At 40.3% G+C, this 70,805-nt stretch overlaps 3 protein-coding genes across 5 annotated transcripts in view; 2 read left to right on the top strand and 1 right to left on the bottom strand.

Moving 5' to 3' along the window:
* Window positions 1-6,783, top strand: part of LOC306757896 (rap guanine nucleotide exchange factor 4-like) — a gene marked incomplete at both ends in the record, with an annotated part of 25,492 nt that extends 18,709 nt beyond the window's left edge. Inside the window, 18 exons of one of the 2 annotated variants that reach the window (XM_079243075.1) lie at window positions 3-149; window positions 538-632; window positions 1,136-1,221; window positions 1,936-2,014; window positions 2,407-2,557; window positions 2,645-2,733; window positions 2,819-2,846; window positions 2,962-3,037; window positions 3,355-3,501; window positions 3,873-3,970; window positions 4,131-4,256; window positions 4,422-4,600; window positions 4,702-4,792; window positions 5,726-5,776; window positions 6,097-6,184; window positions 6,304-6,368; window positions 6,494-6,548; window positions 6,656-6,783. In XM_079243075.1, the coding sequence (XP_079099201.1) occupies window positions 3-149; window positions 538-632; window positions 1,136-1,221; window positions 1,936-2,014; window positions 2,407-2,557; window positions 2,645-2,733; window positions 2,819-2,846; window positions 2,962-3,037; window positions 3,355-3,501; window positions 3,873-3,970; window positions 4,131-4,256; window positions 4,422-4,600; window positions 4,702-4,792; window positions 5,726-5,776; window positions 6,097-6,184; window positions 6,304-6,368; window positions 6,494-6,548; window positions 6,656-6,783 (1,779 nt within the window). Of the gene's footprint in view, window positions 1-2; window positions 150-537; window positions 633-1,135; window positions 1,222-1,935; window positions 2,027-2,364; window positions 2,558-2,644; window positions 2,734-2,818; window positions 2,847-2,961; window positions 3,038-3,354; window positions 3,502-3,872; window positions 3,971-4,130; window positions 4,257-4,421; window positions 4,601-4,701; window positions 4,793-5,725; window positions 5,777-6,096; window positions 6,185-6,303; window positions 6,369-6,493; window positions 6,549-6,655 lie in introns of both variants that reach the window. The other variant, XM_079243074.1, reaches the window with a different exon arrangement.
* A 3,789-nt stretch (window positions 6,784-10,572) lies between these two features.
* Window positions 10,573-24,000, top strand: LOC306758253 (uncharacterized protein). Of its 2 annotated transcripts, XM_079243507.1 has the most exons (11): window positions 10,573-10,924; window positions 11,953-12,040; window positions 12,833-12,934; window positions 15,752-15,817; window positions 15,953-15,981; window positions 16,062-16,199; window positions 16,336-16,422; window positions 18,594-18,668; window positions 18,769-18,875; window positions 21,611-21,791; window positions 22,022-24,000. In XM_079243507.1, the coding sequence occupies exons 1-11, from the start codon at window positions 10,766-10,768 to the stop codon at window positions 23,009-23,011; spliced, it is 2,022 nt and encodes a 673-aa protein (XP_079099633.1). In that variant the 5' UTR covers window positions 10,573-10,765; the 3' UTR covers window positions 23,012-24,000. The 2 variants fall into 2 exon arrangements, with proteins under 2 accessions (XP_079099633.1, XP_079099634.1); XM_079243508.1 differs by lacking the exons at window positions 10,573-10,924; window positions 11,953-12,040 and having other exon boundaries at window positions 12,858-12,961.
* Window positions 24,001-24,209: 209 nt separating this feature from the next.
* dnah9l (dynein, axonemal, heavy polypeptide 9 like) lies at window positions 24,210-56,770 on the bottom strand (the record flags this gene model as incomplete). Its single annotated transcript, XM_079243830.1, is given in 90 exon segments — window positions 24,210-24,457; window positions 24,563-24,703; window positions 24,808-24,920; window positions 25,232-25,347; window positions 25,574-25,756; window positions 25,968-26,150; window positions 26,496-26,555; window positions 26,856-26,975; window positions 27,048-27,239; window positions 27,329-27,418; window positions 27,564-27,701; window positions 27,785-27,912; window positions 28,094-28,242; window positions 28,557-28,750; window positions 28,851-28,973; window positions 29,045-29,215; window positions 29,464-29,604; window positions 29,728-29,892; window positions 30,055-30,259; window positions 30,355-30,477; window positions 30,666-30,768; window positions 30,865-30,997; window positions 31,078-31,251; window positions 31,379-31,513; window positions 32,193-32,294; window positions 32,633-32,815; window positions 33,387-33,530; window positions 33,726-33,839; window positions 33,953-34,099; window positions 34,171-34,344; window positions 34,427-34,486; window positions 34,796-34,957; window positions 35,041-35,183; window positions 35,834-35,957; window positions 36,075-36,237; window positions 36,365-36,474; window positions 36,814-36,897; window positions 37,014-37,175; window positions 37,313-37,414; window positions 37,538-37,675; window positions 38,467-38,569; window positions 38,688-38,853; window positions 39,527-39,731; window positions 39,848-40,021; window positions 40,149-40,280; window positions 40,369-40,519; window positions 40,623-40,771; window positions 40,991-41,118; window positions 41,352-41,484; window positions 41,670-41,747; window positions 42,167-42,361; window positions 42,480-42,572; window positions 42,907-43,045; window positions 43,116-43,234; window positions 43,238-43,471; window positions 43,562-43,718; window positions 44,142-44,302; window positions 44,389-44,520; window positions 44,604-44,711; window positions 44,802-44,927; window positions 45,153-45,323; window positions 45,498-45,716; window positions 45,808-46,032; window positions 46,185-46,307; window positions 46,790-46,912; window positions 47,057-47,215; window positions 47,318-47,401; window positions 47,502-47,660; window positions 47,796-47,882; window positions 48,078-48,194; window positions 48,279-48,501; window positions 48,609-48,778; window positions 48,881-49,001; window positions 49,103-49,158; window positions 49,244-49,321; window positions 49,441-49,776; window positions 50,010-50,210; window positions 50,481-50,672; window positions 50,771-50,875; window positions 51,031-51,226; window positions 51,387-51,511; window positions 52,081-52,218; window positions 52,458-52,574; window positions 53,103-53,270; window positions 53,502-53,735; window positions 53,818-54,029; window positions 54,180-54,279; window positions 54,816-55,011; window positions 56,238-56,428; window positions 56,741-56,770. Coding segments are annotated over 90 exon segments (13,179 nt in total).
* Between the last annotated feature and the right edge of the window lie 14,035 nt (window positions 56,771-70,805).

The raw sequence follows: 70,805 nt of genomic DNA, 5'->3' as shown, positions 1-70,805 counted from the left end.
AGGGTGTGGTGTGCACACTTCATGAGGGTGATGACTTTGGGAAGTTAGCCCTGGTTACAGATTCACCTCGTGCTGCCTCCATCGTCCTGAGAGAGGACAACTGCCACTTCCTTCGTGTGGACAAGGAAGACTTCAACCGGATACTCAGGGTGGGCCACCATGTGTCCTTCATTCTGATGGGAGTGTAAATGCACCCCCCCAAATCTCCCTTTGTTTCACCTGTCATAAATAACATTATTTTATCTGTATTTATCTGTTTAGATTCATCCTTCCATAATCATTATAGTCATTTGAATCAAACCACATAAATACGATGGACTGATTCCATACAGGGTCTTTTAAAGCTGTGTGTGTGTGTGTGTGTGTGTGTGTGTGTGTGTGTGTGTGTGTGTGTGTGTGTGTAGTACTGTGTACTGTGTACAGTAGTGTGAGGTTGGTGGTGGTGCCTGACTGTGATGTTTGTCTCCTCCTCAGGCAGATAGGCTGCATGGCATTATGAACATCATAATTACGCTGATTTTGTTCTTGTATGTTTAGGATGTGGAAGCCAACACGGTGCGTTTGAAAGAGCATGAACAAGCTGTACTGGTTTTAGAAAAGAGTCCCAGAGCATCCACACTGGGAAGCATCAAGTAAGAGCAAAAGTGATAAGTGCATTTATCTGCAGATCTTTCTTATTGTATAGCATCACATGACCATAACTTGGGCTTTTCTTCTCTGGCTCTGTGTTTGTTTTTCATTCATTTATCTGAATACACAAAATGCAAAAATATTGACCAGTGTAGTGCAGGTGGTAGCTGCTGTCCGATGCAAGGTTGTGTGTATTATGTCTAAATGTGACAATGTTATTGCCAATCTCTATGGCTTTACCTTTCTGAAAGATAGATATTGATAAACTCAAACTAGAGTTTTTCCATTCATTTTTTAATGCCATTTTAATTCTCTCCTGTTTGTTGAATATTTTTTAATACCTTTGGCTTTGTTTTTTATTATAACTGGTACTTTTGTCACTTATGGAGCAACCATTAAACGTTGTCTTCTGTCTTAGGATATAAAATATCGGTAAATACATGAAAAATTTACTGATCATTAATACTTCAATACTCTGTTTTTTCTTTTGTCCCACCATCGACAGATACACTGTGATATCAGGAACACCAGAAAAGATTCTTGAGCACTTCCTGGAGACGATGAGACTCGACATACATCACAATGAACCAGGTATCCACAGTAAAACTGAAGCATGCTAAATTAGATTTCGCTATCTTTAATTTGATTGACTTCATGTTATCAACTTTGTCTCATATAACCTAGGTGTCAGTTTTCAGTTCACACACACACACGCACACACACTTATGGAAGCTTAGAAAAGAAAAGAAAAACTTTTTCCTTTAGCAAAGACTATTTTTCTTTAAAAAAAAAAAAAAGCAAAGCTGTGATGAAAAACTCCAGACAGGATTGGGACATGGAGCAGATCTGGCAACGACGTGTGCAAAGCTGAAGGCATTAATATAATACAAAGCTAATCAGTAAGAGGTAGCAGGTGTGCTGTTAATAAATAGGAATAAGAGTGGTGGGTAACAAGCTGGAGACCTTTGGTCCAGAACTACCAGAATCCACAACTAAAACAGTAACCTGAAACAAAGACCGCCTCACTTATGTTAAAGAGATGAAACCTTATCAGACACAATAGATGGTTCTGTTTCTGAATAGCAGACAGTTAAAACTATTAATAAAAATTACATACACCTCCAATATTATTCAGTATCAGAGATATTATTTCTGCCGTGGACCATGTTTGCTGTAGTATAACAAGCGGTAAAATGCAAAGATAAGTTGAATGTTTTAATGATGTGTGGCTGTGTCACTCATTTAGCATTGCAGTATGTTCTGTTATTCCTCTGACTCTTGACTGTTTTCTTTCTCATCTGTTAGATCCAGCAGTGGATGATTATGTTCTCATGCACTGTGTCTTCATGCCCAATAGCCAACTGTGTCCTCTACTGATGGCCCAATATCCTTTTATGTTTTTTTTTACTAAACTTTGAAGGTACATCTGCTTTTTTAAAACCATTTATTTAACCTTCTTGCATAAAACATATATATAAAAAACACCTTTAAATTTACTTTACTAGCCACCACTATAAGCTGTATTCTGCAACATCTCAGATTTAAAGTGCCAACACAGCCATTAAACATTAAAGAGCTGCTCCATGGCTTTTGTTTTGTCCTGTTATCCTCATTGTCAAATGCAGCAGAGGTGCAGTAAACTTGTACAGTATAGCCTAATTTCTTTATTTATCTTCTGAATTGTGTGAAAGCTGCTGGTATTTTAGTGTAAGCAGCAAATTGAAAAAACCTCAGGCATATAAAACTCTTCATGTTTACCTTTAACCTTGTTTGCACCTACCATGCGGCATCTCTGCCCGGCTCTGAACAGGAGAGGTTGGAGCATGCTCTGAACAGTAAGAGGAGAGCCCTCATTCTGGCCCTGCGCTGGGCAAACACACACACATACATGCTGCAGGAGGAGCCCGCTGCTGTCTCTTTTCTGGAGGTAAGCATGATGAAGCGTTCATATGCAGTCAGTTACACAGTTTATACAGCTGCTCTGCATCAGCTGAGCGAGTCTCGCTGTCTGTAGGAGTTGTACGGAAGCGTTTCGAATGATTCCCGGATGCTTAGAGGGCTGAAAGACTTGGTTCCCGACCTGGAGAAAGTGGTGAAATTACAGTAAGTGTGCTTCTACATGTTGAACTTTAAGTTTGATCTTTTATGTGCCGGCTATTTTAATCTTATCACTTTTGACTTTTTGTAGTTCAGAAGAAGCCAAATCAACAAAAAAGGTATCACTGCAGCTGTCACAGCATACCTGTGTACCATTTAAATGAACTGTACAGTGTGTATTATGACTTTCTAAGCTGTAACATACGGCTCTGGTGCTGTTTTTTAATTCAACAGAAAACCTTGATACGACAGTTCAGCAATGGAGAAGAAAGGCTGCAGAAGAAACAACCCATTAGAAATCAAGATGACAGTAAGTTTTGTGAATGAAAAACAGATTTGACAGTATAAAATCTGATCCGAGGAGAAACAGCATTTATACATGTTTTCAATGATTTTAGTAGGTGGCTCTTCAAAGGGATCAGATTTTACATTTTGATGATCCCTGACCAGTCATCTATGTGCCTTTAGATACTCCAAGACTCCTGTGAAAAGCCTTGAGCATCATTTTTAGTCTTTAACATTTTCACATTCAAGATCAGAAACTGTTACATTAAATAAACTAAATGCTAAATTTAATAAACTAAATAAATGAATTAACTGAAATCCCTTGTTTTTGCATGGGTGCAGTCCTCTTGAAGGTGTACTGCAGTGATCATACCTACACTACGATCAGGATTGCAGTAGCAGCAACAGGGAGAGAAGTAATTAGTGCTGTGACCGACAAACTTGGCACTACTGATGAGCTCCTGCTGGTCCACCTCAGCTCTGCTGGCGGTAAGACGACCGAGGCTTTATTTATGATGCCTCTCTTTACTGCTTACGGTCTTTGTATACCAACTCTACTTTGCTAATATGGACCTCAAGTATATAAAATGTATTTAGCCTCATTGAATGCTCTAGAACAGGGATGTCAGAATCCAGTCCTTGAGCGCCGGTATCCAGCAGGTTTTGGTTGTTTCCCTCTACCAACAAAGCTGATTCAAATCAAATGGATCCAGCAGCTTTGGTTAGGTGTGTTGGAGCATGAAGACAACAAAAACCCGCGGGATACTGGCCCTCGAGGGCTGAAGTTTGACATCTGTGCTCTAGAAGATGTCCTTTTGGACAAGAGCCAACCGTAATGAAAGGTAACATTTCTGTTCCAGAAAAACAAATCCTGAAGCCCAATGATGTGTCAGTCTTTTCCACTTTGAGCATCAATGGGAGATTATTTGCCTGTCCTCGAGAGCAGCTGAATAGTCTGGTAAGAGGATATCAGGTGGATTGTGTTGTGTCAAATGAGTTACAAAATAATTCATCCTGCATTAATTGTACTAAATTCGTGCCAAATGAAAAGTTTGTGCATGAAAGTCAAACAGTTTTAATGCTTATGATGCGAAAAACATGTTTGTTATGCACATCAGAGTCCTCTTCCAGACCAGGAGGGCCCTTCTGCAGGATCCATGTCAACTTTTGAGCTGATGAGCTCCAAGGACCTGGCGTATCAGATGACAGTGTTTGACTGGGAGCTTTTTACCTGTGTACATGAGGTATTTCATATCAAGAGGCTTCTGATACACATTGAAATGGGAGGGAGTAGTTATTCCTATAATTAGACAATGGGATCAGGGAATGTAAACGCACTTGTCCTGCAATTGTAACACTCGACTAATGAACTCACTGGTCCGGTTGTCTCGTCTGCTTCTTTCCCACAGCATGAGCTCCTCTACCACACGTTTGGCCGCCAGAGTTTTAGAAGAACCACAGCTAATCTGGACTTGTTCCTGAGGAGGTTCAACCAGGTCCAGCTGTGGGTTGTCACTGAAGTTTGCCTTTGCAGTCAGCTCAGTAAGCGAGTGCAGCTCCTCAAGAAATTCATCAAGATAGCTGCACAGTGAGTGGAGCCTGCAGGGGTTCTCGCACATACAGAGGAAAAAGCAAATAAGTTTTAAGCTTGATTAACTTTGTTTTGTTATTGTGTGTTTTTATCCGTAGCTGTCGGGAATTTAAGAACCTCAATTCATTCTTTGCCATCATTATGGGGATGAGCAACCCTGCTGTTAGCAGACTGAGCCAGACATGGGAGGTAAATCATGGAAAATAACAACTAATCTATCAGTAAATTTACAGTAAACTAAAGTTGTTTTACCATCACACGCTACGGCACGATACAGTTTGACTCTGCTAAGTTTCTTTATGCCCCATTTTTCACAGCATGATTTACGTTATCCCCTCAATGTGAGCAGGATCAGCTGTTACTATTATAGACATGACTTAAATAGCAAACCGTGTGGCACGTTCAAATGACTTCACAGAATAAGACATAAAAAATGTATACAAAAACACTTTTTGTTAATCCCTGACAGAAGTTGCTATTCACATCTTTTACTTTGAAGTCAATGTTGTTAGTTCCACAGGTGATAATTGTCTCTGATAAAAAAAAACAGTGGTTCGCAGCATTTAGACAGCATTATGAATTTCTGGCTAACTCATCTGAGCTGAAGTAACACAAACAAAGCATTGTGTGGTATCAGTTATATAATTTTTTCCTACAATAGCAAATAAAAACATTAGATAAAGGTGTATAGTAAGTAAGCTTTATTTATTTAGTACATTTAAACACAGTATTCACTCACCAAAGTGCTTTACAGAGTTAAAAGTACCATGAAAATAAAAATAAAAAGAACAAGACAAACACAAACAATTAAAAATACTAAACATAGTCATATGAACCCGACTGACAGACATGTATTTGATGTGTAGGGAAGACCAGGGACTAGCCAGGATATAAAGGCTGAAATGGAGGCAGTGCATCTGATGCTGGTAGCTGGTTCCACAGACGCTCTGTCCCCTCTCCTTGTTAACTGTGCCGTGGAACATCTAAAGCCTTGTGTCTGAGGAGCGGAGGAGCTTTTTACATCACATTATTCTGTAACATGTGATGTAAAAAATGCCATAAATGTATAATATTGCATGAATCTCCTCTGCCATTAAGATCTTCTCTGTTTTTTACTGGCAGAAACTTCCCACCAAGTTTAAGAAGTTTTATGCTGAGTTTGAGAACATGATGGTAAGTTTTGTTTTAACATCTATCAAAACGAATGAAAAGCAGATACATCGGATTTGATCTAGTTTTACTTGCTTTTAAGGCATGCCTCTAAGACTTCTCAGTGAGGTCCGAGACAGAAAGATAACATGTTGAACAGAAATCGTCTTGTTAAATATAATTTTTAATGCTAAGACGTGTGAAACTGTAGCTGTGCAGAAATTAAATACCTGAAGTGCATGTCTCTATTCTGCTAGGTTTAAAGGAGTTTTTTAACTTTGTCAGCTGGTGAATTGGCCTCTATATGTATTATAAATTTTCACCGTTAATATGTTTCACAACAGGACCCATCAAGAAACCATCGGTCTTACCGACTTACAGTCACAAAACTGGAACCACCAATCATCCCCTTCATGCCACTCCTTCTAAAAGGTATGATTTGATGAAAAAATGTAAAAAAAAAAAAAAAAAAAAAAAAAAACCCCAAAAAAACTAGCACATAAAATTAATAAAAAGAAGCAATGTTTTTATTTTGATGAATTTCATTCCAGATATGACATTTACACATGAAGGCAACAAAACATTCATTGACAGTATGGTCAATTTTGAGAAAATGGTGAGTTTCTGTTACACTGAGTGTTGTTTCTGCACCCTGCTTAATGTGGGGTTTTATAGCTTTTTGCTGTTTTTCCTCTACCTTTTGTGACTATATTTAAAGCAAACATATCTTTGTCCCTTTAGCGTATTATAGCAAACACAATTCGACAAGTCAGGCACTGTCGAAGTCAACCATTCAGTGAGTCACCGCCACTCTTTATCAGATTTATAAACTGGCATTACGGTTATAAACAATCACTGCTGTCACACTTTTCTTATCCTGTCTCACCTCTTTTGTTCGGTTAGACCCTGACATTTGCCAGCCGAACAAGAACCAAGCGGAGGTACGGGGTTACGTTAGGAAGCTCTGTGTGATTGACAACCAGAGGGCGCTGACGCAGCTCTCCTACAGGCTGGAGCCTCGGCGGACATGAACTCAAAATTTTCCACCACCATCCCTTTCTCTATGATGTTCGCATAAAACACCAACCACACATAAACACATTACCTGGTTAAAAGAAAAAAAAAAAAACTCCATACACATGAACTTTTAGTAGCAAATCACAGCAGTCAATGACTTCAGCACTATAATGAAGTATGATGGATTAAAGGTCTTATACTGTGCCGTTACAAGCCTCTTCCTCCTGGACAGACAGAAACTGTTCAGCTGCTATCTTGTTGCTGTGTCTCAGTTCCCAGATTGAGGGTTTATATTGTACTAGTTGTTACTCTTTGGGACCTGTTAGATAGAAGTGTAATGTATAGAACTTAAATCAATATCCTGCATGACTGAACTTCATAGGCTTTGCGTTCTATACAGTGGATTTCTATCAGAGTGTCCTGTACTGTTTTGCTACCCCAGATAAGCCCTAGTTTACAATGAACGACTGTATCTGTATGCTTGCTAAGTAAACTTTCTTTGACGGTTCTACTGAAACGCATAGGAAACTCGACAAGCTGTAGCAACAAGACTTATTTTCCTTATTGCATATACAGAAATGTAAAGGAACATATTTACTTCATAATCGACATTAGCCGAACAAAAGTCTTTACGGTTTTGAGGATTTGCGACCCTTTAGGTAAATGTCAGTGTCCAGACACTGTAAAACCACGGAGCAGTGTTACATTGATAAAAGCCCTAATGGTATTACAAGAAGTGTTTAATCACTGTAATATTACTTCTTTCCTTTGGAGTGCATACTTGAATCTAAATCATTCTAGATGACGAAGGTGCCTGACCGCATCAGTTCTGAGATCAGCTGTAAAACCAAATTGCACCTCATTCACTGGGCAGGATTTGCAGATCCAGAGTTTAAACATAAACTGATTTTTAAGGGGAAATCGTGTCATATCTACCAGTTGTGTTTAGTCTGTGTGATTTTTTTTGTTTGTATATGTGAGTGTAGATTTTGAGTGTGTTATTAATTTTTTTTTTTTTTTTTTAATCTCAGGAGCTTTTGCGGTGATGATGTGTGTTGAGAACTGCCGTGAGACTGTCTTTCCCTAAAGCAGTCTATAATTGTACTGTTTGTGTTGTCTGCATTGTAAATAATAAAAAAAAAGGCTAATTTAACAGTGACGATGCCTTCATGATTACAGTTTTTCCTGGTAAGCAGTGGAACCTGAAGATGCTGAGGCTGGTCTGTCAATCGAAATCCAGAGCAAAATCTCAAAGATTGCAGCAGCCTGCTCTGGAAAACTGCTTCATTTAAATGTTTATGACAACAGGTAAACTAATGTTTTGTAATACTGTAAATGTATGACATACCAACACGTTTTCTTTGACGGCGTGTCTGAAAGAGTAAGATATCCACATACTACAAAAGAGAAATCAGCTTAGCAACTCTACTGTGGTTTACAGGCAAAAAATATGGCATGCAGAAACTGTAGAGAGTGGAGCCACGAAGGAGGAAATGTTGCCATCATTTTTCTAGTTTGGGAACCCAATTTTGCATGTAATTTAAATATTGTGGGTTTTTGATTCTTTGTTATATTTTAGCAAAGCATCCCCAGAGAATACTGACACACATTTAAGTCAATCTAAGTGACAAAGAGTGTGGGCAGTTACGAGTTACCTTAGTTACTTTTTTTTATTTAAAAAAACAACAAAAAAAACAACAAAAACACTCTAAAAGAGTAGTTTTACTGTACCATGCATTTACTTTCATTTTAGTAAATTTGTGAATTTAAAAAAAAATATATTGAGCAACACTTGTACATCACTTTTTTCCCATCCATATTTTATTCTTTTCATCAAATGCCAGTAGCTCAGGACAGGCAACTCTGGTCCTCGAGAGTTTTAGATGTTTCCCAGTTTCAAGACACCTCATTCATATTGGAAAGCATCATTTAGCTGAACTGAATAAGCTGCTGATCTATTTAATTTGAACCAGATGTGTTAGAGGGAAACATGTAAAACCTGCAGGAATGTGGCCCCACACCTGCGCCAGTGGATCTCCTGCATGACTGCCTCACTAGTAAGATGGAGCCATGTAATCACATGACACACACACACGAACGCTTCATGCATATCAAGCAGAATGAAAAACACAAAAATGGCAAGGGCAACTGTGTCCAATGTTTCAACTGAGGAGGATGAAACCTCACGACTTTCTGTACATGTTTTTGGGTTTTTTTCAACCTGTGAATTTGTGACTGGGAATGTGTTCAATAGAAGTTTGTTTATGATATACTGGTGTCAAATCAAAAACAAAAAAATGTTAATTCATTATCCTTACTGCTTAATCCAATGAAGGGTCGCGGGGAAGCTGGAGCCTATCCCAGCAGTCTTTGGGCAAAAGGCGGGGTACACCCTGGACAGCTCACCAGTCCATTGCAGGGCCACACAGAGACAAACAACTACTCACACTCACTCCTAGGGGCAATTTAGAATAACCAGTTAACCTAACATGCATGTCTTTGGACGGTGGGAGGAAGCTGAAGTACCTGGAGAAAACCCACGCATACACGAGGAGAACATGCAGTCTTGCCCCAGCCAGGGATTAAACCAGAGACCTTCTTGCTGTGAGGCCACAGAGCTAACCACTATGCCACCGTGCAGCCCACAAAAAAAGTATTTAATATATATGTAAACATATCTAAAGAAGATTTTGCTTACACATGGGGCAAAAGAACAGCAATAAATACTGAGGCTGCAAATTTCATCCCAAACGGTGATGGTCCATCTACCCTGATACATTCCACGTGGATCAGTACATAAGCATTACACGGGTAAATGTAGATCCCATTAAACTTTGGTATTAATCTCGGTCACACAAGTAAAAAGAGCACTCTCCTTGCTGAGGACTTCCGCCTGTGTTTTTCTTTTCTTTAGTTTTTTTTTTTTTTTCTACATTATTCCGAGTCAACTGCTGACAACATTTCTGACTCCAGCAGAAAACACACAACTTGGTAACTTTATGAATATTTCTTCAGAACTGATGTTCCAGATCTTTCCAGCTTTTCTCTAAGGATCCTGTTCATCCGACGCATCGCTATAGGGTGCCATTGTGGCCTCTAGAAGCTGCCAGCAGATATCGCGTCGTATTTATTCAGTGAATCCATTTGAACTAAGCTTGTATTTAATTACTGTCAGTAACTGACTGAGTGCTGTCACATCCCATAGCTGATGTCACCTGTCCCTGCACGGTGATGTCAGCATGACCATCCTGCTTGATGATGTCAGTGGGTCATTCCTGTCTGCTTGAGTAACACACTCTGTCCCTGCTGGCTTCTCTGGTGACTGTATGTTTTTAGCAGCCGAGTGTGTAACAAATAGATTTAAGTATCTCTAGTCATAAATCTTACTGCTAACTGATTTAGTGTGCCAGACACACTTTAGGCCAGAGCTGTGTGTGTGTGTGTGTGTGTGTGGTGTATAGAAAGCTTTATATAGCCACAGTTAAGCAGGAAGAAGGAATGCCCTGGATGCCAGTGACCATATTTACACCGTGAGCCTGCTACAAACAGACTGCACACAGTGACTACAATCTTAAACATACTGAATTACCTCTCCTTCATCCCTAAGCTTGTGTGTGTGCGTGTGTGTGTGCGCGCTCAGCGTTGCAGTTGCAGGGGATGACCACTATCAGGCAATGTAACACCTCATCTGGAAGTCACAGTCGACTTTTCCTGACTCATAGGGAGAAAACTTCTCTCTCTCTCTCTCTCTCTCCTTCCAGTACTTTCTGGTTTCTTCTCCCTGACAACCTTGTTCAGCTGACTGACAACATCCCCTCCGACCCTGTGGTGGAACCTACTGTGTTGCTCATTTTAGTTCTTATCTGTCGCTCTTGGAGCCAGACTTGTATACTTTTTGTACATCAGGCCTGAGGGTTGAGCGCTTAAGCTTTTTTTTTGGGAGGGGGGTTCGAGTGTGTGAATGTGTGTGTTTGAGTGTGTGTGAGTCAGTATGCCATGTCGTCCCCTGGCTCGTCGTTTGTACAGATAAAGCATGAGGATTTGCTTTTCTATGAGAACTGTGGAGGAGGCAGCTTTGGGAGCGTCTACAGAGCCCTCTGGATATCCCAAGATAAGGAGGTGGCGGTGAAGAAGCTGTTGAAGATCGACAAAGAGGTAAAGTGGAGACACACAAGCACAAATATTATCTGGATATGCAGGGTTTATATTAGTTATGAGCTTTTCTTTAAGCCACAGAGCAGGTCTAGACTTTGTTTCAATTTAATATCCCTTAAGATCTAAAGTACCCTCCCTTCCCTCTTCTCCTCATCTGTTGCCTACCATTGTACATGTGTTTATCTAAAGCATACTTATCCCCCCCCTCCCACTGCCCGGGTGAGGTGTTTGGTCATTTGAGGCTGGGCGATGAGTCCACACCAGTGTGATCCAGATGGTGACTTAATTGTGATTTTCTTCCTTGCTAACATTACAGGGGTTGGGGGGTACGGCCTGTTTTATGTAACTATGACTTATGGAAGAGAAACAGACGATGTTAAATTGTAGCTGCAGATTTCAGACAGTGTACGCTAGATAAGGTACACATACACATTACAGGCAAAGCAAAGACGCTTGCATTCACATGGACAAACTCAAAGCTAAACTAGGACGACATTTTGAGCTGTGGGCTGTCTTGACATTGAATTTCTCACAGTGTGTGATGCAAACACATGCAGGTGTGTGCGTGTACAGTTCACGTGGAAATGCAAATGGATTTAACACACACAGATATGTGTGCAAAGACGCACAAACAAACTTTTTTTTTTTTTTTTTTTTGCAGAAAGTAATACCCTTGCATATGATCTGAGAAGAAAACTATTTTGAAAAAAAAAAGAAAGAGAATTAATTGCAGCAGTTATGTGATTTCTAATGATTGATGGGTGGTTATTGTGCCGCTTGGCAAAATCTGCAGCTTAAGTCAGCTCAGATTAATGACATGTTTGTCACAGGAGTGCGGACAGTCTTGGTTTGGAGGCTCAGACTAGTTCAGCCTTCAGCTCAGGCCTCCTGGAGATAAATAACTTCCAAATTAGATCAAATGTTAAGGTTTAAACATGAAGGAATGATTTTTTTTTTCCAGTGAGACAACTGAATCCTGCTGAAGTTTTCTAATCCTCCCTTTCTCTTTTACATGTCTCCTTGTCCAGGCTGAGATTCTCAGTGTACTGAGTCATAAAAACATCATTCAGTTTTATGGAGCCGTGCTGGAATCTCCCAACTATGGCATTGTCACAGGTCAGACCCCTCATGTGTGCATGTGATCGTGAGATTTGCGCTTCTTTGTAGAAAGCTCGCAACAACATGAAGCTGTTAGTGCATTAAACTTACTTAAATTCAAATTTAGCACAACTTATAAAACAAAAAGCTTGAAGCCTAAAATATAAAAGTAGCATCAACATTTAGACAGGTTAAAGTTGAAAGGCAAGACATAAAGGAGTTTGGATGATGATCTTTTTCTCTGTATTTCATCCAAGATAGAAAAAACATTAATATTAGCATGTTAGCACATGCTCCAGTGGTGTTTGTGATAGCATTTTGAGCTATCAGAGCACACTGAACACTGTTTCCTGCTCTTCTTACTGGCAGGACATTTGTAACGGACACTGGCATGTTTAGATGTGGTTGAAATCCTGGATGGGGTTGTGTGACTGAGATAAAGCACCAACACATCATTGCAGACTTGTCCAGCAACAGTTACTCACTCCCACTGAGTACAAGTCCACAACCTATGAAGCATAACAGAGTTCATTAAGCACAGATAGGGTTTAGGAGATTGATTTAGTCTCAGTAACTCTTATTTTAATATTCACCTGGAAAAAGCATCTGTTGGATGATGCATTCTGACATTTTAGCTCAGAATATAACTGTATTTTTTGCTACTGCAGTGTGTTGACATCATTTTGCATAATCTTTGAATAGAATGTGTAACTATGCACAAACAAATACTACAGGTATTTATGCTGATTTATGATGACCACTATTTCTGTGTGTGTGTGTGTGTGTGTGTGTGTGTGTGTTACTTTGCAGAGTATGCAAGTGGTGGGTCTCTGTATGAGTACCTTTCCAGTGAGCAGAGTGAGGAGATGGACATGGAGCAGATCATGACATGGGCCATACAGATAGCCAAAGGTACACCTGAAGCAAGAATTCTTTGAAGTAATTAGATTCTGATGCCACATGAACATAGAAAAGGAAGTGCTTCTTGATCTGTGTCTGTTCAAAAACTATGATTATAACATATTTATATATGCAAAGGGGGGGGTATCAGTGACATATAAAGACTGTTACATACTCTGCAAAATGCCAGAAATTTGCTCCTGTTCCTAGAGAGTGTAAGAACTAAATCATGTCATTTGGCTCTTGTGTTGGGACTATTTTGTGACGAGACGTTCAGGAACAATTGTGTGCTTGGTTGAAAATTTAAGGTGAGCATGATTGACATGGAAGCATGTGTCCCTTCTGTGTTCCTGCTGATGAAGGTTCAACAAGGCTGAACAGTTTTAATGAACTACTGATGGAAAGGCGGTGGGAAAGCACAAAGATCTATTTAACACGCATAGCATCTAAAGACACGGACACTGCCACATGCACAGCCCTGACCTGCCTGGGACGAAGCATGAAATAACTTAGCCAAGTGTAGTTCCACATGAAGACAAGAACACTCCCCTGCACTAATCACTGCCCCATGGCCAAGCAAGCTTCTTTAGGAAAATGAAGCAACCAAGCTGAAAAACTTTGTGTTTTTCTTGGGGTGGCAAGAAGAAGATAAAGTTCTCTGTTCTTGGGATCATAAAGGATCATCCTAAGCAACTGTATATAAAAAAAATATATCACTGAATCTTTATGTTTACAAAAATTTGCTTTATTATTTACGCGGCTACTTAAAAAGAAAATCTCATTTACATTAGGAGTGTGTGATTCTGCGGGATTTGGTATCAATCCAGTGCAAAATCAAAAAAGGGCTGCTATCATCAAAAGCGATATCTATCAACATTTTCATAGGGCTGTCAAATTTAACACCACAATGCAAAGAGATTATCTGTGGAAATAAAGCATTCATCTTTTAATGCATGAACTTAAAGTTAGAACTCGCACCATAAAAATCTGACTGTGGCATTTTTTCACCGATAGAAGCTGATTTTGTGTGTGCAGATAAATGCTTTGTCACAACAATGAACCAAATCCACCCAAAGCCACTTTATCCTCCTTATTTAGGAGGTTTTTAATAGTTTTGTAGCTTTACATGAAAGTATCAATGTGATCACACTAGTAACAACCAGCATTGGTGTTGATATTCTTGGTCTATGCCTGCCTGGCCCCCTACCAAATTTTTGTAACAGGTTTCATAAGGAGAGCATCTGGGCTCCACTGTGAGCATATGGTATCTTTCCTGACAGCTAATACATTCACATACAATAAATGCTTAAATGTCAACACAGCAAGTTATAGACAAATACTTTCCTGTTAGATTAAATCTCAACTGTTCACATTTCCTTTAACATCAGTTTAGTCGTAGACAGTTGGCACGGATAACTTTTTGACACAGGAGAGTTACGTGTTGTACACTTCTTCAAAACAAAAGTCTCTGGGGAATGTAGGCCTAATGCGCTACGTTTTATTGGTCTGTCACAAATTGTCTCCCTTAGCCCTGGACTCCCACCTAGTCTGTTCCTGAAGCGTTATGTCTTCAACAAACACTCATAGGAGCTGATTTTCCATTGAGATTTTATCAGGAAGTGGCAGCGCAACGGCATCGAAACTGAAAGTTGAAAAGTTTGTTCACAACTTTTTGAGGCAAAAAGTCTGCAGAAAACCTGTTGGCAGGACAAAACTTTTTTCTTTAATGAACTATTGTTTGCTGAACTTGCATATCAGTAAAGCAAACAGAAAGAGTTTTAATATCCTGTTCCTAAAAAGTGTTATCACTCTTCATTCTTTTGGAAGACATGAACAAAGAGGAAAGCAGGATGATAAAACCCTGATCTTAAGTGCTGCTGCTCTAAACCTTAGAAAACGTCACACACCAGGATATATCTGAAAAGTTGTATTTTCATAATATAAAATAAAAAGAAATTATGATGACAAAGGATGGTTGTACAGGACACAAAGACAAAATATTTATAGATCTTAATTAAGGTTTTCAGGTTATTAAATATTACAATTAGCATCCAGTATTATTAGTGATCAGTGGTATTTAGAAGCCAGTTTTAGCCAGTTGCTAAATCTTTTACTGTGTCTACTGTATAACTGGGGCAGCATTTAAAAACATGTTTCTAGACTTTGTTTTGTCTCAAGATCATTTCTGTGTATAGATTTTTGTCTAATTCATGAACGCAGGTCAGATAAAAGATGACTTTAGCCAGCTGTTACTTGAACACATGATCAATAAATCTGGATGAACTGATCTACCTGCACAAATGAGGGTTTATTTACAAACAGCCAGCGAGTAAAGCAAAGGTTTGTAGAAAGAGACTGGGAATGAATAGTTAGAGATATGATACATATATATATGTCAGAATTGCAATTCTACTAGATAACTAGCAGGACAGTCACAAAACATGTTTATAAAAAACAAAACAAGGTAATTTCTTGTCTAAATTAGGATTTCTAAATGCTTACTTAGAAATGTCAGGCGTGTCCAGCTTCTGATCTCGAGGGTCACAATCCTTCAGGTTTTATTTGTTTATCTGATTCAAATTAAAAGCTTTTTGTCACGTTCTGCCCAAGCACGTTGACCATCAGTCTGATTCAGGTGTGCTTGCAGCAGGAAACCTCCAAACCCAGCAGCACAGTGGCTCTCTAACACTAACATCAGGAAAATGGATTTTCTTTGACCCATACTGTGTCCGCACTCTGCCGTCTGAACTAAGATGTTGTGAAATGAAACTGCATTCAGACCTCATTTACTCCACAGAAAGTGAACATAAAACATGTTTTCCCCTCCAGGAATGCATTACCTCCACGCTGAAGCTCCAGTCAAAGTGATTCACAGAGACCTCAAGTCACGAAATGGTAACTTCAGTCGGATCTGACCCTTGAACTTGTTTTCAGTACACATAAGTATAAAAGCATGAGTCCCGTGTCCAGTCACTGACTGGCTACATCGCATTACTGCTTAATAATGACTGGTTTTCTGTTTCTTTACAGTGGTATTAACGGCAGATAAAGTGCTCAAGGTTTGTAACAGCGATCTTGTGATTTATCTGACACACAGTTTGTGCTTACTTTCATCATCTTCCTTGTGTTGGGATTTCAGATTTGTGACTTTGGAGCGTCTAAGTTCCTGTCTCACACCACCCATATGACGGTGGTTGGCACTTTTCCGTGGATGGCTCCTGAAGTCATTCAGAGCCTACCAGTCTCTGAGACCTGTGACACCTACTCCTATGGTGTGGTGAGTTGGCACCACTTCATAAATACCAACATTGTGACACAAGGCATCAAACATCAGTATTGCCTCATAGAAACCTGATTAGCACAAAATACCGGAACCTATAAATGTTTTATTAATGTGAATAATCTGCGGCTAGGTGCTATGGGAGATGCTGACTCGAGAGGTTCCTTTCAAAGGCTTCGAGGGGCTGCAGGTTGCGTGGCTGGTGGTGGAAAAACAAGAGGTAACCTGCACACATAACGTGTTTCCACACCAGCAGCTTTTTGAACCCGCTGTAAACACGCAGACCCACCGGAGTCTGAAACGGCTGGAGAGTGCAATGCACTGCTCTCATGGTTTCCACTGCGAGCTGGTAGGGAGGAGTATTTTTAGGCCTGATGTCAGTTTTCTGCTCATGTAAGGCCTGGATACACAGCAGTGGAGATTGGCCAGACTCTCTCCAGGCTAAAGTGTTTACAAGCACGGGTGGGAAAAAAAAAAAACGAGTTCAAGTGATGAGAGGGTTGTTTCTTCAGGTTTATAGGTGGTAGAGAGTGATAGTAATACTATGACTGTGTGTCAGTTACTGACTTCAATACCAACACATGCACACACACACACACACACACACACACACACACACACACACACACACACACACACACACACACACACACACACACACACACACACACACACACACACACACACACAGTGCAGCCAAGCAAACAACCAGGAGAACTTGAATCCTGCATAGCTCTTGGCTCATCTCCAAATACTCTCCCTAAATAACTCACTCTGTCTGTCTCTTCCTCTTTCCCAGTCTCCCCATGACTTCCCCTCTCCACACACAGCTACACCTCTCTTCCTGACCCTTCAACTTACTCTCTCCCCACTCAATCCGGGTGATATTTTAAGATTAATCCCCAGTGAAAAGCTGTTTCCATCCCCTGTGCTACATTGTGGTGCCATGTGGGCACATCCAGACCTTTGATGATATCTTGGTGTCACCGATTTTCAGCAACAACATTTCAGTAACACTGCGAAGGGAATAGAATATTTTTGGTAAAGCATCTGAAGAGTACTGTCTAGTCTTTTGTGTTTAGTTCTGGATCTGTGCTCTAGTTTGCAAAGAAACACGAACATAAAGTCCAGTTCTGTTAAAAACCTGCGAGTCGATACCAAGAGGAAAAATAAAGCGTGACGGTGGCCCTGCTTCTGCCGTTGAACTAGAACGAACTTTAGATGAAGATGTTCTGCACTTTGGAGAAAGTGCAGAACAGAATGAAACTGGATCATATCACTAAAATCAGAACATTATTACAAGAGTTTGCAGTAACCCATTTATCTGTTTGTACAGAAGACAGTTTCTGTGGTTAATTAGTTTGTTATTCCGACTGATATAATATAGGGAGTAGAGGTGGTTAGGGTAAAGAAATGGTGTCTCAAGTACTTACTGCACTTCTGATGAGTGAGAAGACGAACAGGATTAGTTGCAACTGTGGGCAGTTCTGAATCCAGACTGGAATTTCTCAACTATCTCACAAAAGAAAACAAAATAGTTGGAAAGATAAAGCAGCAGATGGAGAACTTCAGAGGAAATATTCTGATGCATTTCTGGCAGATCGGCAGAGTTGTAATGATCAACTTAAGCTACTTACAGATGGAATAATAGTGAATCCAAAGAACTTAAGCACCTGACTTAAAGTACTGGCGTAGTTTTTAGTAATGAGTCATTTTGGACAACAAGCTGATTATTTTTTTTATTTGATTTTAAAAGGAAAAAAAAACAACTTATGACTGTACTCCTAAAATAAAAGTCTTGTTTAATTTTCCAAATCTCTTCATCAATTTCAATAGTTTTTATTTAAAAGTCCAAATCTGCACTGATACTTTTAAGCTAGATTTTTTTTTTCAGGTTTATTAATCGTTTTTTTATCTAATGTTATTTCTTTTTCTTTTCTCTCTTGCTCTAGTTTATTTCAAATTATGCTTCTTATTTTCTAATGTTTCTAATGTTTTAATGTCTCTGTAAATCACTCTGAAACACCCTGCTGTTGAATTGTTATACAAATAATATGCTTTGCCTTCAAACTTCAATTATGTGATTAAACTTTGAAAATAGATATTTAACAGATGAAAGCATGCTAATGACACAAAGATAGCAGCCTTGGCAAACTTGCAACACTTAAGTATGCCAGGATTCTCCCTGACATGTTGCAAAATACCCCTGTGGGGTTTTACAGGAAGTGATTTCACACAGAGACATTAGCAATACTCATTTAGACTGCAACTGTTTATTTATTTTACAAATACATGTTTTTTAAAAAATCTTTAAGTTACACTTAAGATCTGAGGTCCAGTAGTTAAAGACTGATGTATTTGTGTTGTGTGTTTGTGTGTCTGGACATCCAGAGGCTGACTATTCCCACCAGCTGTCCAGCAAGTTTTGGGGAGTTGATGAGGAAATGCTGGCATGCTGACCCCAAAGTAAGATAAACTACCTGGAGATACGTTAGCAAAAGGTTTCATATGGCTTACTTTAATACTTGTAGTAAGTTTTCTCATGCTGACTTCTGTGCACCTGCAGGAACGTCCGCACTTTAAGCATGTGCTTGTAACCCTGGAAACCATGGCAAATGACAGCAGGCTGCCAGACCAGTGTAACTCTTTCCTACATAACAAGGACCAGTGGAGGTACACACACACACACACACACACACACACACACACACACACACACACACACACACACACACACACACACACACACACACACACACACACACACACACACACACACACACACACAAGTCAAGTGGACATGTAAAAAAAAAAAACAGCTGTGAATCTAAACATGAATGCTTTTCTGTCAGTTTTCAGTGTTCTTCCCCTTTTAGACCTGAAAGCGGTTTTTATTTTTTTGCATGTATTAATTCCTAATCAAGTTCCACATATCCCACATGCACACACACGTAGAAGAGTATGCATGCATAACTCTGTGGGCTCTGTAGCTCTGGTGAAAAGTTGAATGCGTGACCCTGCTCTCTGCTCGAGTCTATATTAAGTTCTCTGGAAAGTGTCCATGGAAGAGATTCCTCTACTCCTCCATGAGGGGGAGGGACATAGGAGTGGGGGCTGAGAGGAGGTCCGGCTGGATGCAGGGCCTTGAGGGGAAATCAAATGTGACTTGACGAGAAGAAGTTCTGGGAGGAATAGAAATGTGTTGTGTAAATGTGAAATCGGAAACGGCGAGGAAAGTGACAGAACAAGGGTGGACAGCTGACAGTGGGAAGACAGGGCAAAGGGAGAGACATGGGCAACAGACCAGGAGAGAGAAGGTGTGAGATTCTGTTCATATTTAACATGAGCGCAGCAAAGGCAATCAATTCTGAGTGAAGTTTTGGGTATGGGTGGAAAAACATGGACATGGCGGGAGGGGGGAGGCTGAGAGCAGGAGGTGAAGGGGCTGGATGAATGAGTAGGGAAGGCAATAGCGCTGTGCGTTGAACCTCTGTCTATATTTAGCGGCTGGGAGAGTTGATGATGGTGAATGCATGTTCAGGGACAGTCACTTTGCAACTCCCACACTGACCTTTTGTGGAAGCAAACAGTACTGCAGCAGAATATTTTCCATTGGTGTTCAAATCTTCTGCAGTATTGTGATCTCTAGAAAATGGGTCACTCACTACAGTAGATGAGACTAATGGAGTCTCTCAGAGGAAATAGGCCAGTTATATTATCTCTGCAATGCTGAGAGTTGCATGCTGCAGGCCAAGAAGCCGGTCCATTGCTACTGTACATAGAGTTTTTCTTGATGATGTGAAAATATACTGCTTAAAAGTAATACAAAACAAAGTGCAGAAATAGATTTTTTTTTCTTTTAGTGAAAAACATGCTATTAATTTTGAATTTGATACCAACAACTTATCTAAAAAATCAATAAATAATAAAAAAAAGATGTTGGGATGTTTGCTATTGTGCTGCTGGTGAAGGTGTTTAGCTACCAAGCAGACCAGTAACTAGTTTTAATGGGGAAATATCTTCTTATTCGTTCCTGATGTACAATGTTAGCTACTAAAGTTTTGGACTGCATGCATTTAACAAAAGGAATCTTTTACAACAGGACTGCTGTAATGTGTGCACTATGAGGACTGACACCATCCTGCTGAAATAAACAGGACTTTTTTATTAAATAGATGTCATTTGTGCAGCAGCATATGCTTGCTTTCACAGATGTGCAAGTTATCCATCAGACCGCATGACTGAAACCATCTTAGGCAGAGAAAATGGGGTTTTGTGAAACCTCAATATTTATATTTTTGGTTTTATATGGTATCATTTCAATACAGGGTTTCTGAGCCCATGTTATGAATAATACAGATTTCTTTTACTATAAAGCAGGACTGCCCGGTGAGATCTTCTGCACACAGTTTTTTAATGATCTCAAGTTGTAGGGTTAATGAAATGTTCAAATCCCTGGAATTTTAATATTAAAAAACATTTTTTAAAATACTGTTAAATCATTTGCATTAAGAAAGCCCTAACCTCTCTATGATGCTCTTTTATTATTTACTAGGGGTGGGAATATCTAATAAAAAAAAATCAAAAATCACGATTCTTTGTTTCACAATTTTAAAATGGATTTTTTTGGGGTTAAAAAAAATAATTTCTTTTTTTCCCCAAATAAATAAAAATAATTCATTTAAAAATGTTTGGTAATTTTTATTGTTTCATTGATCTTTTACTTTTCTTCTTGGTTTGATGGTCTTGGTACTGTGTTGTTTTTTTCTAATTAAAAATTAATTAATTAAAAATTAAAATTAAAATGATCTAATAAAATTTAAAAAAAACAACAACAAGCAAAACAAAGTTTTATACATTCTGTTTGTTTGTAATTTACAAAAATCAGCAATATTGAAGAATTTTGAGAATTGCAATTAAAATTGAATTGGCAACCTAAAAAATCAGAATCGAATTGAATCAGGACAAAAGCATATCGTCACAGCCTTATTATTTACTACTACTACTACGACTATGACTACTACCAATAATAACAATAACAATACAGTTTAAATGATGTTTTATTTAACATGTAACATAGTGTCCCAATTTTGCAGGAAATTGTGTTGCTTATTCAAATAGATGCAGCGCAGGATTAAAAATGAATTATGGAAACTAGTGAAAAGTGCTTATTATTAGCGGGTTTATCTAAAAATGGCAGAATGCACTCTATTGGAACAATTTTATCAATGTTCATGCAGGTCTGAAATAATAATTTGTTTCCCTTTTCTCAGTCTCTTTCTGAGTCTAAACATGGAATGAATTATTTTGTGACTGCTTGACATTCCTGTGCAAACTAAGAGAAATCTGCATGCAGTTAATCACAAGTTATGTTTCTTTTGTGTGCGTCTTATGTGCACATACTGCAGGTGTGAAATTGAGTCAACCCTGGAGCGCCTCCGGAAGTTAGAAAGGGAGCTTTACTCCAAGGAGAAGGAGCTGGAGGAGAGAGAAAGGAGGCTGAAACTGTGGGAGGAGAGGCTGATGGAGAGGTCAAATATGACTCCCAGTCCAACTTCTCTACTCATGGAGCGCTCTAATATGTCACCAGTGAGTAGAAGTTGAAGGAAATGAATAAGCTCTGTGCAACCATGCTTAAAAAATAATAACATTAACAGAAACCTTGTTATGATGGTGAGCTTCCTCTTCTGTGGCTGCACGGCAGCGTAGTGGTTAGCACTGTGGCTGCTGGGAAAGGCTCCAGCTTCCCAGCAACCCTAAATTGGACGAAGCAGTTCAGAAAATGACCGACTGGCCTTCATCTTCTGTGTGTTTTTCAGTTCTTCTCACCAATGTCTATCGGCTCCACTGGCTCTTTCTTCCGCTCACACTCTCAGGACTCCAGCAGCACTGGGATGGGCAGTGCAGGGGTCAGCAGCGCTGGTGTCAGCTGTATCCTTCGTACGCTCAGCAACGGAGACACAGAGCGAGGCAGCAGCGCCATGCTGGAAAGGGGGGTGGGTTCGCTAGACAGCGGAAGGCTACATGTCATGCTCCGAGGGTTGCAGGGAAGGTTCGGGCAGGAAGACGAGGAAGAGGAAGGAACTATTGAGGAAACAGGCTGGGGGCAGAGGGAACGGAATGATAGTGGGAGTCTGGAAGGAGGACGGGTGCAGGTGACACTCAGGAGCTTCCCAGGAGGTGTAGTGGAGAGAGAGGAGAGGACATGGGAGGAGGGAGACAAGGAAAGAGGAGGGATGCAGAGAAGCAGAGTGACCACCATAGTCCGAGGGTACTCTGGAGGATTTGGGGAAGCAGAGGGAGAAAGTGAGAAGGAAGGAGGGTGGGAGATAGAAAAATTTGGGGACAAGTTAGAAGAGACAGAGGTGGAGGGAACGCTTGAAGGAGGCAGGCTGCCGACCATTTTCAAAGGTCTCCATGGGAGTTTGGGGAGCTTGGGGGACATGCTCTCCTTAGACATTGATAAGATGGGGGAGATGGACAGACTAGGTGACATGGACATGAACATGGGGGACTTGGGAGTGATGAAGATGGTGGGTCATGGTGTAAGGGGAGAGCTGGGAGTCAGGGGTCACAGGAGCGACATGGGAGTTGTAGTCCAGGGAGTCCGAAGCGACCACAGTGAGGCCATCAGCCAAAAGATTAGAGGTGAAGTGGGAGTCATCGGTCACTCTGGGATGCAGGTGAGCATGCTGTCATCGTCCAATCAGAACTCTGTGAAAAGCTGCAGTGTGCGACATGGAACCAAGATCAACATGACAAAGTCGGCTATGGACATGATGGAGCTCGACTGGTCTGACAGTGACTAGAAAACACGTTAAGTGGACACATGCAAAGAAAACAGAATGAAAACAGAGGCCAAAGTAGAAAGATTTGGACTGGTTTGCACGTATAGCATCCTTGCTACAGGACGTGCATGACAGTCTACAGATGAAAAACACACTTTTTATTTCTTTTTTTATTGAATTGTTAAATATTAGACCCATATGTACTGTGAAATAGCAAAAGAGAAAAAGATAATGACGCCCCTTTCAGACACGAGATCCATACAAAAATATCTAAATCAACCTCTTAAAACCTCAAATTTCATTCAGCTATTTTTTATGTTGCTAACTTTGTGATGTTTTCATCGAGTATGTCAGAGAGGAAGTTGCAACTCGACCATAACCGACAACAGAGACCACTGAGCAGAGGTTTTCCCCCAATTCTCAGTTCAGGCATTGTTATAAAAAGCCGTCTTTAATACAAGTGAAAACCACGGAACAGCGAGATAGAGATCATATGTTAAAATAATCCACCACTACTTCAGTATGCCTTTCCTTTGAATGTGACCGCTTCCTGTTCAGACTCAAGCCATGTTGAAAATGATACGGAATATTACATAACCTGACCAAGTATGTTAAACAACACTGTTTTAATGTAAAAGTGACCAGTGGGCTTCATTCAGAAAATAAAGCAGACACGTTCATCTGGAGTCGCATGAATGAATAATAGAGTATGTGTCAGAAGAGACTCGTAAAGTTGTCTTGTCAGCCTGTCAGAACGACGTCTCAAGTGTAATTTATTGTACTATTAAAAAAGCTGCATAACATGTTGTAAGGAACGCACTTGAGTGCCGCTCTAATGAGGCAGCATGACTGTTTTTCTCCTGCTTATAGAGTATCTTCCAGTTTGAGGATGTGATTTGTTCAAACATGCTTTGACTTTATTAGTTCAATCTGTGATCAAGTGTGTGAATTTTTTGGCATTTGTCTTGGTATATTTTATCATTTTTCAATAAAAAGAAAAGCAGTCTGAATCAATTCCATTGATTTTGTTCCATATCAGAAATGAACAGTCTCCAGTATCTTCTATAGACTGAGCTGTATGTGAAATTGTGTATGATAAAAAACATAGATGAGAGCTTCTGACTCACCTTGTTAACACCTGGTACACACCTGTTTTACATGATGAAATCTCCCTTTCACCTTCCAAGCCCCCCCCCCCCCCCCCCCCCCCCCCCCCCCCTCACACACTGAGCAGCAGGGCCACTCCAGCCAGCACCCACTTAGCTGGCCGTTCCCTGGTTTTTAGACTAAAAGTCCACACATATGTGGGCCCTCTGATCTTGGTCTTGTAAAGTGGACATTCATAGATATTCCTGGTCTCCTGACGGTCATTGGGCACAGCTCGAACTGAGATGACTGGCATGGCGGGGGTCAACTCTTTCAGACGGGCCTCAGTGATCACCCCCGTCTGAATGTCCCATCTTGCACCTGGAACGAAACACAGAGGAATACAAAGTTAAGGGTTTAAACAAAAAAAAGAAACAAAATTCAAGCTGCACATCACATAAAAAAGGAACCACAGGGTTGGTCTACCTTCCATGTAAAGTCCATACACATAAGCCCCCTCCCTGGCAGGTTGGTTGAACTCTTCCTTAAACTTCTTGGTCACATCCACTGTAAGATTCACTTTATCTAAAGGCCACTCGTTTTTACGAGCCAGAGACTGCATCACAGCTGGAAAGCAAGGACACGATGAGCAGACCAATGAGGAGCACACACACTATACTGGAAAAACTAAAGGATGCATGTTATGCCCTTGGTAGAGCTGCCTTTGTTACCAGTGAGGAAGGACTGTGGGTTGAACAGGCCAGATAACCAGACAACACTGGGCAGAGACAGATCTTGAGTCCAGCTGTCCAGCTCTTTACAACGCTGCATCACATCATTGTACCTGACACACACACACACACACACACACACACACACACACACACACACACACACACACACACACACACACACACACACACACACACACAACTGTATGTTAATGCCACATATCTGGAAATTAAAAAAAAGAGCATGCTGAATCAAAATGATTAATTGTTTTATGCTACAAGGACATTTACTCAGATTTTGACTGATCATTGCAGTCTTTTGAACCCTTTAGACAACAAAATAACTACAAAGCATCCAATAACTTAATATCTGAAACCCATCTTGACAATTTTACAATGACTATGCTCACACACTGAAACACACCATATAGCCAGACTGTATGTTGAGGGGTAGGCCAGTTTGGTCCAGGTGTCAGGGACATAGTCAAAGAACAAAGCTGACTGGAGCTTTTCCATCTCCGAGGACATGGCCAGTTCACCCTGTACAGAGACATTTTTATCTTCCATCTCTATAAACACTCACAGGAAAGGACTACTTGCTACATCAGAAGGACATTAATATATTAAAGCTGTGGCAAAGTATAATTACTGGTAATTTGTCTACTTAGTTACAGAAGACGGGTAGCTCTTTATCAAGTCACACAAGCCCCGATGCTGAAGGCTGACCTGTTAACTATCACACAAGCACAGAGCTATTCAAGCTCACCTTGAGTCCCAAGTCGAGCTCCTTTAGTGAGCGACGTATCTCACTAATAAGCATGTTCATGCGCTCACATTCCTGGAAGCAGACGAGGATGTATGGCGACCGTTCGGCTGTTTTGGAGGTGATGTCAGACATATTGTATTCCTCTGGCAGCTTTTCCAGGACTTCATCTAAAATAGATTTCACCTGCAGACGAGTTGTGTGACTAATTAGTCAGAGCATGGGAAAGTCATGTATCTGTCTTGTCACTGAACTAATCACAGGACCTGGTGTTTAACGGGTCAGTTAAGATGTCTTTTTTCATTTTTGTCTTCGGGCAAGTTCATGGTTGGATAAGAAAACTTGAAAATCCTTTAAAAAAGATATAAAGACATAGCTTCATTGTATGCGGGGTTACCTTTTCCTCCAGAGTCTGCGAAGCACCCTCCCCCATGACGGCATCAGGAGACTGCAGCTCCAGCAGAGTGTGAAAAAGGTTATCTGACGTCACTGTCAGGAACTCAATTTCTGCATTGGGGTGCAAGCCGTAATGCACTGGGCTCTCGTGTGGCAGCATCTCATCTATGAAGTCATGGTACCCCTGATATGTAACAAATCAGATTCGGATATTGCAGTCACTCAGTTTATATAAGGTATAGACTCCCCTTATGGCAGTCCAAAGTTGGTCCTGGAGGGACGCTGTCCTACAAGTATTCAAAGTATCCCTGTTCCAACACACTTGACTTACATTAAATGGATCAGCTGTGTTGGAGCAGTGATATGTGGAAAACCTGCAGGATTGTGGCCCTTGAGGACCGTAGCTGGACACCCCAGCTCGACTGTAGCTGGCTAACAGGAACAATTGTCAACTTTGTCTTCACATTATAAGATAATACTTTGCATTTTGGAGACAAAGGTTGAACTTTTGTCAACAATATTTACTTACCTGGTAGTCCAGATTGGAGGGCACAACAAACCCAGGTGCCAATGCCAGCTTTCGGTCAAACTAAAAGTGAAAGAAGATTTGCTAGCTTTAGACGCCAAGTCCTCCACAAATCATCAAATTATTCCCTCTCAGGTAGGCTAAATTCTTTAGCCTGGTTCACCTATGGCACCTCTTACAAAGTCATATTTCTGGTCTTAAACAGAACTGCTTCACACTGGAAGCCAAAGTCGCATTAGAAAATAATTTAATCTCATAGTAATGTTTTTTTTTTTTTTTTCTAAAGCCCAGTGTTTCTTTGTTGGATGAGTATGTTGACACTAATTATGTCCCCATGCATTTTTTTAAAGAACACACACAAACCTGGTTGGGCTGCATGTATTCTTCCAGGTATGTTCTGCAGAGCCGTCTGTCCCAGTCATCAGTGATATGTCCTCCATACATGATTTCACCAAACAGATACCTCAGGTCCTCCCATGGCACCTTCATCATAGTGACAGTAACAATTACTAATAATGTAATCATCTTGACTTGCCCAATCAGAATCCTTTCTACCTGTGCATTAGCCTCCAGGTAGTTGTAAAGAACATTTACTGAGATGGTGAGATCCCCGGTGTTGAACGGATACTTTCTGTTCCAACCCTGGGGCCCAAACTTCCTCCTCTCAGCCACACAGGCATGAAAGTAACACAGGGAGAAGAGGATGGTCTTGAACTCCTGCTCTCGGCTGCACTGATCCAAAATATCCTGTAGAGAGGAAGATTATTGAACAATAATAAAAATCAGTTTGAGAAAAAAAAATTAAGACATGAGTCTCACAAAGCAAACACACTCACCTGGTCAAAGTTATCCAGAGCAGCGTGCAAATTGGCATGCATGCCTGTAGGAGGTTCATTGGTTATCTTAATAGCATTTTCCAGAATGCCCTGAGAAACACATTAAAGATAAAAGGTCATAAATCTAAACTCAGTCCCTTTGGTAATCCAGAAATTTGGAGAGGGCTACATGAGTAGAGGCAAGCTGTGTGTGGACACATTAATCATGGGTTAGGCATGTACACTGAATCACTACCTGTGGTATAATGTGTTCCTGGGACGTAGATGCCGGCTCAGCACTCATAAACACTCTGTAGTCTGGATGACTGTCGTCACAGCAGTGCTCGAGAAGCTTCTCAAGTGCACCAAGCCAGCGAGCAACCAGGTGGATGTTCTGCAGAGACATGACATATTCACAACTAAAGGGTTCCACTTATTCCAGGGTCCAAAAATATCTTTTTCTTTTTGCATTCAGACCTGCAATATAACCCAGTGACCCTCTTTGGCAGCCTTTTCCATGGCAATCTCTGCCACAGTCTCTTGTCCCTGACCCAAGGAGACGTTGTGAAGCTTTCCGAGGTCTATAGTGAAACCCAACTTCCTCCCTAAGAACATAAGGACTTTAACTTGCAAACATAGTACAAGTACAAAAACAAAAAAACAGTTCACATCCACTCTTGTTTGTGTTTATGTCTTGTGACCACTTCTCAAAGCTTATTCCATCACTTTGTACAGAATAAGTACAGTACAGGTGTTTGTGTGTGTCTGCTTCTTTGTGAAAAGTACCCAGTGACTCCACATCTTTTAGCGGATCCACTCCAGGTGAGAGAATGAAAAACACAGGAGATGCAGGGCCACTTTCTCTAAAAGATTTAGCAAATTCCGTCTTCCGGCCCTCTGTATACTTCACACCCAGCTTCTCCTCCACAAAGTTCCTAAAGGATACCCAAAAGAAGGGAGGGTATCAGAAACTGTAAATTTTATGTTCAGAACTGACTTGTTACTCCACTTCTCAGCAAATACGTTGACAAAGTCAATAATTAAAGAAATAAAGACATAGAAATGAAAGGCAAATAGATATTTGTAGCAATGTGGATAACTGAAAGAGACCTATTACCAGGTTATATTATTTACGCACATTTATAAATGCAGATTATCAAAGTGTTTTCTCCATTTCAAACAAACAGGCTCTTTTTCAGTTTGTCATCACAGCATAAAGCCATTTCTGAGGAATCAGAGCCTTTATTACCTAAGTGCATAGGTCATGCGGTCTGGTCTCAGGGCTCTAATCATAATGAGCTTCTGCAGCGCACTTTTCCCCTTCCACTCTTGAGGAAACTTTTCTTTCTCTGGACACTCTGACTCCACCAGTTTCTTCCAGCGCTTTGGCGAGCCTTCGATGTCTCGGTCCAGACCTCGGAACTCGTCAGTGAAACTCATCACCTGGACATAAAGAGCACAACAGCAGTAAGCGACATGAGGTGTATTTTCCACACAGTCAGCAAAAGAAATCCTGCCAGTCTGTATGTATGTGCTTGTGGACCTTGATGGCGCTCCACGCTGAGTTCGACAGAAAGTCAAGGGGGCTGACGTAGTTGTGGTCAATGTTGAAACGCAGAAGGAAGTCTAGCTCTCGCACGTCTATCTCTTTGCTCATCAGGAGAAGCTGAAAGAAGGAGAACGTAGTAAGAAAGAAAAGTAAATCTTTCCTCCACACAAGTACACACTCATTCCCACCTGGAAGGCGAGCTGTGCGGTAAAGGTGAGCTTGTCCCTCTCAAACAGTCCCCTGCTGATGTAGTTGAAGGTGGAGTATGTAACACAGTCTATGAGGGTGTTTACTCTGCTTTTTACATCCTCACAGGCCTCTGCCATCTCCACAGCCTTGTGGAAAACGACATTAAAGGCCTGAAAAACAAGAGAAGGAACCAGTTGTAGGATTCTTTTACTGTTAGGTGTTGATTAGTTGCCTGCTCTTCACTACATTTTCATCTCCTCTAACTCCTCCAGAGCTTAATCTGGTCCTCTATCCATGTTACAAAACATTAAACTCTGTGATGGATAGCAGTCATTTCTTTCTTATACTTTCTAACTTCAAGTTCAAGTTTGTTATTTTCTAGGCTGGGGATCACCTCACACTTCTCCCGTTCGGTTACCTTCAGGCTGAATTGGTACATGGGGTTGATCTTGTTGAGATCATTCATGATGAAATAAAGGAGAGAAGCTCTGACAGCAACGGGACGATAGTGCTCTCTGGCTTCATTAATCTTGACTTCATTGACTTTAGCTTCCAGGACCTAGAAACACCAGGGATAATAAGGAAAGAGGGTAGAAGAAGAACACAATATAACAAATAAGGATGGACAAACATAGAGAATTTAACTTAATCCACTTTCACAAGTGGGGATTGATACATTTACCTTCATCTCAATCTCAGCAGCTGTGTGCTTTGTGGTCTCAAGTTTCTCCACCAGGACGTTGTCACCGAGGAAGTTACTCTCTGCAGCGGACAGCCTGGTTAACAGCTCGTCCTCCAGGAGCTTCAGCTCTATCTTAAACATGTTCTGCTGTTTTGTCAGGTCGCTCTGCAAAGAAAAAGTGCAGATAAATAAAAAAAAAAAAACATTTAAAATGCCCTGAATTAATGTATTTTAAACATAATATTCCCAGGTATAAAAGTGAAGAGCGTAAGATTCTAAATATCTTTGATGTGGCTACAAAGAAATCTAACAACCACTGTAACCCACCTTTAGGTGCTCAAGGTCTGGTCTCTCCTGATTCACTACTTGTGCCAGAAGCTGGTCCTCCAGCCCGTCCCTGGTGACTGTAAAGTTAATGAGGGTAGTCTGGGCTTGAATCTCTGGCTTGTAGTGAGGATTGGCCAACTTCGTGTGAAGAATCAGTCTGAAGCCTGGATGGAAGAAACACTCTTTGTCCCCAACCTTTATACAGCTGCCGTAGAAAGGAAGAAAAAAAAAAAAGAGTATTAAGAAGACAAAAAAACAATATTATGCATAAATACTAATTTCCTTGTGTCAGAGGATTACCTGCCCTTCTTGATTGTGTGTCGCCCCAGGAGAGGGTCAATAACAGGGTCAATAGTCTCCTCGAGGTTCTCAATGAGCACAGTGTCGCCTGCCACCACAGCCTGTTCAATAACATCTACATATCTGGAGCATTAATGGATCAAGAAGAAAACAGTCAGTCCGAGTAAGTGTGTTAAGAAAACACATTTCAACCCCCTGACTTTCTTCCCTTGGAAAGCTTTGCCACTGAAATACTCGTTTTCAGCTTTTGTAGAGGTCTAAATTGAAAGCACTCATGAACACTTCAGGATAGTAAAAATGGAAACACTCACCCTTTCTGTCCAAGACTGACAACCTTGAGGCTGTTGCCATAACGACTCTTGATCCACTTGATACCCTGCAACTGTGGGTCAATGAGGAGAGGCCAACGCTCGCCTGCAACAAATCACATATAACCTGGAAATCTGCCACAAAAAATTATTCTTTGTGCTGAAATATTAGATGACAGGTACGTCTGAAAGCTCTACCTACAGTTAATGAGAATGGTCGCATTCTGAGTGGACATTTTATCTCCTGGTAAGCCTTCATTGTTCCACTGAGCCACTGTTGCACCATCAGTTAACATTGACACTGGATCCAGGCCCCCTGTCATGGGAATAGGCACCTGATGAAAAATATAAAGAGATTGGTATCCATACAGGAAATGATGGGGAGTAACTAATTACAGAATAACCTTCTCGTAACCTTCTGGCCGCGCAGGAACGGCATCCAGAGGTTGTCCAGCAGCTCCCTCCTGTACTTCTTGGAAAAGGAGCCGGCATAAGAGATGAAAGCTGCAGTAAGGAGGAGGTCTCCACAGAGAGTTTCCTCCTGTTCGTGGTACTGAGCCACTGAATGGGCCCAGCGCACATTCTCACTCTGAAAGAGACGCACGTTGTTGCTAATCAACATAGCAGATAAATAACCTTACTCTACAGTAAATATCTCATTTCATGTGCATAAATACAAACAATCTCCAGCTGTCAGTTGACCCATGCGCACACACCTCCAATCCCTTGACCAGCCGGTTGGCTAACTCTATTGTTTTGTTAGTGCGGTTGACTTCTTCCTGAAAACGAAGCTTCTCCGCTGTGGCCTTTTCAAATGCTGTTGTCAGCGTTTCCAAACTGCTATCCAGCTCCTAAAGAAGAGAGGAGGACAATATGGTGAAAAACAAACCATTTCTTACAAATAGCACTATGTTCAAACCTTACACAACCAAACAATCAGTGTGCTTAAATAAAACAATTAGCTTGCATCTTAAAGTTTAACAAACTGTAGAATGCATCTAAAAAAAGGATTTAATAAATTACACCTAAAGGAGCTAATCAATGATTTTCTTGAGCATAAGGAAAAAAAGGCCTTTTTGTGGCTGCCTGTCAAGCTCCGACTGATGGGCCTTATTTAAGGATTTGGCCATAGGTGAAAATGAAGAGGCAACATTGGGAAGTACAGCTAGTGCACCCCCGAACTGGCAGGAAAAGCAGAAGCAAAACAGGTTATGTGTGTAAGTCAAGCCAGGATCGTGTAACAGGTTACTGAAACCAAAAATACTGTAAAATTTCTGCAGCACTTGATAAGATGTATACAAATACACTACAAATACACTATGATTCAGAGTTAAGTTGCTTCTGTCTGTGTAATGTATCAACAAAGACATCTTTTACAGATGGGCTTCAGCCAAAAGGTGAAGAGGGCTGTGGAGATATCTGTCTGACTGTCCTAATTCTGCTAATAAACTGTCCATCACTGCCTATAAAACCTGAAACATGACTATGAGCCTAACGATATATAAAATCACAGGATAGACAGGGACTCACTGCAAGCTTTTTCCGTATGGCCTCTAGTTTCTCAGCAGCCTCAGCCAAATCTGCATTGGCCTGAGATAGACACATCCTCTTCATCTCCACCTCGCACATCACCTGGACACACACATGTGGAAACACACACGTGGAAACACACACTCATCTCAGTCCTAATTACAAAGCAAACCTAAACTTTTAGTCATTAATGGAGAATCGCAGCAAATCAAACAACTGTTTCAATATTTTTAATGAACTTAATAAAATATTCTCAACCCTTTATAATATAAATTATGTGAAGACAGATGACAGAAGATGCACTTACGAAAATCTATCCAATGCGGCGCAAATTTTTAGGGAAAAAAAACAAACAAACAAACAAAATCTGTCAAATGGCAAGAAGAAGATGGAGCTGTACAGTTAAGAACTGGGGTGATTATACGACAGCTTGGGTTTACCTCGTGGAAGTGTATGATGTTGATGACCCAGGCACAGAGGCCGGCAGCAGCTGAGGATTTCTGCCGCACAAAGTCAGGGTTGAACTCTGGGTCACTGAGATACTCATCTCTCACACACCTCACTGTGGCCTCGGGGATGTGCTCTTTGTCAAAATTCACCAGAGCCTGAAGGAAGTCGTCCACCTGGACATTCGTATGGATTAAACAAACCTCTGTCAGATTTCAATATTTATAGATTAATACTTTTAAAGGTGGAGGATGTAAGATTTTCAATATTTTCAAAATAAATTAACTAATAAAATAACTACAATCATAATTAGATCGTTTTTTGAACATGTAGGTTCCAGTTTGTTCATATTTGATGCGTTATTAAATTACAAGTTTAATTAATGACAAATGACAAAAAGCACTTTTTTTTAACTGGTCGGCAAACATTTAAGAAGGGTCTTTGTCATTAATTAAACTTGTAATTTAATAACACATCAAATATGGACAGACTGGAACCTACATGTTTAAAAAGAACTATCTAATTATGATTGAAGTTATTTTTTTTAGTTAATTTTTTTTTTTTTTTTAAATATTGAAAACCTTACATACTCCACCTTTAAAGAGTATTTTAGGATTTTAACTGATTTAAATCCACCCTTTTTCTAATCTCCTCGTCGTTTTTAGGATAATGATGCAAAGATGAGTGAACTTTCATATGAAAGGACACAGAGTGACTTATATGGAGGACTTTGATGTAAAATATCACCTTGCTCATAACCATCTTGGAGGCTTTCCAGCTGCGATCTTTGGGGATTCGGCCTTGGGGAGACAGCAGCACCAGCACAGCTGCTGAAACGTTGGTGACAATGGCTGGAGGGTTGGGAAATGTCCTCAGCTCTGTCAGGTTCAGCTGGATTACACAGACACAAGAGCACATATATCATTTCCTTTATTTTTTCCTTTTTTTGTTGTTCTGGTCTTTTTCGGGTGCTGGAATGGAGAAAACCTTGAAAGGTGTTTTCTGCTGCGTGCAAATAAAATAGGACGAATTAAATGTGCAGAACAGAACCAAGTTATGACTTATATAATGGTAAAAGCACATTACCCTGTTTAGAGTATTGAGGGCTGTATTGGCTGCCTGCAGAGCAGGCTCAGCCTTGGCCAAATCCTCCTCAGTCTCTTGCTGCTGTTTAGTCACTTTAGCTTGAATAGCTGCCACCTGAACAATCACAAAAACACACAAAAGATGTAAAATGATCCCTTCTACATGTATATCTGCAAGCTAAACTAATTATAAATCCTCCTCTGTATAATTTAAAGTAAAAATCTCACCCTTTGCTCCTCGGCATCAGCTACAGCTCTTTCTTGATTGAGCTTGTCTGTCTGTTGTCCTATTTTGGCAATAAGAGCCTCAATATCCGTGTTCCTCTGCCACAGCTCCACCTCCTGCACCGCTAACTTGGCTTTGAGATCCTCCACCTGAAAAAGCAGAGAAGAAGGTTGACATATTTGTGACGTGTCTTGGTGCACTGTGGTGTATATTTCCTAACCTGTGATGCAGTATTCAGCAGCTTCTGCAGCCCATTCTCCAATCTGTCCATCTTCTGGGTCAGCTCCATGCGCTTTTTCCCCAGCAGGTTGTCGTACAACTTCATGAACTCAAGGAAACTCTTTGGAGTGGTGTAGTTAAAGTGCTTCTCATTCTGCTGGTACTTGACACTCACCTTTAACAAACCAAGCACTAAATCTTGTCAAAGAAGAAAGCAGGAGCGGTTATCACTCACAGTGCTTTGCAGCAGCTCTCACCTCATTAACGCTTGTGTGGGCGTAGGAGATGAACTCACTGATAGATGCCCTCACTCTGGGCTGTGCAGCAAGAATACACACATAGATGAATTGAGATGATCATGTAGGATGACAGCTAAGATATTGATATTTAAGCTATTAATTTTAATAGAATAATGTACCTAAATGTTGCCAGATGTGTTCATATTTTAGAATATTATTGAAAAGCTACCTTTTTTTTCCACTACCAGAGACATGAGCGAGGTCAGTAACACCATATAGATGTGTCATTTGTCTACATACGTCTCTTTTTTTTCAATCCTTCTAGAGAGAAAGGTGTAAATATCTGTTATAAAGTTAAAATAAAAACCAAGAAAAATGAGTTCTTACCTCCAGCCCGGCTATCTTCTCTATAAATGTAGAGCTGACGGACTCCAGAGCAAGCTGAGGCCATGGGTGAAACCAGTCGATGGCAGTACAGTTAACCAGGGCAGGAAATTTGCGCGCACGTGTGCGCAACGTGAATCCGACTGGTGAGAAACACAAGACAACCTGGTGGAAAGCAGAGGAAAGACGGTGAGATAGAGCAGCACGGAAACAGACAGAAATGTGATAAAATAATAGATGTTTGCCACCTTGAGCTGCCGCCGTATTCTCTCAATGAAGAAGCTCCAGCAGTTGTCCCTGCTATCGATGAGGCCTAACCCCCTCAGCTCCATTCGGATGGATGTCACTATCATATCCACTTCTTCATCATTGAACAAGTCAGGTATATCTCCTAGAAGCACAACATACACATCTACCAGTATACATTTACATGCATCATCTAATTCAGTGTTTCTCAACCGCTGTGCCATGGCACACTAGTGTGCCGCGAGAGATCATCAGGATCACAGGCCCCAGTGAAAGATAATAAAATTCCTTCTTCTTATGTTTCTCTGATTTCTATTTAAGAGGCTTTGACAAGATGGACTATATGATAATAATATGGACTTTTTTTTTTTTTTTTTAAATAAAACATTTTGGTTTAAGGTGTGCCTCATGATTTTTCAGTGAAAAAAAGTGTGCCTTGGCTCAAAAAAGGTTGAAAAACACTGATCTAATTGATAAAAGATCTTGTTCTAAGATTCAACCATTTTTAGTTTTTGATCGCAAGTCTTTGACCAGAATTAAACCTTTTCTGTACGAACGTCGCTCTGAAAATGTATTTGTAGCTGATGCCTTTTCAGTTCTCTAGACTACTGTTTGAAAGATCCTTGACAGTAGGCAAAAAAATAACTTTAAAACACTTTAAAATTTCACACACAGAAGATAATCCTCCCAACACACACACACACACACACACACACACACACACACACACACACACACACACACACACACACACACACACACACACACACACATACACACACAGTGTAGACAAACCTGAGGCCAGCATGTCATTAATGAGCACCAGGAAGCGTTCATCAGGAATCTGGGCATCTGTATGAAGGAATACTGTCCCAATATTTTTTACTCCCACCTTTATGTACAACGCAGCTATATCACTCTGCAGAACATGGAATTATTTTAAGTGGGAAAGACAGGAAATTAATGTAATTCTTAGCTTATTTGATTAGATATGAGGAATTCTCAGTCCATAATACATTATGTTTCTGTTGCTTACCTTGAGGTCATTGATGCCGTAACCTTTTCGCAGCGTGATCTGGAAAACTTCCAGTGAGCTGAGGAAGGCAGCCAGTCGGCACAGACTCTGCTTTCCACTTCCACCGACCCCCACCAGCAGAGCGTTCCCATAAGGGGCCTCCAGAATGCGACTGATCCGACATCTGAACGCGTACACCAGAACAGTGAGTTTATTGATGTTTACAGATAAGCTAATCTCTATAAACTCTTGTTTGTGCTCGTCTGTATGTGTTTGTAGTTCGTCTGCAGATATCTGCATGTGTTTCTTACATATGTTGGATCGCTTCTTCAAACAGGACCAGATCCATGACGGCATGGAGCTCATTATAATGCTCCAAAGCATCAGCCAGTGTCTTCTGGAGTTTCTCCCAATCTGAAGCCTGACACAATGGTCAAATAAAGAGATGAGTTTGGTTCTTCAAAACTCAGCTGTGCCCATTTTACTGTAGTTAATTCCTGATATGCAAACAATTTAAATCCATTTGATAATAGCTGCACGTTAATCTCCATGCATTTCCAGGCAGATCAGACAGGACAGCACAAACTGAGCCATAAGGTCTTAAATCAGTGCAGTTAATGGATTTAAGTGACGAACAATAATTCTGACCCAGTTTTACCACATCCATTAATAAAAAATAGACAAATTCTATCAAGTAACAAAATTAGGTGCAGACCAGAGAAGCTCTGACTTAATGCACGTGCGTGTGCGCTTGTCAAACCTGATGATAGCGTGGCTCTCCAACACCCTGAGCAAAGTGACAGTACACCAAAGGCTGGTGGATAAAAATGGAGTCATCTATTCCCTGGAGCAAAAGGGCAAAAGCAGGGACAACAAACAAGAAAACACTTAACATGCTGATGTTAAACTGTCATTAAATGTTAATTCTTTTATAAATAGAGCATGTTTTCCAGTTCTTACCTCAAAGTATCTTTTCCCAGTATCCAGCAAGATTTTGTTGAAGAGTTCCACATCCTTTTCCTCCATCAGTTTGTCAGAGTAGACCCTGGAACTCTCATGGAGCCACAGATGAACCAAGTCCATGGGGTATCGGATACTCTCTGGCAGGGCAAACAGGATACCCTGCAAATCAGGAAATCAGTAAATAAATAACCATGAGGTGAACATTTATATTTATAAAATCCAAAAAGTAAACAAAAATCAGTAATTTATTTTGAGTTTGAATTTTAATTTAGATGACCGTGCTTATTATTTGCAACCTGGAATATGTTGGAGAGGTCTCGTAGGTTGAAGATATAGTGGAAGCGAATGGCTGTTGGGAGGAAGTTCTGGCTGATCTTTTGGTGCAGACAGATGGCTGCCTGGATGAGCCAAATGCAAAATAATATCCAAACACACAAACAGAAGCACAATTTTTGCATGAATATGATAAATGAAAAAGTTAGTTTTGAAAGACAAATGCTTCTCTGATACTATGTACATACCTGCATTAGAGTCCCAACAGACCGAGACACCCCATAGCTGAATCCCCCTTGAAGGAAGTGAGCCGACAGGATGCTGGAGAAGATGGTGGCTAATGCATCAGCACTTGGGAAATGTACAGCAAACACTGAGAAATGCCTCTGAAACACACATGGGAGAAATGGTGTTTTTTATTTCTCTCACTGGAAGTCTGGGAACAAACTACATTCAAAGCTCAGTATGACTTTTATAATCTATCAGCGAGGTGAGTTGGTCATCTATTTCCAAAGCTTTGTTATGTTTTCTGACAGTTTACCATGTCTGTTCATATCCAGACATATATCTGTCCTATACCGCAGATTTTTTGCTTGTGGATTTAAACACAATATACAAAGAGCCGGATCTACTAACATCCCAGTTTGCAAACAGTAATTTGCGTGTGCAAATATTGTGCGTGGGGCTGATTTATTAAGAAAGATTGCAAAAATGGGCTGCAGGTGGTTCATCTCAAAAATATTCACATGAGGGTTATAAATGCATTCTCTCCATCTTCTCCTTGCTTTGTTTTGTGCACATGCACACATGCATGTCCTTTTGAAACAGGTTAAATATAAACATAGTTTCTGTAAGCAAAATTCTTCTCAGGTGTGATAGATCACATTGCGGGTGCTAAATGAACATTACATTTTCTCCACTCAACACATGCAAAATAGCATGTGAACACCCTGTATTAAATATTCACTGACGTAGATGTACTAACTGGATGCAGACGCGCTATTTTGGACCTTTGAAAGAAGAAACCCTTTGCACACTCTGTGAGTTAGTAAATCTGTTTGTACTATTTTTTGCATGTAGAAAGGGTTTGAACATGTTTCTGTACATGTAACCTTTAGTAGACCTGACCTAAATGTAGTCATTAACAGTTAATGCCGGTGTGCTTGCCTGGTAGTACCTGAAGTCTGGGGTTGATGGAGAAGCTTCCAGCTGTTGGGTTCATACAGGTGATATACTGGCAGTTATGTATTTCCTTCAACACAAGCCTCTGTCTGTCGTACCTAAAGGGTTTAATTATATTTAGATTGAACCAAACCTTCAAACTATATTTTCTGGACATTGTTTGCATAGCTTTAGATTTTAACAGCAGCAGATGTGTGTGGGTCTCACCAGTCTTACCAGTGGCTGTAGTCAAGATGTTGCCGTATGAGTGTGTGTGGCTGGACGGTTCCATAAACATCCACCTCAGGCATGTTGAGGTCATCTATGAAGTAGATGAGCCTCTTGGCAGTAGGAGGAGCAAATTTACGACCAGCTTTCTTCTCTAAAGGTTTCTCCAGGACACCTGAGGTGGGAATAATGGATGCAATAGTGTTCACTGTATATTACTAAGTGACGACTGCCAGAACTAAAAGAAAAGAGAAACAATATAGAATAAATTATATTTGAAGTTTTGAATAAAAGTCTTTTAATGTAAGCTGGTCAGCTGGTGTTAATGGGTAAAACAGATGGATACTACATTGAGATATACATAATGTAAACTTTTCAATTTTAATTTTAAACTTCTTTTGGCACAATGTAGTAAAAAAAAACAACAACATTTACCTTTGCCAAGGAGGTAATTTCTTTTTTGACTGTATCTGTCTATTTTTTTTAGCAACTTTACTGATAAACTACTGGGCAGGTTTTTGCGATTTTTTTCTGAGGAAGGGTTTTGGTTCCATTAAATTTGTGAGTGAGCTGTAAGGAATGTGGACACAGAAATTTTTAAAAGGATTCTTCACAATATGGGTGAAAATGAGCTGCTTGGCGGAGGTCTGTGCTCTTTGAGGCTTTTCTAGTTAGTAAATGAAAATAGTTCAGTTTAGTATGAAGAGATTTGGATTAAATATGGCAATCTGCACATCAACAGACGAAGCCGACACACTCCAACTCGATAACAGATGACATTTATCAGCGATGCAATTATACTTATTTTTAAATTCACTATAATCTGAACACAATGTGTTGGTTCTTACGCTGCAGCATGGCTGACGTGGTGTAATAGTTGAAAGGTACTTTTGCCACCATGTAGTCCTCCTTCAGCTTAGAGACTTTATCAGACACCAGGATGGTCTTCCCCACTCCTGCGTTACCCACTAACATGATAGGTTTGCCTTTCTGGAGCAGCAGGTCCATGAAATATGTTAGACAGATAGTTTCTGGGGTGTGGACAAGCACCGTCTGAAACAAATATAACATAACCTGACTGTGAACCTTTCCTTAGCTAGTTAAAATAATGTGCACTGGTTTCTTCATGTTTTTCACACTCAACTGTATTTGCAAGTACAATCACTCACCTGCAACGGGACATCAGCCTCCAGCTCAAATGGCACCATCTTCTCACTCCAGGGAGAAAATTTCTTTGTCTCAGAGTCAATGAAATAGTCGAAGACGGTGCCTTGAGAGGGAAACTTCACTGCTCTCATCTCTTTAGACCACCAGCGGCTGAACTCAGCACGATGGTCATGCAGCTGCAACAGAGGTTAGGTAAATATAATGTCAACAAAAGATACAATAATATGAAGTATAGGGTCATTATCTGTGTAAAACATTGTAATAAGGAGCTGTTGCCTCATGCAAACATTATTCACCACATACATGATCCTGAAAGAGAGCCCCTCCAAAAGCCCAGACACAGGCGAAGACAAAATAAATCTCATAAAGTTCTCGAGGAGAGTCGGCTGGGGTGTTTTCCTCTGTCAGCAGGCAATCCAGTAAGGAGCACAGTGTCTGGGGGGGTTATATGCAGAGATGGCATGCTTGAGCGAACAGAAAACCAACTCTTTTGTGGATTCAAACAGCATCCATAAGACCGCACCTGCACCATGCTGTTTTCAGGAATGGGAGTGATGGTTTTCAGGTTGCAGCGAACTTGTTCCAGACAGTATGGTACATACTTATCAAACAAAATGGTGAGGTTGGCTCGCTCTGATTGGGCCTGTCGGGTGTCTATCCAACTCGTCACGTACCTGAGGGTGAAGCAAAGCTAGCACGCTTATCATGACCAGATTTTGGGAAATTTTATTACTTAATCAACATGTTCATTTTGATTTATGCCATTGTGTGTCTTACGAGGTCCAGCCAAGGTCCTGTGGGTTGACGTAGAGTATTCCTGCCCTGGACACCGTGGCTGGAGTAGCAGCTCTCAGGTGGGAGATTTCAAAAAGCAAACGCATGGAGGACGACAAGCTGATCCTTTCATTGCTGGCAAGAGTCAGAACCTTCACAGAGGAGTGGAAAACATCAACACATAGGGTTCAAGTCAACACTTAACACTTAACTTAAAGAGCACAGTGCATCCAGCAGATGACTGGCACTGAAAAATGAAAAATATGTGTTACAATTCTTGTCTGGATGGTAACAGATATTACAGTCACAAAATGAAACACAATCCAACAGTAGAAAAAAGAAAAAAGCAGAGAGGAAGCTCAAACTCTCACTTTATTGTCATCCATAACTGTGTTGAGAGACTCAATCCACATGGGGTCAATATCACCATCCAGAACAATCCATTTGGGCCCATTGTGGGTGACTGAGGTCAACTCTCTCATGGTGGAGGAAAACAGACCTTAAGTAAGAAATAAAACATATACTGGTATATCAATGTTTTCTTTACATTGTTTATGCGAAACATACACAAACGAAAGTTAAGAAATAAACAATGGTACTGATGTTGTAGGAGTGATCACTGATAACTCGTTTGGACTCAAACAGACTGAATTGGAGCTCATTTAATCGCACTCTAAAATAATTCCTCATTTATTGCTTAATAAACCCCTCTACAATCCTCAAGCCTCTTACCATCTTTCCACTCTCTGGTTGCAGGATGCAAGTATCCAAACAGCTCATCTGTGGTAACAGCTTTGGGGTTAATATCATTCCATACTGGCTTCATTTTCATGTTTGCATAAGTCCTGTGGAGGGTCTTCAGGATCTGGAAAATAAATAGCATAAACAGGTGTCTTAGAAAAAGCAGAATCCATCATTGTCATTTACAGTAAGTTATTAGTCAGTGGTATAAAAAGGGAAAGCTGAAGCACACAGTGGGTGATTAAAAGAATAAATAAAATTATATTTTGTATTCAGCTTTATTTATGTAGCTGTTCTAGAGAAGTCTACCTGACTCTTTCCAGTGCCCGGTCCCCCTACTACAAACACAGAGTGTCTGACAGCCAGCAGCTCCTCCAATTGGGTCACCTGTCAGCACACGAGTGGTTAACACATTATGTAAAAGGATTCAGTATATTACAGTAATATAATATGTAATACAATTTTGTCAAATACAGTGTTGGAAATGAATTAATCTGAAAACATGTATGTTTATCATAAAACTTAATAAATCTTCCTAGAACAACTATATTCTGGTAAAACTAGAAGAATGATTAAATAATGAAGGACAGCTTTTGGCATCATTTCTTCCCCTCAAATATCAGTTATAAATGTTGTCTTGAATAAACATATATATATATATATATATATATATATATATATATATATATATATATATATATATATATGAAGGAATGCTTTTTTATGTACCGGTAAGTTGTTGTCATGCGATTGAAACTAAGGCTTTATGCAAGTAAAACTAAGCACAGTCCAACACAAAGATGCACCTTCAATATGAAGTTCTCCTCAGGCTGTAGGCGCAGCTCACTGACTGACTGGCGGACAGCGTTTTCCAGTGCAGGGTCTCTCTTTCTGGGTACATCCAGTTGAGGAAACAAGTCACTGATGAGTCCAAGAAAAATGGGCACATCACTTGTCACTATCTTTGGCAGGTTGAAGTCCCTCAATGCCCGCATCAGCACCTGTGGAGACAGTAACAGTGTCACAGTTTTAATTCCACAAAGCAAAAGTTTAAATGGATAACAACTGTGCAAAAGCACATTTATTCTACTTTCGTGTAAAAAATACAGTGAGAGACACCTGTTCCTCAGGTCTGCTCCGTTCCTCCCTCTTCAGAGATCCAGCTACAACCAGGACTGATTTGATGGCCCGTAAACCCCAATCATAATGGTCCTATCAGAGAGCAGAAAACGTCAATGTGGGAGATTTGATGTCTAGAAACCTTATGGCCCTTTAAAAGTGTCTTGAGGTGACTTTGCATCAATTGGTGCTAACATAAATCTGAACTGAATTGAATTAAATCAACTGTTAAATCACACAAATAAGTGCAAAGAGCTATTTTCTATTGTAGAGAACTGTATTCTAGATTAGAGAACCCACTGCTTTTGATCTTATTTCCTTCACAATAGACTTGGAGGTTCTTTAAAACATTTGGCATCATATTAATCGAGCTATAACCTTTTATTATTCTTCGCATTGTCTTCACAAATAGGTTTTATCTATGCACCTGTTTAGACAGCAGCTCTTTACACAAAGTGTAGAGGCTGATGAACTTGCGTGCCAGCAGACGTGCATCTATGAACCCTTCAGCCACCAACATTATCTCGCAGATCAGCTCAAAGTCTGGGATCACCATTGCACAGGGCCTGAAATGTAAGACTCAGAGTAATCTTTTGCATTTGTTAACTTTTTCCTCTTTCTTTTAATTTACTACACCTGAATAGAGCCTTGAGGTTCTCTGGAAGTTCAGCCCTGCCAGCATAGCCTGGGTTCAGAGTGATGAAGATCCCAACTGTTGGCTTCAGGTCAATTTCTTCTCCCAGAAAATGAAACCTTTATTCACATACGGCAGAATTTGGGTGCATGAAAAAGGTAAGCCTAACTCGCATAAAAGTGTATCGACAGGGTGTGTGGACACATGCATACCTTTGTTTTTTGTTGCGTACAGCATCTTGTATAGTCTTGACTTGCACAGCAACCACAGACAGAACGTCCACAGAGATCCTGTTGAACTCATCAAAGCAGCCCCACACTCCTGTCTGGGCCAGACCCTTATAGATGTTACCTATAGACTGACAATGCAGACACACAGACAAGCCAATAAATACATGTTCAATGAATGGAGTAAAAGTGCATAAGCGAACAGAGGGCGCCCACGCTACCTTGTAGTCCATTTGTTCTGAACAGTTGAACACATATACCATGATGCCTAGAGAGCGTCCGAGATCTTTAGTAGTTTCTGTTTTACCCGTTCCAGCAGGGCCTGATGGGGCACCACTCATCGTCAAATGCAGAGACTGAGTCAAGGTAATGTAACACCTGTAAGTGGTAGGGTTACGGTGTGAATCCACAAAAGAAAATTATCAGAATAAGTAGAGTTTTAACAATAAGAGTGCAACTAATCTGGATGAGAAGCTTGGAAACTTTTAATGTTTGTGATTTTTTTTTACTTTATTTCATGGGACAGAAACAACACACTCTTGTTTCCCTCTTTCTAGATTCACATTTACACTTGCATGGGTGCGCTCTACTTTTAAGCACTGCACAGCTTGACTGAGCACTTACATGTTAAGTGCTTAGAGGAGCCTTGTTTGTAGTTGCAAGGCAAAAGGACCCCACTATTAATGGATGTCTTCAACCAGTTCCTAAAAGGGCTAGCTTTAAAATATACATCATTAATAATGTGTGTATTCTGTATGTTTGTATATCGCCGTAGCAAATGGTGGCGCTCGTATGGCCTACCTGTCAGTGAGTGGGGTGATGACCAGCCTGTTTGTGTTTCCCAGGTATTCGTAGCTGAACTGGAACTGGGCGTCACAGATGTTAACATAGCAGTGTCTCGTTTCGTCATCCCAGCGATGGCGTAACTGGGACAGCCATGCAAATGCCTGCCCAGTTATCACCTACCAGCAGAATACAATAACAGCGACAGGAATCATCAAATGTATTGAATTCATTCAAAAAAAGGAAGCAAAATTTTAAAGACTACCTTTTGAGTGATCAGATTTGCAACCACGTCTCGAGCATGGACATCAATAGTGCAGATGGTCATAATTTTCTGTCTGTCTCCAGGAGTTAAATCTCCGAGCAGCATGTGGATCAAAGAGTTGAGCTGAGTGATCTGCAATTAAACAGAGCCTTGATGGACAACACAGCCAACGTGTTCACCTGTCCGGATAAAAAAATCTCACCGTGCAATGATACCTGCTTTCTGTTGTAGTCTTTTAGAGCCGTCTCAAAACCTTCCTCCACCCTCTCAAACGCAATGCCCACATCTGTGGCCCACCATACCTGACTACCAGTTAACCCCACCTGTTTATGGAAAGAAAACAGACATGTTACATATAATCGGTGTGTTTTTAAAGATAAAGAGTTATTTCTACTGATTGGACATCATGAAACCTGTGCAGGGTAGTCAAAGAGCCACTGATCTCTTGGTTTGTCCTCATATGCAGCTATTGCTTCTTGCATCTCTTTTCGGACTGTGCAGCGCATGGTGCTCTCTAAGGAACTTAACCAGCACTCCGCCTGCAAAAAACACACAACACAAACAAACAAACAAAAAAAACAATAAAACAACATGAAATGTTATAAAAATACCGGAATAAAATCAGCCTGTTGGGACATTTAGAAAAGCACGTATCCTGGCAACTGTAAGCAGCAGAGAGTGAGAGCTACACTACACAGTGAATACAGAAAAAAACTCTTCTGCTGAATGGCCACACACAAAAATCAATTTTCATTTTTCAATACCTGTCCTTCACAGGCACACGGCTCTGAGAAAGAAACATATTCGCCCTCTCGACTGTACATGCCTATGGCAACTGCCACTCCATCTTCCTCCCCTCCTTGGTCTCCTTCATTGAAGTCACTGAAGCGAAGATCTGCTATGTTGTCAAACAGCTTTAGTAAGTGCCTGGTCACCTGGAAAAACACACACACACGCACCCAATTAATCCATGTCAACTTTATCTTTTATTTTCATCTTAATCAATTCAGTACTCTGACACATGACTGAAAAAAATGCCTGAACCGTAAACTACAATGTGATAACTATTTATTTGTGTGTTCTGTCTTGGAAAACAGTTCATTTGTCACCTGCTTGGGCTGCGTTCCCTTGGAGACAATCTCCAGCAGATCTGAGGCAGACACGAAGTAAAACCTGGGAAATGTGAGTCTCTTGGTCTCCAAATACTCAGCTAAGGCCTTCTCACACACGGACAGCCTCTGCTGTAATGTTTCCAGGTTCTCCAGGAAGCCAGGCTGGTTGGTGGCATCTACCACATTACTGTTCTGCACCGCCTCCGTCATCAGGCTCTGTGTATAAGGAGAGCAAATAAAATACTTATATGAAAGTTTCTAAGAACATGATGGCATGAACAATAAGATGGAAGTGCGTTTCTCTTACCTGAAAGTCTGTGTGTATTCCCTGAAAGCGCTCGGCATCATGGGCCAGCTGGCAGCGGATGTCATGGCTGTTTGTGAAGATGCTGTTTAGGTGGGCCCAGGTTCTCTGGACAGACATCCAGGTGGAGATGACCAAGTCGGCCACCATCAGTTTCCTCTGCCATCCACTGACTTCTGCCTGGAAATACTCCACGTACTTACTCATCAGGATGTTCTGCAGCTGCACCTGCAGACCAACGATCCAATGCACAGTCACACAAATAACCTTATGACTTCTACATCTCCAATTTATGGTGAGCTGTGTTTTCTACTAGGCAACAGTTTGTTTTATGAACCAGTAACATGAAGTACACATCACACGCCGTCACAAAGGGTCACCTGGTTGTCCTCTAGTGTTTCAATTAAATTCTCATCAGCTTTGAGCAAAGGGGTTCCTGTGCTGGTATGTGTCTCATATGATAAAGACATAACACTCCAGGTCTGGGTTATCTCTGCCAAAACCTATGAAGTAAAGACATACATGATTTCACACGTAACATGTCACGCTTGAATGCAAGGGAGACAAAAATGTGCAATAGGATGAATTTTGTTACATGAAAGCTTACTTTTCCTTTGTCATTATGGATTGAATTTTTTATTTTGATTCTCTGGCTTTTAACAATGCGTGAGTTGTGTGGTCCTCTGTGTCTTCTTATTTTACTTTATTATATTACTTTTTTTTTTTTACTTATATAATTATTTATTCATATTACTTTGTATTTATTGCTATTTTAGTATAGTCCATATTGTAGTATTGTAACATTGTTTTTCTTTTTCACTGTTTTATTATTTGTGCAGCACTTTGGAAACTGTTTATGTTTATAAAATGTGCTATAGAATTAAAGTGGATTAGATTGGATTGGATCTTTTCTTTAAACATATGATTGAAAACACATGTATTTACATAAAAGTTGGAATCACATATTCAGCCACAGGATTGCTACCTTTTCAATGGCCATTTCTTTCACAGCTTTGTCCACTATGTTTTTAACCTCGTCCTCCACACGATGAAGCTGTAGTTCCAACAGGTCCCCCAAGGTGGTGCCCTGTCCCATCACAAACCTGACCTGAGGATCAGAGAGAATACATGGCGTGCTGTGGGTGGGATCAGATTTCACATTAAGAGAATTGAAGTCAGTAAACCTGCAGCATAGGTGGATGCATTTACAGTGCAGGAAGGTTGCAAAGCAAAAGCAAATATATCCTCATACTCCTGTGGTGTTCATGAGTTGTTGCCAATGTCTCTCCCTGATTGCAGAGTTTTGCAGCTCGTTGACAGCTCTCAGAGAGGTCAACAGGTTTTTCACAGTTGATTCCAAGCCCAAATACACATCCCATGCCCTCACTTCCTTATCTAGCATCTTCATCTCCTTCAAGAGAAAACAGAACTGCTTATAGCTGTGGAAGAATCAGTTTGCTTAAAAATCAAAGCACAAGAAGAAAAATCTCATTAAAATGTTAGTCTTCCATACTTTAGCAAACCGCCGGAGCTCCATGTCCATCTGCTCAACGTTGATCTCTTTCCATGGAGTCTTGGTCCAATCCTCAATGCTGGTCTGGGAATTAAAAAGATTAGCTGATTAATTCTCTAATTTCCCAAAAATGGAAAACTTTTCTCACTTACAATATAACATTTTCATAATGATTAGAATGCACCTTCACAAAGATGACCATGTCCCAGACTGCTTTGACGAGTTTAATGTCAGAGCGACACTGGCGTAGCTGCTTGTACTCAGGGAAGCTGACTTCAAACAGATCAGCTGTGTCCTGCAACGTTTTCATTTCCATCTCCATAACTGCCACAGATCGATTAGACTGGAGACAGACAGTTTGATCTGCTTTTACCATTGTTTTGTCCCATAGATTTTCTTTAATCACACAGCATGAACTACTTTAGAGGAAGGACTGCTTTATTTCCAGGTTGTAGGAAGTATACCTTCCACTGCCCACCTTATCAATTAGTTTATATGGCTCATCCACACTGATCTTAAAGATCGATTCGGTGCGAAACTTTTCCCTGAACTCATGTTGCTTCACCTGAAATATAAAAATATGACAAATTTAGAAGGTTTGATCACTTGCACCTTTCTCTCCGTCTATAACTACACACACATAGAAGAGGTGCGGTGTCATGTATAATGCAGCAAGCAAAGAGGTTTTATATATCAGATATCAAGCTCTTTGTAAGGGGTTGGCGGGCTGACATACTACACCGTTCGCATGCGGCCTTACCTCAAAGCGGACACACTTCCTGCGTATAACTGACACTTCATTGGACTGCAGCGGTGCCACTTCATGTTTGACTGTGAAGGCAATTTTTCGAAGGCTTTTCCACTTTTCAGGCAGCTCCTGTGATTTGTTGCAAAGAAGCAGAGAGTGTGATGCACTGATTATCCTTCATAGCAGCTACGGCCTACAACTTCGTTACGGCACCTCCAGCTGTGTGTAGACACTTTCTGGAAGTTGCTGTCCATAGGTCTTCAGGAGCTCAGCAGTTGACTTGAGAGGTCTGAAGTGCTGTTCATTGCTGATCTGTCTGTCCCGTATGGCCATGAGGTGTCCCATTATGTTCACAAGGCCTGCATAATCCCCATCTGATACCTTGGTAGACAGACCTCCAGCTGTGTCCTGGATAAAGTGGGACAGTTCCTTCACACTGTGGGATAACATAGGATGGACAGAATGCAATATGTTGGGGTTATGACATTAAATAAAAATGGTAATGCTGGTAATAATTCATTTTTGTTCTTCCATTTGTCTAACCTCTCATTTACATGGTTGAGAAGGTGCTCTTTGAACATCCAGCTCCACCTTTTGATGACATTCATCAGTGTGTGCTTAAAGGGTCTGATGTCCAACTGCAGCCAGCCACAAAACACCCTCTTGTCCTCCATCTTGCTCACACGTGCATACAGAGACTCAAACAGGTTGATCTGGATGAAGTAATACAAGTTTAGAGTGCAAAAACAATTCTCTGAAGGGAATTTAGATAGGTTCAGATAAAATGATAAATGAATTGCAGAAACACAACACACTTGATCTTTAAAGTTGTCAAGGGTGGGGGGGTTCTTTTTCAGTTCATAGTCAGCATACAGCTCAGCTTCCTCTGTACTTAGGACATGACCATAGAACAGGAACTGCCTCATAAATTCAGATCTGAACACGGAAAGGACGAAAAAAGAAATGAAAACTTGAATGGACATATCTTTGTGAAAGATGTTTGATAAAAACAAATTCAGTCCTCATATCAATCTGACCTGTCATCAGTCCAAAGGTAGCGGTAGCTAGAAAATGAAGCCTGGTACTCCCTGACCTGAAACAACAAGGTGGTATTTACACTTTTATGTTGGGATGAACTTAAAAAAAAGTATTCAAGACAGAGGGAGTAAAGTCTTTACCTTACTGACTGCTGCACGTGCCCGTGAGCGGATAATGTGGCACATCTCTGACAAATCCTTCATTTCATTTATGTCGCACTAAAAGATGGGAAACCAAGACAGCGTGTAGAAAGGGGGTGTACACACATTTAATACATTTATGTATTTGAGCATTCATGCATGCTGTGATTATGTCCATGATCTAATCTGAGTAACACCTGATAATTATCCATCTGCTTGTGGGCTGCCACTCTGGGAATGAAGGATGCCACGCTGGTGATGTTGGCCACCATTTTATCGACAATTTCATAAAAGTTACCGCTGCGGTTTAAGTCCAGTGAGGGGTCAAAAGCCATCTCATTGCTGTTGAGGACCAGCTGGACCTCAAACAGTGGTGTTATACATTGGGCTGCGTCTGTGTTGTCCATGAGGTACTGCAGGGAGCAGTGTACTGCGCTGGAGAAGCCCGCCAGGATCATCCGGTCGACATATTCTGTGTAGGCCTGCCATACGCTGCTGTTTAGATCTGTCACTCCAAGCAAGGACTGATTCTCCTGGAGCCAGCAGAAAAGTGATATCACATAGTTTAACTCTTTTTCTCTCTGTCATTCTATAATGATGCACTGTAACACTGACTGGGATTCATGAAGTATGTCTGATTGTGAGATGGTGAAAAAGCTTGAAGATAATCACTGACATAATCCTGAGCTCTGCATATGGTTACATGTGCTCTTGTGTATTTGCTCAGACTCGCCTCTAAAGCATCAAGGGTAAGATATGAGCATACCTGCAGTAGTTTGTGTATCTGCTCCCCTGTGGCGCTGATGAGAGAATGCTGTTTGGAGACACTCTCCTCAATGTCAGAGAAGACAAGGAGAGTAGAATCACGACTCTTCCTGGTGATGAAGGCTTTATTGCTGAATTTTCCCATGAGGGCCTGAATAGCCTCCACATTGGCTTTGCTCTTCTGGACACGACTAGAAATGCTCTGGAAAAATAAAATCCGATTGCATTTCAATGGTGTCATAATTCTTTAGGTCCTTTCTTGTTGTGAGAAAGTGGTAGGGCAAGAGCCCAAACAATAAACTACCAGTGTTTTCATATATACAGTATATCAACCAAAGTCTAAGCTAAAATGTCCTCTTTTTAAAAAAAAAAAAAAAAAAAGAATAAATGTTAGGCTACTTAAAAAATATTCGCCACATGAAGGACTGCAATCATAACAATTACCAAAACTTGGATGAGAAATCATGAGTACCTTGACCAATTCTCGCGTATTCTTGATGTAATCCCAAAGGTCATCCTGAGCCCAACTCATCTCCCGGAGGGCTGGATCGAGCTGTCGCCTCATCCCATCCATCTCGTCTTTCACCAATCCCAGCTCTACGGCCAGGATGGTACTGTGGAGTTTGTTGTACCATTGGGTCACCAAGGTCAGCGTTTGTGTGTACTACATGGCAGATTGCAGATTTATTTTTAACAGATTCGGTTTAGTCACACAACTCCTAAATATATCTGTCTGACACTGTGTGTAAAGGCTCAACTCACCATGTATAATCTCTCCCGCTTAGTATAGAGATAGAGAGCTGCTTTCGGAATATTTTGGGTCTTCAGCATGCTAAGATATTTTACCTCTCTCAGCACTGATGAGAGCTGGTGGAAGCAATCGCATGTGAAAATGTATTGCACTGCATGTGATGTATTTTGTCTTACGTATCAGCATTTATAACTGTATTTTAAATTGGCATGTTAGCCCTGACTAAAATGTTTGACGTTACTCTTGTATATTTGTTATTCTTTCTCCTTACAGCAGGACTGAAGTTGACCTGGAAGAGACCCATGTCACCATTCAGTGTCAACAGTGGCTCTGCAAGGTGAGTATGGCAGATGTCCTCAAGGCCCTCTGTCCACTCTGTGAATAGCTCTTCATCATGCTTGTCCAAAATCTCAAGAATACGTTCACACTTTTGAAGCACATCGTCTGCCTCAGCACACCCCAGAGGCCTAAAAGGACACGAAAAGATTATATCAGCTGTAACATTGCTTTAAATAGCTTCTAAACCATTGCAGCTGGATCGTAAGCTCGGTATTATATTTTCTGGATGTCATATCCTCTACAAAGGAGTGTGTATGTGTGTGTATTAGAAGAAGAGGAGATCCATACGCGTGGGCCAGCTGGCAGAGGTTGCTCCTGTTTGTAAGGATGCGATTCCGAAGTTCCTGTGACCATTTCAGGTTACCAGCCACTGAAGGCATATTTTTTCCCAGGACTGCACAGTCTGACTGCAGCTGAAACACAGATCTTCATTAATTTGACTGATAAGTGTGTTATATGTATTACATGAACTTAGAACTCTCTCCCTAAAGTTTGAAGCAAAGTATCTAAACCATAATGTCATATGCAACTACTGTTATGCAAAGCCAGATTATCCAATGGAGATTATGGGCACAGGCCCAGGGGTCCACACCCACTTGGGGCTCATGTTGGGCCCACCTAGGGCAAACACCAGCAGTTTGGACATGAAACAAAATGTACATAAAAGTCAGATAGTTTCACCACAGTGTCTAGTATACTGCTATTGGTACTATTGGCTGAGCGATGTAAGACATGTTGTTTTACAGTGTATCATTCACAATTTTCACAATGTTGCGGTTGGGAAGGGGTGCCCTTGTAACACTCTGGGCCCAGGGGCCTGTGCACTTTTAATCCGGCCCTGCTGTTATGCCACAGTCAGGTGTCTAACTTCTCTAATCACTGCATTTTATAAATATATAATTTTGCATATTCTGAAACAAATGATTCAATACAGAAATGATTATTAAAACCATTGAGGGGATCATTTTTGCTGTTTTCTTACCCCCTCTCTATGTTGATCCAGTATAAGCTGACAGTCGTCTATTTCCTGGTTGAACATGGCCAGGAACACGTTGTAATTAGGAGAGAACAGCTGGTGGATTCTGGGTCTCTCAAGAAGGGTGCCAAAAATCTTCAACAACTAAATGGGACCCAAAGTGACAGTGTTACTTTCAGACTCATAAATTGTAGAAATAAAATCCACATGAAATTTCCAATAATGACCAAGCAGCCTGAAGCAGAGATGACAGTGATTATACAACGCTAACATGCCGCATGCTGTCCACTTACACTTTATACAACGCTGAAAATGTGGAATTAATTACATTACTAAATACAGCAACAGCGGTTGCCTTAGGTGTCATTGTGCAACAAACGTACCTTAAAGGCTGAATTCAGGTTTTTGGAGTGGTGAAAGGCCAAATTGAGGACGGTGCCCAGCCTCTGATCAAAATCTTTGTTCTGCTCTACAAACCGCCTGTAGTGACGCACAAATTCCTGAACACAAAAGTGCCAAAGGGCAGCAAATGATGAATATTTTCCTTGCTTCTTCAATTAAAAAGCTTTTATTCTGTCTATATTTTTCTGCTATTTTCCTTCCATTAAAGTTTCTGTGCAAACCGTCAAGGTTTCCCCAGGTCAGTTAATCAGCACTGGTTCTAATAACATACATTTGAGAAAAATATATTAAGACACAAATCAATTTTGGATTGAGTTCCTGTTCTGAGTCACACTGGAAGCTGTTGTAAAATAATATTTATAAGAAGTAAATTAAATATTGATGCACTGACTAATAATGACTCCAGTCACTGGTTCTTGTGTGTTGCTTAGCAACTACTTTGCTTTGCCATGTTTCAATTACGGCGCTGCTGAGGAGAAAAACAACATCTAATTGTTATTTTTGATTATTTGCCTGTGCCTGTCAATGCCCCCTATAAATCCCTGTAAATTACAACCCTTTGGGGCTTAATACATAAACACCACAGTGACATCGAATACAACAGCTGTTATTTCACAAGGTCTTACATCATTAGTATAGTCCAAGGGGTCATATTTGCTCTCTCTCAGGGTCCGCCAACGATCATGAAACTCCTCGCTCATGCTGAAGACCATCTCGCTAAGAATTTTCCCTCTGGATCCACCCAGTTCAACCTTTTCCAGCTTTAGAAAATCAAGCGCTGTTGCAAATAGTTCCTAAAAAATAAAGATGAGAAACATCACTAATGGACAAACGGGAGGTGGTCATTTCCATATTCATGACATAGTGTGAAATATTTATGGACATATAAAAATAATGAAGCCAGTTCACTAGATGCAGAGATGCCACTAAAATTCTGACTGTTCTGCTGTATTTATTTAGGACAGAAAGTCAAATCTAATTTAACATTCAGCCAACACACAAAGCTCTGCTTGGTTACCACACACCTCAATCATAAGAAGCCTTTCCATGATGCAATCTGATCGCTGAAAGACAAGTTTTGCTGGAAAGTCCCACATCTTGATGTTCTGGCCATTTCTGTAGTAATTAGGTATTCGCTGACGGTAAGTGTGAAACAGCTGCTTGAAGGTGCGCAGAACTGAGATGCTTATCTGTACTCTCTCCATGCCCTCCTCAAGCTCCATCTTAAACAGTTCTTCGGGGATAAGATATGCAAAGGCCTGTATGCAGACACAATTTTTATATTTAAAAATGAAATAATCATTCTTTTACCTTCCATTCATGTATTTAACTTCATTGTACCTTTTCAATAATCAGGTTGCAGAACTCCTGCAGGAGGGCCACCATGCGCTGTGGGGTGCAGTAGTACTGGGAATGACTCCATATGAGGCATAGTGTGTGAAAAAGAGGAGGAAGGAGAACATCCACTTGTGGAAAACTTCTCTCCTCTAAGCTGCTGATCTGTCTCCTTAGGGGGCGTAGATACAGATCTATGTCTTCTGCCTCCATCACAGCTACAGTAATTATATTCAGAATTTATTGCATATTAGAAAAACATCATAAAAGTTTCACTCTTGTTTTATAGTATTTTAGCTGAAAGACACTGGATAACAGGAAGAAGATGCTCATTGATAGCATATAAATGACAGTTAATGCTAACCTACCATTGTTAACTTTGACACAGACATCCTTAAAAGCAAAGTAGTAACTGCTCTTCACTTTTTTTAGGATCTCCATGATCTGCTCAACTTTGGAGCTTTGGATCTAAAAAAAAAGGATGCTGTATTGAGAGGAACGTATATCTTAATACTTCTGTAACTTTATACATCACAACACCAACGCAAAGCTGATGAGTTGTATTATACTGCATACAATCCAATGCAATTCAAGTGTGTACGTCAAAAAGCAAACACAACAGCTTGTTTGTTGCACTTAATGATATCAAGACACAAAGTATAGCCTGTCCCACATGACAAAGAAAGAAAGAAGCCGCTGACCTTGAGACAGAGCAGATGAGATACTAAAGTGAAATCAATCATCTAAAATGCTGATGACATGACTTCTGTTTATGAAGTATGTAAACAAAGTAAGTGATATGTATTAGAAAAATGAAGACAAAATGTGTCCTTCCAGAAATTCAGGCGTTTCACATAAAAAACAAACAAACAAACAATAAATAAAACAAAAACAATTAAAAAAAAATCCCAACAAAAAAACAGAACAACAACACTACATTAATATCACAGTACAGCAGTGTGCATTACATATGCACCATGGGCAACCTCCACTCAGTGTCATACTTGTGACTGGATGCCCAGCAGGTTTTCCTTTTGGCTGGCCCAAAACTGGAGCTCCACACTGGGCCCTGGGTGGTCTCCCTGGAGCAGTAACATACCAGAATCTTTCTTCAGCACATTCCAGATCTGTCCAGACCACTGAACTATGAGAGTTTCTATAGAGTATAACAAGCCACGGTCCAGTGGCCATCCAGTAGGGCTGTGGGGGGCATAATAAAGCAATCAATGTGGATAAAAATAGTAATGTGAAGTACAGAAGATAAAAGTATCATGGATAAACTAGAAATAGGGACATGCAATTTCAGTAGGTTGTGTGTCATCATAATCCATCTGTTGATCCAGTTAGTTTAACAAGGCAAAATGTTGTCAGTTATTTAAACTTATAATGTTACTGTAATATTCAAATGCCCAGTTTGCATTCCACTCTTGAGTATTATTGCTTTATCCAAAATGAAAATAAAACTATTGAACATTAGCAAGAGACAACCAAACACGTTTCTCCATGATAGATGCTAACTCAAACTGTTTCAGCTCTAATATTGTCATGTTCAACAGTTAGCTAACACTGCGTGAAGCAATAGAGTGAAAAGCATCAAGCCTGCAGCATAATAAATTGGATAAATTGGTGTAACTAATAAAGCAAACAAATCTTGCGTTGTGAAAATATGTAAAAAGTTACTTCCGGTGAAAACTCGGACGAGCAGTTCTGCCGTCGCCTCTGATTGGTCAGAGGAATGGCACGCTTCCAGACGTAACAATAACTACGCCGCAATGCAAACTCTTTCCAGCAGAAAGGAGAACAGCTAATGACTCGGTAAATAAGGTGAATATTGACGTTGTGTTTTCATAAAAAGCTCTGAGAACTCTGTAGTTAAAGACGTTTCCTTTGTTCTGTTGTTCTTTTGTTCTCTTTTCCACAAAGTAAACCGTATTCCTTAAATGTGCATCTTAAGAAGATGACTCAACTCACCCAGCACAGTCTTCACTGTTACCGTTTATTCTGACGCTTGCCACAACTATTAGCACCTTTACAGCAATTAAAGATATATTTTCATTCTTTATTAAAGTAAAGATCTGATTCAACCCTGTAAAATGACTTTATATTGTAATGTTTGCCAGTTTAAACTGTAACATACTAATTTTACACATCCATGTGTGATGTGTGTGTTTTTATTTTATAGTTATTTGTTTGTTTATATTTTATATGAGGCAACAATTAACTACTAAATAGAAATCACCATATACTGTTAGTTTATATAGTCTGTAAGTCAAAAGAAAATAGTAAAGGTTGAATCTGGAATATTTTTATTAGTATGTGTTATAAAAAATATGTTTTATAAAAAAAAAAAAAAAGAAGTGAAATAGAAGTAGAAAATGTATTTAGTACTTGAATAAATGCACATTACATTACACCTGCACACTGACCTGAGTGCAATATCTTGAGGACATGCCCTCTCCACACACAGCGGCAGGGGCAGCAATGTTCGCCCCTCAGCATGGCCTCTCAGGGTCACCACCTTGCTTCTCAGCCTCTCCAAGTGCCGATGGATGTCATCCGATACCACCTGCGGCCAGTCCTCATGATTCAGCCCATTGGATACCACACAAACCAGCACCTGTATGGACACACAAGCCTTTTCTAAAGTACTTGTGTAAAGGCTTCTTAAATTAAACACACCCTCTAATTTGCTTTTCTTTTCTCTGCAAGCAGCAGATTTTTTTTTTTTTTTTAACCTAAAGTATAATGGCTCTGTTCCATTACGGCTATGGCTATGCCAGTAAAGCAACCCCTGCAAAATCATGACCTCTTCTAAGTGGAAAAGTCAACTCAAAATCTATACCTTTTTTTTTTCTTTAAATTAAGAAAAAGTTGTATTTTCTAAGATTAAGACAACCTATATATCCATCCGGCATACATGCAGTCCAACCTCAGAAATGACGATAGGCAGATGCTCCATTGGATATCCCGGCACTTCCCCCAGCCTGAACTGATGTCTGAATTTTTGCCGGTCGATCCTCTTCACGTTCTTTTTTAGCACGCACAGCAGTTTGGTCTTCCATGGTGGAGATGTCTTCACAGATGCAAAAACAGTAGGAATGCTTTCAACAGCATTGAAAGCACCAGAAATAAGTAGTGACTTATTTCAAAAAATGTGTGCATTAGATGGAGTGTAGACACCAAACCCGTGAGACACACACTCACCGTGCATACCTGCATATCAGCTGTTTTTTCTTGTTTAGCTTTACTCACTGTTGGGATGTAATTGGGTGTGTATGACTGTGTGTGTATATTAGAAATATTTCTGCTAACTTTTTTGATGAATTGTGTTGCCTTAGGGATATTAGTAAACACATGTTGCAAACACAAAACAATAAACAAACTATTATTTTAAATATTTACTCCAGGCTGTTACTATAATTGAATTTTGTGTGCCAAATTGACTATAAAAGGGGGAGCTGACAGAAGAGACAGACATTAAAGTACTTACTTATTATTTGCATGTATTCATCATGTTGTGTGTTTGTAAGTCTTACTTGAGCATCTCCTGCATGCAATGTCCCTCCTGGTCCAGTAAAGAGCAGCAGCCTGTTGGTCCAGATGTGGTCCAGAAAATCCAGTATAATCTTCTGATTTTCTTCTGCACCAATGAAGCGATTCCACTTATCTGTCTTCACTCGCAGAACACAGAAAGCCTGTTCCCGAAGGAAGTCAACTCTTTCATCTGACAAAACCACTCCGGTTTTGAGAGAGGGCTCCTGGGGGACCCGCACCCCAGCGCCCACACTGCTCATACCGCCGCTGCTACTTTTCGTGCCTGTGGCCTCAGCCATGAAAGATCTCCTGCCGGCAAGAAGAGGAGGAATTAAATCCACTTGGTTGTGCGTTTAGGAGGAATTTGAAACCAGAGAGGAAGTGAAACTTCTGACAAAAGTAGACACTATGGCTCTTTCGACAAACACAACAATAAAAGCCTCTACCTGTTGTGCTCTCCCTTCTCGGGTCAGGTGGAAAAATGATACACACCTGGATGGATAAGTGTTCTTTTCACTGTGACAGGGTGTGTGGACTGGCTACTGTACCCTGAGTGGCAGCGTCTATGGATCCTGTAAATCTGCAATCCTATCCAGGTAACCTGAAGCTTCACTGGAGACCTTATGACACCGACCCCTTCTGGACAGGTGACAACATCACGTATGAAATGTTTACGGATGCTACTGTTTGCAGAGTTAAACCATGATAGAATTCATACTTTAGCAAATGTATCTGTGCTTATTTATTTGGGAACAGAAGATAAAAATTCTGTTTTCCTGATGGTTACTTACTTTATTATTTGAATAATGCTTGCTGAAAACAGCAGACTGGTCTCTACTTACTGATGTAATGTGTAGCACCGCCACAAGGGGGCAGTTTGGTACAGTATTACTGACAGCATCATTCGACTGTAATCCAAAGTGACCCTAGCCATGACATCCTATTAAATATTTTATGCCATTTATGTAAAAACATGGAAAAATGGGACATTTCTGTAACTGTGTTACTTGAAATACCACAGCAATGATTACCCTTTTAAAGATCCTGCACTTTCTGGAGTTTAACATTAATACATAGACATGATCATTTCCCAATTTAAAATAGAATGACTGGAGGAGCCTGAGCTTTTCAGAGATGCCTGACATTTCAGTGCTAACCTTATATTCATATATTTGATCCATATTGAAGACATGTCCACAAATGTAATATCCATAAACGGATGATAAAAAAACATTCCTTCAATGGATGTCTTATGAAAACTTAAATGTTAAATGGCAGAGAAAAGTGCTAATGTTCAGTATTCCTGTAAAGAGTTAAAAATGAGGGTACTATTTTTTTTATACAGCTTAGTTTGTTTTCCACAGTCACTTGCAACTATTGGACTCAACTAATGAAAGTGATTTATCTTAGATTATGTCTCCTTACGTGCTTCATACAGCTTTAGTATTACTATGAATGTTCATTATTCATCATCAGGAAAAATTTCCACAGTTTGCAGCATTGACCATAGCAGCCAGTAATCCATGGCTGTCCTCCAACAGAAGGAGTCCTTTTTGAAATTTGCAACTACATGCCTCACCGTGTTAGTAAATGTGTTTTGTTTGTTTTCTGACTGTGTGGGGATATTTTCACAGCTGCATTTGTGCTCAAAACAGATGAAGTAAATGTCTCTTTGGGCACAGGAGAGCAATTTTAATGATATTAATAAATGTGTCATTATATGTCTGCAAAAGTGTGTGATTGAATGCGTGGGGCTTGTGTTTGCATGAAAGACTAGTGAGGGTGTCTCCTGGGTGACTCCTCATGCTGTATCTAAGCCCATTTGAGCTGGCTGACAGCAGGACCATGACTGCCCATCTCTCTGACCTCATGCCCAATGTCAGCTCTGCTCTGCAGGGATGAAGGGATGGTGGCCAGAAAAAAAGATCTTTGGACAACAGGGAAGTAGAGGGTGGAGGGGTGGGCAAGAAGAGCAGGAGGGTGAACCAATGGAGATACAACACTGGTAAAAAGAGATGGTGCATACTGGTGTGGAGAATGAGGAGAGGCTGAAAGCACACTGAATATGAATGAAAGAGAGATTGAAGTGATGAAGGAGCAGAACAACAGCAAAGTAGAAATATGCTCTTGGTGATCAATTCTCAAGTGTAACCCTGAGCGTTGCTGAGTAATACACAGGATGGAATAGGGCACTTGGAAAAAAAACAATGTATTCTCAGGCAATGTTTAACCCCAAGCTGTTAATTGGAACTGGAATATCACCTCAGACTGGACGTGATTTTCTTCACTGATATAGAATAGCAAATCCATGATGAAGCTTTTTTTTTTTTTCTTCAGCTATGTAGTGAAGTGAACATGAAGCATCTTCCTCAGTCTTTTTTTTTTTTTTTCATCCTCTGTGTTTGTACCTCTCTTCCTTGGTCTCTATTTGTCGTTGCCATGGCTACATGTTGCTTGACAATCAGGCTGCTGTTGTTGAGTCCTGAGCGTCAGCCTGCCACTCTCTCCCTCCTCAACCGCTTCTCTACTTGTGTCCTCATCATCCTTTCACTGACCAGAGGAAATTACACGTAGAAGAGCTTGAGGTCTTTTCATCATTCAGCCATGCACGCGGTGATAGCCATCATCTTCTCTGGCAGTGGGAGTTGCAAAGAAGTCAACACTTTGTTACTACTCACCACAGCTTTTCTCATTTCGTCTTACGTTTTGTCTCAGGGGAAAAGGACAGATTTGTGTTTTCCAGAGGCAGCTGGAACCAGGAGGTAGAGAAGCAAATGGAAAAAGGAAGATGGTAAAAGAAAATTGCTATGGAAAGAAAGAAGATGGTTAAAAAACTGCAGTATGCACTGTTACAGGCATGCTTAGATGATTTCAAAGCTTCCCTCTCATAGTTGGCAGTCTAGTGTATGTGCTGTGTGTGTCCAGATGGTGCTGACCAGCCGTCCCTCCCAGGGTAGATGAAGTAAATGGAGCGATTACAGTAATGACTGACGCACATCTGTCTCGTACCTCTGCATTGCTGCCAGCTTTTTTTGGACACACAACCACAAAAGCACCACAGAGAAACCACATAATGATGTGCATTTCTCAGATAAGTTTAAGTGTACAGTTTTCTGTACACTCAAGTAGGGATGCACCGATACTTATATCAGTGTCGGTATCGGCTCAGTACCGTGTGTGTACTCGTACTCGTATTAATAAAAGTGTAATGAAACCACACCTGATGCTCGATGCCACACTAGTCGAGCCAGCGAAGAGGTGTTTGATGACATGGTTCGGACGTGTTTTAAAAGAAATAAATGCTTTGAATGTTAAAATATGACAATTTTTGTTAATTTAAAAGCTAGATCTTTGTTTCAAAATCGCACATGTATAGTTGTATTTGGGTAAAATGTGCCAAATCAAAATAAAACTTGTCATAATTGTTAGATCTGCTAATGTTATTATATCTGTATTGGTGAGGTAACTTAGGAAAGGATGGTTAAGGATGGATACAGAAGATCATTCCTGCCTGCAGCCATCAGCCTCCAGAACAAGACCTCCTCAGATTAATTATTATTATATACTACAATATTGAATTTCCCTTTGGGGATTAATAAAGTATTTTTCATTTCATTTAATTTCATTTTCATTTAATTTCATTAATCTATTACAACCTAATGAAATACACAGTTATAACAGCAATAATGACCATAGTCACAATAATGTTCACATAAACAGATTTGGTATCGGCAAATATCGGTATCTGCAGTTATTCAAATTTCAGATATCAGTATTGGATCGGAACTCCCAAAAAGTGAGTCGGAGCATCCCGACACTCAACTCTCCTTCTGAACTGCCAGTTTGGATAAAAAGTGATGGCTTTTATCGAGGTTACTTTACTTAATCCATATAAGCTGCTCAGTATAACCTTTGCTTACTATTCCTGTTTTCTCCCTTTATCCCTATTCAACTCTGCAACATTGCTTCTCTGTTTCCTTCCATCAATCCAGTATGATTCACTTAAAAAATCCATCTCTTCTCCTGTCCATCTACTCCCCCGTTTCACTGTCTTTGGTGTTTTTTTTTTTCACCAACATGAAATGTGTCAAGAGAGGGGTTTCAGTTCGAATGAGCCTTCAGGTGGAGGTGGTCTCTTTGTAGCTGGAAGAAAAGGCAGAGTGTCACCAGCAAGCGCTTTCTTATCAGGCTGTTTCTTTGTTCTGCAAAGGTCTTTCTCCCTGTCTGGACTCAGTGATATTTGAGAGGCAGGTCCATGTACATAGGAAGAGGTTAGAGTGCGTGGCCAGTCTCCCAGAATGTGTGTGTGTGTGTGTGTGTGTGTGTGTGTGTGTTTAAGTCCTGAGCAACTTTCCCTTGAGTATATGCACATGTATTTGTGCTTTCCGGTAGAGCGGACCACAACACACAGTGTGCAGGACTGCTGATTCATTGCTGACCACTTCCAGAGTAGTGTTCATTGAGACAATGATGTGAAAGAGAACACCTTTATTTCACCGACAAAGTACCACAATGTCCCTGCCAGAATGTGCAGATACAGTAATTTTTGTTTTAATAAAACACGCAGCATTGTTCTGTGCTGTGGCAGACTGGTAGTTTCGTCTTACAGCATGTTCACCTGTGCATGTTCTCAGGAGACTTTTTAAGCTTCACTGAGAAAAAGAGATGCAATAGAATTTAAAGTTGTTTTTGTTGACTTTAGGTTATTCTCAGGTCCTGCAGATGGGGCTATTTCTCCATCAGGCTCCATAGGTACATCCCTATATTGATCTGATAGTAAACGTCTCATCCTTTTCCTGCTTCTGTATGTCCACATAAAAGGATGAATTATGTGTGCTTCTTGTCAATAGCTTAATTGAATATTGCATAAATCCACTGGAGGTATATAGTAGACATAGAAGTGTTGGTTTTTGAATTGACACTGATGCAATATAAGGATATTTGCACAAACCTGTGCTTAGAGACCAAGTGTACCATTGGTTTTTTACACAGACAAGAAGTTTATATTGATTTAACATCACCTGTTCACATCAGAGATATTAAGACTATAAACAATAACTGAGGAAATAAAAATACGCTTGGGAACACTTCTGAACAATTACAAAACGAAACATTTTGACCCTCATATCTGGTGGTGGGCAAGGCTTTTAAGAGAAGAAAGAAGATTGTGGGGGAATATAAGAGGGAAATTTTCCACTTCTTACTCTTAACTTCTACTTATGGTACAAAATTAGGCAGAGTTGTTCTGCTTTTAAGACATTTACCTTCCTTTCTTTGCTCCCCAACTGTGTGATTAGATGAAAAGTACCATATTGTACCCTATAGCTTCTTCACGCTCAGTGATTTAGCCAAATGAGGTGAAAGAAAAAAGCTATTTCTGTGCTTTTATTAAAATATGGAAGAGACTAAAACAGAATTTGCTGAACGACTGCCACCTGCCTGTCAAGTTTTCTGTCTGATTGGCTGCCAAGGTGCTTGACTATTACATGTGAAGATGTGTGAATGTTGGAAGGCAGAGAGGAAATCACAGACTGAGGTTTTCCTCTTTTTAATGTAACCATAGGGCATGAAGTCTAATTGTTGGACATGTTAGTTGTATATATTTACAACAGTAACAGGAACCAGAATGACAGTGCTATATCCTGTGACTTGTTCATTCTTTTTGTTGTTATTGTAATGATAGTTTACAGCTTTGCTCTGAAATGCATTGGGAACTTGCAGTAATTATGAGGTGCGTTAGTGCCACAGGCATGGTTGACTTGGTAGAGGAACAAGGTTTCTGTATTGATGTTATGCATTTTGAATTTGCTTGTAGCGAATGAGAAACACACAGGGAATTCTTCCAGCCACAGAGCATACACTGCTCAACTAGTGGACCGTGCTTTATCTGGACTTACCTAAATTTTGCCACTACCTTTTTTTTTTTATCCATCAACAATTTGCTAGTTTGCAATGAGGTAAATAGTGATGAAATTTGGGCTTATTCCAACTAACTAAGGTTATTCCTTGATTTATCCTCCTTTTTAATTATGAAGTGTGTCCATGCCCATTTTTTTTGGGTGCATAGGTCTGTGTTTCGTATCGAGGGACTGAAATAACTGCGGCCATCATCAAGTCAAAGGACAACACAGCCAGACCTCTGTTTTTAGGTTTATAAAAACTTATTGCGTAACTGACAGAAAGTAAAAATTAGCAGTGCTGCTGTTTTGAAAGATGGAAATTTAGACGATGCATAAAAACACACATAGTGACAAACAAACTAACAGATTAGTCATTGATCAGGGTTAAGCCTTGATCTCTGCGTGAGAGCATGCCATGGTCGATCGATAACTTTAATTCATCCTTGAGTGTGTGCTTGCACGATTCTGTCTGCGACATCTCCAAGCAGCGTATTCGTCGACCAGTGTGCACACCCGCGTTCACAGTCATATTCTCTTTTGTACAAGCCCTCGCGGAGTCAAACACACAAACACAGCAACCTGATTAGGTGAGCCACAGGGGTTAGGCCTAATGACAAACAAACTCAGCGTGTGCAAAAACATTTCAGCTCCACAGATGAAATATAGATTTTTCCCTGTCCCAAAAGCTGATGGGTTTTGGTGAGGGCATGTGTGTGAGTGTTTGTGTGTGCATGTATGCTTGTGTGTGTAATCTTCACTCTGTGTTATGTAGCAAGAAGTGCCACAAGTGAAAAGCATGTAAGTGATTGGACACTGCTTTGTTACTGTTAAAGACCCTCTCTCCAGGGAAACGGTGGGTTAAATAACATTTTTATTTGTGTGTGTTAGTTTGATAGATTTATGGAAGTGCCAGCTTGCCCAATGGGAAATTCATTGGGTTTGTTATTTCTGGTGGCATGTCATTGAAAATGATTCAAAAGTGCCTCATGAGTGTGTCCGCATGAACGTGTGTCCATCTCCTTGTTTCCTCAATACTTTGACATGAATGCAAAGAAACCAGTACTTACCTCATTATAAATAGGATTTTATTAATCCAGACACAGATTGCGTCACATAATGTTATCCAATAATTATAAATGTCAAAAAAATCTACTTTGATAAGATGTCAAACATGTCCAACTTAGAACATGAAAGCAAATGGAAATATTCTATCCAGCACGAACTCACAGGACTGGGAGCTTTGAAATTTTCCCAAAGGAGCATTCCTTCTTTGACATCTTTTTGTTTTGTTTGGTGATTGTTTGACTGCATCTTCTGTAAAAGACTGAGAGCTCTGCAAGTCGATTTGCTTGAGGCAGTGAAGGATAGGCGCTTACTGATGATGCAGTCTTGTTCTGTTCGCAGCAGGCTCCAGATTGTTCAGTTTAAGGTGGCCCACAGCCTTCATCATACAAAACTAGGATGTGGATGCATAAGAGCTTGTCTTCCATCTCGCCACTGTATGACTGGTACAAAATGTCAAAGAGTACACTGTGCCTATTTTCCTTACTCTGCCTTATACTAGCTAGAATTTGATGAGTAATATTTGACTGGTACTCCAAGGGTCATAGGGGACTTTCTCAAGCAAAAGCTGAACTCACCATCTTTGGCACCCCAGTATCCACACCACACAAATTCCACTGACTCCAGGGTTGATCACTAGCAATCCAGTTTATATTTCTGTTTAGTCCAATTCAGGGTCAGAGGGGCAACTGCTAGTTAATAACCTTTCCATGCTTAAGATTGTCTTTGGATGATACATTTTACAAAGCTCCCAGTGACAGTGACTTGTATGGTGGCTACCTTGTTATGCAGCTTTATAGCTCCAGTGCAGCAAGTTGGCACAACTTCAAAATACACCTTATTTTATTCTCTATTTCTCTTCTAGCAGCTCTACAGTTATACAAGTTATAAAACTTAGTTATAGTAAAAAATGATTTCACCTAGTTGATGGTTTCACTGAAACTTAATTCAATGAGAAGAAAAGAAACTGTTATTACTCATGACCAAGGCAACATCAGGACACTTTACTACTGGCTTCATGTTTTTGATGAAAAGTGGAAATCCAGACATAAGAAACTCAGAGAAAAGGTCAGAACCGAATACAAACTCGCTGAACTGAGAAACATATTGCTGACTTAATTACATATGCTGTAATTAAATCAGAATTAGCAGGTCTGAATCCGAAAACAAGGTTTAGCCAAAAAAATGCACCAGTTCACAAGCACCAGTTTATAAAATCCTGCACAAGTTGTCTGTCATGTTGAATCCTCCCCATCTGTGATGAATCCAACAACAGCAGAACTTCTGCAGGTGACAGGTGGAGGTGCTGTGTGAAATATCTGCAGCATAGAGAGTGAAGAAAAAAACTATCTGGTCCAGCAGCACTGAAACTACAGATGTTCAAAAAACTATTCCACAGAAAGCACCTCACTGTACTGAAGCTGATGCAACCTTATAAAGTTGTGTTCGTGTTGTGACAATTTCAGCAGATCCCTGTAAAATGTTCAGTTATTGACTGTAGAAATGATTGAGTCTGCATTGGGATTGGTCAGGCCTTTGTTTTCCAAAATAATTAGGTATATGTTTTTATTCCAACTTTTTATGTTTTCCCTAGCAGCAAAATTATGTACTGCAAGCTTAAAAGAAAAAAAAAATCACTCAAGTTTGATCAGTTCCTTGCAGATGAATCTTGAGGAAGTTCTTTTTGCTGGAACCTTATTTACACCTAAAGACCTGCAACTAATTTCTGTGTTCCTGTTGAGTGACGGGTGTGTCTTAGCTGCAACCTAATGGATGTGTATCATGCTTTGATCCCTCTTAGTGTCACTAACAACTTTAAAAACATGAGATGGTGTTTACTAATGTTCCATCACAAATTTATGCTGATAACACAGCTTCAGTTTCCCTAATCAGCTGTTTCTCTCCACCGTATGAACAGTATAACTAGTAACAATACTTTTGCTAGAATCTGAAGCAGAATCTGTTTTCCTTCTGAGGGAATGGCTTCATCATGTCGACGATGCCATTTCGAAACGATTTCATGCTGTCTAAAATTCATCAGATAACTTTTCAACTACCCAAATGATTGTATCATCAAAACCATGACTGTCTTGCAATTAAAGAGATTAAAACTAGTCATCATCACTTTAATTATAATCCATAATTGGCTTTTTGTAGTCTGTCAGGTTTCTTTAATTATGGAAACCATTTTTTTTTAAACACAACTCTTCAGACTCCTCTAAATGCTTCGGTATCAGTGCTGTCAGGTGTGTAATGTCTTGTCGCCATGTTGTGAGTTTGTATTTGAACACGCTCGGCTCACCCTGGGTTAAACTAAGTGGCTGTCTGGCACAGGCATCCTTTGATTATCTTTATTCATCCTCCCACCCACTGTTTCCCTGAACACACACATATACACATACACACACCTCCTGCTAAAAAGCTAATCTTTTTGTGCTAATGAAAGGTATTGGGTTTCCTAACAGGCTTTTAAAGGAAGGCGATGGATTGAGGGATAGATGGATGGAGGGAGGGAGGGTGGAGGGGACAGGAAGAAGTGAGGGAGGTGATGTGTCAATACGCACATCAAGCTGATCCCTTTCAGAGTGCGAAGTGTGCACATGCTCCTAATGTATGCAATCATACACATGCGCCCACTCACGTCTGTGGCTGCCCATAAATCTCCTGGCACAGCATAAAAGCAAGTCTTTTGGTGCCAATAAGCTAAGAGATGGATTGCAGGCGATGTCTCCACCTTGACCAGTGGTGTGATAAATGCTTGGAAGTGCACTTGTATGCACTCTCGTGTATTATATCAGTGCTGAACTGTGGGTCTCTGCAGATTGGTGAAATGCTGTTTGTGTGGATTCATTATGTGACTCTTGGCATCTGTAACTCAGGGAGAAATATATTTGTTTGAGGACAAATCAAACCTGCTTACAAAGAAGATCAAATGTGTTTGTTGCACTTTTCTTCATTCAGTTACAATCTAATAATTTTGAAAGCATAAATGATTAAGATAGGAATTGCTTTAAGGAAATAAATAGTCTCTAGATTCCTTCAATGATCACTTTCTTCCTTTATCCTAACTTTCTTCTTTAGTTCACCTAATTGGCCATTTCTGTGAAAGTCAGGGAGTGTCATGGGGGATCCTGATCTTCTGCTCTCCTGCTCTTTCACTTTCTCTCTTTCTAATAAAGCTGATAATCATTTGTTTCCCAATCACATTAGCATGCCAGTAATGAGAGGGGTAAGTCAACCATTAGAATATGATCCATAATTCATTGTTTACTCCCGTTCATTACCCCAAACTCACTCCGATGAAAGTTTAATAAGTGTGAGAGAGGGAGAGACTTTTCATCTGTGGTTGTCATCTGGGATGCAGAGCAGTGTCAGGTTCTGATAGATTGTTTATGTTGATGGAAATTTACACGATAAACTGGAACCTCCCTTTTTCCATAATGCATTACGTAACCTATGAATGACGCAACCAACAACTTTAATTGGAAATATATGCAAGGGTGCATTACTGTGCATCTGTTTCAGTGTGTATGTGTCTCTTTCTCTCACTTTCTGTCTCTGTCTCTCTTGTGAGTGGAGCCGACAGCTGTTATCAGTCGCTGACAGAATCCTCCCATCAGCCCCCTTCTCCTGCTGTCAATCATTGAACATTGTCATCAAGTCACCAGTTTAATACTCTTTTTGCTGAAGAAATGTGTGAAGTAGTGCATATGTATACACGTATGCATCCATGTGAATATCTCGTCTCTCTTCTTGATTAATACACAAGAATTCCCTAAATACCTTCATTAGGTTCTCCACACTGCAAAATTACTCCCTCAATAAATAAATAGTTGTTAAAACCAGCCGGAACATCATTAATGTCCAGCTCTGAGCCAGAGGAAAGCCTCTTCAGTTTGTGTGTGTGTGTGTGTGTGTGTGTGTGTGTGTGTGTGTGTAAGTCTTTTGGCAGCCGCCTAATGAGATGCCTATGTGTCCCTCCATTAGTACTTTATTAGATAGCATGGGTTGCTGTGGTTTATAAAATTCAGTGAGCTTAATTTAGCCCATTTGGCACTACAGGAGCACAGGAAGCTTAAGGGAATATCAAGACCATGAACAACTGGGATACAACACAGGATGTCTATTAGCTGACTGCTGTCATCATGCCTTTCAACAAAGCTGGCTCTCATTACACTTGTTTTCCAGGTGCTGATGGTTGTATTTCTGACTGACCGTATTTATTTATCCAATAATTTAGTTGCTACTAGTTAAATGAAAGTGCTTCTGCCAAGCTTACTAGTATTAAAACAGCTTCGTGATCAATGTGCAAACCATTTATTATTAATATTCTGAAAGAAAAACATACTCAGTTTTCATTGATAAAGCTCAGATAGTGCACTCACACTGTCCCTCATACACACTGACATGCACATACACGACATCATTTATAGCTTGTTGGTAAGTGACAGATAGGCCTATTTTCGCTCCCATTCATGTAACCTTTTCCGTCTGGTTCTATCAAAGGTCACTCTGTCAGGCCTGATTTACTCTAGGATTATGGCACTCTCCCCCTCTGTGGTACTACCCCCCTTCTCTGTCTGTTGGTCTCTTTCTAGCTTGTAAGCATGTAGTGTGTAACCCAGATCCCAAAATATGTTTGCATCCTGTTTAATTTGTAAACAAAACCAGAGCACAACGATTCAACTATATCAAATGCTGAAACTGAGGTTTTTTTTTAAATATTAAAAAAAAGTGACACAACGGACATGTTGTAAGTCATGCTGGGGGCGGGAAGTGCTTAGAAAGCTGCTAAATGCTAATGGTGAAGAGAAAAAAGGAGGTTAAGCATCTTACAGCTAATTAGGTTAATTGGCAAAAGGATGACTGCATGATTGGACTGTCAGAATAAAGATGAAAGTAAGCGTAGGCAAATATTTAATCAATGTCAGATTAGTATGAACCTGAAGAGAACTTAAAATTCAGCATCAGAGTGGAGACGTGGTTAATAAGTCCCGGTATGTTTCTGCTGCCAATCTTAGCTGAGGAAATTCAAACCATTCTCCCCATTTTTTCTGTCCTCTCACAGTCCAAAACATGCATGTTGGTTTAATAGATTTTTCGTCTCATTTTTCTTTGTCTTGTGCTTGTGTTGGACTGCTAGCTTGTCCAAAGTATACCTAAGGCCACCCGCTGCAGCCCATTGGCTAGATGGATTAAGATAATCTAGAGAAACCAGGACAAGGCCAAAAGCCAGTGCTGAATAACTGTGATCTTTGGACCCCCAGGTGGCTGTTAATTAAAAACACACACACCTGATTTTGTTATAAAACTCACTGTATAGGTTCAGGAAGAAACCACTGTATACCACTATCATTTAGCACAGTTCATAGCTGTGTCCACACATCCAAGTTAAAACTACCACGAAAGACAAAACATATATAAATGAAATCCAGAAACACATGTAGTCTTTTCCAAACCTAATGTAAAGCAGAAACCTACCCTGAGGTTTGACCCATGAAATAGTGAGACTGTTCAGAATCCTCTGGACTCAAGAGAAAAGGAACCATTGTTCAGAGCTCCCAGTTTAACAGCCAGAGTTTGCTCGGCTGCATTAATGCACAAAGCAGTGATGGCCTTCAATGTATTAGCAAAATTTCTCTAACCTTGTCTCAAGCCACATTCTCCATGTGTTACAACAGCATGGCTCAGCAGTGGCAGAATCTGGGTGCTAAACTGCTCTGGAGTCTAGAGCAAATGTTTTATAAAAGGTGAGATTGATGGACTTATTTAGTGCATTGCAAGACTTAAAATGTAACAGAGGTGACGTGCATCTGGAATTTTGTATCAGCAGCAATGGGAGAATTATTTTCAGTCTTAAAAGTGCAGTAGCGTGTCCCCCAATGTTCATGTTATTTCCTATACAACTGTGTAAAAGACAGGCCACTAACATGTGTCTGTTTTTACACTTGTGATAGCCTTCTCGTTCTTTTTTCTCCTCTTATTAGTTCTTTTTATTGTAGATTTATTTTATTCTCTTTTCTTTGTTCATCCATGTGCATCTTAATTTTGGATAGAGGTTCAGACTTTCCATCAACACTTAAATCCACAGGAAGACTGATGGTCATGGTGCTTCATTGTAAAAAGCAGACGTGAACAGAAGCAGGATATCAAACCGAGCTCATTCCTTGATGTAACAGTTACATTCAAGAAGTTTGAGCTGGTTTGACAAATGTCACTGGGACACAAAACCACGGCTAACACTTGACTGTGCTGCTAATGAGAAGAAATAGGTCAGAAAAGCTGAATGCTCACTCAAGCACAACAACTTCTGCTACATATTATGTCAAGTTATACACAAGGAAGAATGTGGACACTAGGTTCCACATAAGAGGATGACGTATTTCTTATGCAATCTTTTCTTCATCGTAACAGTGTAAAGCTGCATTATTGTAACGTTAGATGCGGTAGGAAGGGACTGGAGAATGAACATCTTCATCGTGATTACCCTGAGGAAAC

Source organism: Telmatherina bonti, assembly GCF_933228915.1.
Source record: "Telmatherina bonti genome assembly, chromosome: 7".
Taxonomy (NCBI): domain Eukaryota; kingdom Metazoa; phylum Chordata; class Actinopteri; order Atheriniformes; family Telmatherinidae; genus Telmatherina; species Telmatherina bonti.
The sequence above is the reverse complement of the archived record's forward strand: the minus strand, read 5'-3'. Positions and strand labels throughout refer to the sequence as shown.

Bases quoted from the DNA above. Each gene is read 5' to 3' on its own strand.
- LOC306758253 (XM_079243507.1), top strand. From the start codon at position 10,766: ATGTCGTCCCCTGGCTCGTCGTTTGTACAGATAAAGCATGAGGATTTG. The intron at 10,925-11,952 runs GTAAAGTGGAGA...CTCCTTGTCCAG, and splicing joins TGTTGAAGATCGACAAAGAG to GCTGAGATTCTCAGTGTACT. The intron at 15,818-15,952 runs GTAACTTCAGTC...GTTTCTTTACAG, and splicing joins AGACCTCAAGTCACGAAATG to TGGTATTAACGGCAGATAAA.